General features: G+C 51.4%; 2 protein-coding genes across 3 annotated transcripts; one reads left to right on the forward strand and one right to left on the reverse strand.

The window, feature by feature from the left end:
- Window positions 1-454: 454 nt before the first annotated feature.
- Grik5 (glutamate ionotropic receptor kainate type subunit 5) lies at window positions 455-52028 on the reverse strand. The gene is given in 21 exon segments (XM_048329446.1): window positions 455-1032; window positions 3618-3739; window positions 3844-3972; window positions 7939-8164; window positions 8769-8934; window positions 10332-10505; window positions 10983-11092; window positions 11249-11365; window positions 24097-24300; window positions 35235-35342; window positions 35435-35539; window positions 36140-36292; window positions 39042-39122; window positions 39124-39204; window positions 39299-39352; window positions 40665-40843; window positions 42862-43027; window positions 43170-43273; window positions 47293-47457; window positions 47781-47909; window positions 51751-52028. Coding segments are annotated over 20 exon segments (2949 nt in total). The 5' UTR covers window positions 47860-47909; window positions 51751-52028; the 3' UTR covers window positions 455-606.
- Window positions 52029-58011: 5983 nt separating this feature from the next.
- Window positions 58012-63907, forward strand: Znf574 (zinc finger protein 574). 2 transcript variants are annotated; one of them, XM_048329592.1, is made up of 2 exons: window positions 58012-58141; window positions 60970-63907. In XM_048329592.1, exon 2 carries the CDS (start codon window positions 60990-60992, stop codon window positions 63678-63680), a length of 2691 nt encoding a protein of 896 aa, XP_048185549.1. In that variant the 5' UTR covers window positions 58012-58141; window positions 60970-60989; the 3' UTR covers window positions 63681-63907. The 2 variants fall into 2 exon arrangements, with proteins under 2 accessions (XP_048185549.1, XP_048185548.1); XM_048329591.1 differs by lacking the exon at window positions 58012-58141 and adding an exon at window positions 58576-59703.
- The last annotated feature ends 6094 nt before the right edge of the window (window positions 63908-70001 follow it).

Here is a 70001-nt window from a genome sequence, read left to right on the forward strand (position 1 = left end):
GTGTGTGTGGGGGGGGAACTTCCTATTCCCCACCCCCACCCCCAGGAAATGAGACCCAACTATCCCCAAGGTTGGGGAGGTGGTTTTGTTTGTTTTTTATTCCAACAGGGACTGAGATGTGGCAGGGGGGAAGGGACTGGGCCCAACTGACCCCCTCCCTAAGGGGGGAGGGGTCTCATAGAAATTCCAAGGTTTCCCCTTACCCCCCCCCCAAAAAAAAATAGAGAAAGAGAAGAGTGGAGGGGCACCAGGGAACACCCATCCTGAGGCCCTTCCCGTCTCCACCGGTGTGGAAGGCCGTGTCCACGTCGGGGGCGCCCGAGCAGTCCCAAGTTGGGGGTCCTCTCCACGGGCTGCTCTTTGCCTTCGGGGCGACACCCCCTCTTCCAATGGCCCCCGTTGGTCCCCAGCCTGGGAGTCCTCGGCTCCTGTGCTGCGCTCGCGGGGCGGGCGCACGCCGGCTCGCGCCGGGGCTTGGGGGCGCGGTGCCCCAAGTCCTGTCCTCTTCCCCCCTCGGTGGGGGGATTGGGGTGCGGCGGCTGGGCCTGGGCCGGGTCCAGTCCCCGCTGATCAGTCCGGACGCCCCGGCTCGGGCCCCGCCCAGGGTCACTCGTGTTCAGCCAGCTCTCGGGGCACGGCAGGGCCGGGCCGTGGCCGCGGGGGGCTGGTGGCCTCGGCGGGGGCTCCCAGGCCTCGCGGGGGGACCCCGGACCCCGAGGCCCGCAGCGCCTGGATGCGTCGACACTCCTGGCAGACGCGCACGTGTGTGCAGGGCGCGGGCGGCCGGGGCCCACCGGGCGGCCCGGGGTCGTCCAGGAGGCGCTGGGGCCCCCCGTGCGCGCCGCCCGCGTCCCCGCCCGCGCCCGCCGAGTACAGCTTCCCGTTGCTGAGCCGCATCTCCCGCACGGCCCGCAGCGACAGCAGCGCCCGGCTCGGGCCGCCGCCCGGGCGCCGGCGCCGGCGGGAACGCGACGTCTTCCGGCAGGACACGGCGTGGCGCAGCTCCTGCAGCATCTCCTGGCACACGGACACCTGGGGCGGCGCGGAGTGGTCACCCCGGCCTCCCGCACCCCGTCCCGTACCCCTTTCCTCCTCTGCCCTCCCCACTTCCCATCCCAAGCCTCGTAGCCATCTTCCCCTGTCTCCCCAGCTCCATCCTTCCTCCCCTTGTCTTTGAACTGCCCTTCCCCCCCCCCCCCCCCAGCCTCCCATCTTCCTCCTCTTGTTGTGGCTACTCTCATTCTCTTTTACTGAGTTACTGATTCATTTATTTTTATTTTTTTTGTGTCGGTCCTGGGGCTTGAACTCAGGGCCTAAGTGCTGTCCCCGGGGCTTCTTTGTTTTCAAGTCCAGGGCTCTACCACTTGAGCCACAGCTCCACCTCCAGATTTTTCTGAGTAGTTGATTGTAGAGAAGAGTCTCACAGACTTTCCTGCCCCACCTAGCTTTGAACCATGATCTCAGATCTCAGCCTACCTAGGATTTCAGGTGTGACCCACCAGCATCTGCTTGGCTGCTACTCTCATGTTCTGACTTGCCGCTAGCTCTTCCTTCCTCCTTGGTTCCCCAGTTTCTGCCCTGTATTTGTTTGATCATTATTGCAAGACGTAAGCACCTGCTGAGTGGCAAGTGCTGTTCTGAGCACGATTAGAAAAAAAAATAAAAAAGATGAAGTCCCAGTCCTTGGAGCTGCTGATATAGTTCACGGATGTAGCACTTCACTCAGCCTAATGGATGCAACACCCTGGATTCCATCCTTCCTGCCTCCCCCACCCCCCAAGCTCCAGCCTTCCTGGAGGTTACAGTCAGATGTACAGAGATGGATAGGAACACAGGCATAGGTGTACAAAGGAGGGCAGATGGTGAGGGAGAAAACAAAACACACAGAGAAGAGGCAGTGAAGAGTGGGGATGGAAGTGATGCTGAATGCCGAGACAGGGTAGTACTGGAGAAGACTGGTACATGAAAGGCGAGTCTTTGGAAAAAGAGTTTCTGGGTAGACACAAATCAGGGCAAAGGGGCCAAGGTGGAAGCAGTTTGGCAGGTCCGAGGACACACAAGCAAGTCGAGGAGGCAGAGATAGGAGTGGGAGAGGAGAGAGAGGGGGGGTGAGGTGGGAGAAGCAGGGGGCCAGGTAGGGTAAGGCCTGTAAGCCATTGCAGTCAACAGTGTTTGGTAAGGGCTGGAGAAAGACATCAGGGTTGGTTGCCCCGAGAGTGGGCAGGAGCTCAGGGTCAGACACATCATTACACTGAATTAGACACTCATGTGGGGCTATCAGCTATGGAGCTGTGGTTTCAAACACTTGGAGGTGGCCCCTAAGATCCCCCTCCCTTCCCTGGCAGCCATGTCTGGTAGTTGTAGAATCTCAGGTGGTCTGAGTGGCTCACAGATCGTGGCCAAGCTGGCTGCCATGCTTGTTCCTGCCTTGCTAGCTCTTGGATCACTTGCTCTGGGAAATGTCAGTGGCCATGGCAGGTGGGACAGTCAAGCAGCCCATGGAGAGGTCCTCCCTCGATGAACTGAGGCCTCCTGCCAACTGCCACTGAGTAAAGTTCATTATGTGTTTTATTTTATGTGTCTTAGGATGTTTGGTATCTTAAAAAACAATCTTGCAGGTGGTGAGACTGCCTCTCTCTCAGAGGAGGCCAAATCTTGAGAGTTAGAAGCTCACCTGCCTTCATGGAAGTTGGTGTGCCTATAATCTGAGCTACATGGGAGGCACAGGCAGGAAGATTGTGGTCCAAGGCCAACCAGGGCAAGAAATTTAAAAAAAAAATCTTTATCATCTGGAAACCAGTGGCTCACCCCTATAATCCTAGCTTCCCAGGAGGCTGAGATCTGAGGATCTCAGTTGGAAGCCAGCCTGGGCAACAAAGTCCCTGAGACTCTTATCTCCAGTGAACCACCAAAAAACCGGAAGTGTTGCTGTGTAGAGTGGGGCTGGGAATGTGGCTTAGGGGTAGAGTGCTTGCCTAGCATGCATGAAGCCCTGGGTTCGATTCCTCAGCACTACATAAACAAAAAGCTGGAAGTGGTGCTGTGGTTCAAGTGGTAGAGTGCTAGCCTTGAGCAAAAGAAGTCAGGGACAGTGCCCAAGTTCTCAGTTCAAGCCCCAGGACTGGCAAAAAAAAAAAAAAAAAAGTGGTAGAGTGCTAACCTTGAGCAAAAAGAGCTCAGGGACAGTGCCCAGGCCCACAGGTCAAGCCCCGCAACCCCCCCCTCCCTCCAAAAAAAAACCCCAGAAACAAAAAAACTAAAGCAAAAAAGGGTAGGTGTCTCTCCAGTGGTAGAGGGGCCTGCCTAGCAAGCCCAAGGCTGAGTTCAAATCCCAGTATCTCAAAGAAAAAAGCCCTGGGAAGGAGTGGGCCAGGAGAAGCCTTCCTCCCTCCTGTGTACTGTCTCATGCCCCAAGTTCTCTGGCTCTTTGCCTGTCCTGTCACCTGTCCCAAGACCTCCCTCTCAGGAGCTCGGAGCACCGAAGGCCTTAGCCTCCTCCTGCACTCCTCCTCTTCTTCTGGGTCCCCCTCCTCCCTACCGGTCATGATCCTCAATACCACCTTCATTCAGTCCCTGTGGGGGCTCTTCCTTCCACCCTCACTCAACAACCTCCTCACCTCCTCAGACTCTGCGGACCTCCGTGTGGACCAGATGAACTCCATGACGGCCACAAAGACGGCGATGATGAGGCCACAGATGAGCACAACAAAAATGCCGCCTATGTTTTCCATGCCCAAGCCTGGGGGTGGAGAGAGCCGAGAGGACAGGCTGTGTAGGCCAGGGGCTGGGTGGGGCTTCTGGGCGGGGCGAGCGGGCCTGGGCGGGGGAGGGGGCGTGGCTGACCTTTAGCTCGGTGGTCCTCCTCCTTGGGGCACCGGCCTCCCTCCCACCATTTGCGCTTCAGGATCTCCAGCCTGTTGTTCTCCTGGAGCTGCAGGATGGCCAGCGTGATCTCATCCCGGAACGGGGAGCCTGGCCGGGCACATCAAGGACATTGGCCATCTGGGCTCCCTCAGCCCGGCTTTCCTGGCTCTGCCCCAGGCTCAGGCTCATCCCTGTGGTCCCACCCTGCCCAGGTTCACAGCTTTTTGTTTGTTTGGTCATGGGACTGACCTCAGGGCCTGGGCGCTGCCCCTGAGCTCTTTGTGTTCAAGGCTATCCCTCTACCACTTGAGCCACAGTGCCACTTCTGTTCTTTTGAGTGGTTAATTGGAGATAAGAATCTCTCGGGAACTCTTCTGCTAGGGCTGGCTTCCAACCTTGATCCTCACATCTCAGCCTCCTCAGTAGCAAGGATTATTGGTGTGAGCCACCGGCGCTGCCTCCCCTCCCCCCCCACCCCCGCTTTTTTCTTTTTCTTTGCAGTATTGATTTGAACCCAGGGCCTGGACCTGCTTGGCTTGGCTGGCTAACCTGGCACTCTACTGCTTGAGCCACACACACCCCCGGCCTCTTTCCCACACAGCAGCCAGAGTTTTGGGAGCAGTCAAAACAGACTGCTCTGGCAGACAACTCCTGTGGCTTTCTGCCATGCGTAGAATGAGGCTCTCCTGGCCTGCAAGAGCCTATGCTCACCGGCAGCCAGGCACAGGGGCCCCACCCCAGCCACTCGGGCCTCCCAGTGGAATCCCAAATCTGCCAAGCAAAGCCCTGCTGGAAAGGCCCTTGCCACTGCCCAAGCTCCTGACCTTGGCTCCCACACCTCCTCAAATCTGCACTGAGTACTGAGTACTTTATTTATTTTTGCCAGTCCTGGGCCTTGGACTCAGGGCCTGAGCACTGTCCCTGACTTCTTTTTAGAGCTCAAGGCTAGCATTCTGAGCCACAGTGCCACTCCTGGCCATTTTTCTATATATGTGCTGCTGGGGAATCGAACCCAGAGCTTCACGTATCCGACGCAAGCACTCTTGCCACTAGGCCATATTCCCAGCCCAGAGTACTTTATTTAAAATGGCACTGAGCCAGGCTCCGGTGGCTCACACTGATAATCTTCACTATTGAGGATCGCGGTTTGAAGCCAGCCCAGGCAGGAAAGTCCGTGAGACTCTGATCTTCAATTAATCACCAGAATGCCAGAAGTGGAGGTGTGACTCAAGTGGTAGTATGCCAGCCTTGAGTAAAAAAGCTCAGGGGCAGCGCCCAGGTTCTGAGGTCAAGCTCCAGGACCAGTGCTCATGCTCACACACGGAGACGGTGCCAAAGACCTCTTTCTACATCAACTTCTCAATTTTCACAGGAACACTTGTCACCTGACATCTCATGACATGGCTGTGTGTCTATAGTCTTGGCTGTCAGGAGGGACTGGGGTCTTGGCAGTTGCTCGGCACAGGACTTGGCACCCAGGAAAGTATGGGACCAGTCCGCTGGGTGAGTGGCTCCCTAGCCTGTCCTGTCTTCTCTCCCACCTCTTGCCTCCTCGTCCTCATGTCCTTCCCTTGAGCCAGGGTCCCAAGTGCCCCTCACATCCTGTTCCCTATTGGCTTCTTCATTGAGTCAGGATGCTGGCTGAGTATCTGCCGCACACCAGGACAGAGGGACAAGGGTGAATGCAGGCATTGATATCATCAAGCCTCTACCACGTGTCAGACTCTGGGCTTATTACAAGTATCTTTAGGTCTCGCAGTGGTTCTGTGGGACTGAGTTTTGGGAGGAGGAGGTGATGCCCCCTGCCTCGGGTCATGTGCGGGACCCGGGAGGGAAGTGGGGCTGGAATCCAGGTCGGTGTGACCCCAGAGCCTGTCCACACCCAAAGTGCCAGGCTACACTGTTTTCCTTGGCATCATACTGATGTCCCTAACTAGGCTTCGGTACTTTGCTGCTTAGCTATAGGTAACTAAGGCAGGTGCCATCAGTGCAGAGATGATTTTAAAGGGCAAAAATAAGAAGAAGAGAAACAAAAACAACTTGGTGGTAGATTTTTTTTTCCAGCACTGAGCCTTGAAAAGCATTATCTTGGGGAAGGAAGGAAAGGGGGCAAAGAGAAGGGAGATTTTTTTCTCAATTTTTTTTTTTTTTTTTTGCCAGTCCTGGGCCTTGGACTCAGGGCCTGAGCACTGTCCCTGGCTTCTTCCCGCTCAAGGCTAGCACTCTGCCACTTGAGCCACAGCGCCGCTTCTGGCCATTTTCTGTATATGTGGTGCTGGGGAATCGAACCTAGGGCCTCGTGTATCCGAGGCAGACACTCTTGCCGCTAGGCTATATCCCCAGCCCCTTTTTTCTCAATTTTTAAAATGACGTATTACCCTATGAGGGAGTAAATGCATATCACCTCCAATAAAACGCAAATGTTAATTAAAAAAACATTATCTTGAACTCTAAATAGGCATTTCCTTGCATTCCCACCCTCTCCTTTCTCCTCTTTTTCTTCATTTCTTCCTTCCATTCTTGCCTTCCATCCTTTCCGTCCTCACTTTCATCCCTCTATCCATCCAGCATTTTCCTAACACCTGTTTTGAGTCAAGCAATATAGGCTTGGTGCAGAGAATATGAAACAAGATGGATGTTGGTGGCTCACACCTGCAATCCTAGCTACTCAGGAGGCTGAGATCTGAGGATCATAGTTCTAAGGAAAGGAAAGTTCATGAGATTTAAAAAACAAAACAAAACAAAACTGGTCCTGGGGCTTGAACTCAGGGCCTGGCACTATCTTTGGGCTTCTTTTGCTCAAGGCTAGTGCTCTACAATTAGAGCCACAGTGCCACTTCTGGCTTTTTCTGTTTATGAGGAATGGAACCCTTCATACATGCTGGACAAGCATTCTACTGCTAAGCCACATTTTCAGCCCCTGAGCCTCTTTGTGCTCAAGGCTAACACTCTATCACTTCAGCCACAACTCCCCTTCTGCCTTTTTCTAAGTAGTTTATTGGGCCTAAGAGTCTCATAGACTTTTCTTCCCTAGCTGGCTTTGATCTGTGATTCTCAGATCTCAGCCTCCTTTTTTTTTTTTTTTGGCCAGTCCTGGGGCTTGGACTCAGGGCCTGAGCACTGTCCCTGGCTTCCTTTTTGCTCAAGGCCAGCACTCTGCCACTTGAGCCACAGCGCCACTTCTGGCCATTTTCTGTATATGTGGTGCTGGGGAATCGAACCCAAGGCCTCATGTATATGAAGCAGGCACTCTTGCCACTAGGCCATATCCTCAGTCCCCCCCCCCTTTTTTTTTTTTTTTATAAATGTTTATTTTGTTTTTTTTTTTTTTGTTTTTTGGGTTTTTTTTGGCCAGTCCTGGGCCTTGGACTCAGGGCCTGAGCACCATCCCTGGCTTCTTCCAGCTCAAGGCTAGCACTCTGCCACCTGAGCCACAGCGCCCCTCCTGGCCGTTTTACATATATGTGGTGCTGGGGAATCGAACCGGGAGCTTCATGTGTAGGAGGCAAGCACTCTTGCCACTAGGCCATATTCCCAGCCCCAGATCTCAGCCTCCTGAGTAGCTAGAATTACAGGCATGAATGACCAGTGCCCTGCTCCTCCATGCGACTCTTATCTCCAATTAACCACCAGAAAACCAGAAGTGGCACTGTGGCTCAAAGTTAACCTTAAGCAAAAGAGTCAGGGACAGCACCCAGGCCCTGAGTTCAAGCCCCATGACTGACCAAAAAAAAAAAAAAAAAAAAAGAAGAAGAAGAAGAAGAAAGAAAAGGAAAGAACATGAAGCAAATAAAAGCAATCTTTCTCTTCTCAGGGGTCTTTGGGCCCTTGGGGGAAGGGTACAGCCTCCCCATCCATGTATATTGAGCTACACATGTGAAGTTTCTGGGGATTTTCTCCACAGCCCTGTGAGGCTGAACTGGTAAGTCCTAGGCCCGTATTTTGCAGGTCAAGGGTGCAGGGGTGTTGAGATCTGCCCAGGAAGGGCCTGGCCCAGCCCTGGTCCTGCTGGCACACCTCCCTTCAGATGCACGGGGCCCTCGCTATGTCCCACAACCCTGGCGGTAGCCATACCCAGCGGCATGCCGATGCCGTAGCCCTTGGTGTCGAGGAGGCCCCCGATCTGGGTGAGGTTGCAGTTGAGGCGCCGATGGTACTCATTCATGGTGGACTCCAGCAGGAAGGCATAGCGGGAGTTGAGGACGCGGGCGATGCCCTCTTCCGTGCTCTTGACGAACACGCTGGGCTGCTTCGACTGCATGTAGTTCCACATGCGCTGGTACGTCTGATACCTTGAGTTCTGGGCAAAGAGATCACAAGGGGGAAAGAGGTCAGGGGCCTCCAATCCCCCCAACCTCCCCACTGACCCCCAACCTGAGAGCCAAAGACAGAGGGAGAGAGGGCGGGGGAGGGAGAGAGTGCAAGAGCACAGACAACTAAGACCAGGTCCAAGTCCTCCCCCAATCCCTCCACCCAGGAGCCTGGACGAGCTCAGTTCTAACTTCTCCAAAGCTGGTCTATGCCAGTTGTCAGTGGTCACCTCTGGTTCTCAAGTGCAGGTTCAGGTTAAGGCCACACGCTGGCCTTTGAGGTCTCAGAGCCCGGCTGGCCTTCCTCACTGGGTTCCCTCCTCTCCTCATCTCTGCCGATGCACAGGGACAAGCCCCTATCCCCTGGCAGGTTTTTCTTCTCCCCTGCTGCCCACCTTCCCAGGCGGGGCCTTTCTAGCAGCCTCATTGACCCCAGCCGTTCTGTGCTCTGTGGCACAGATCAATTATCACCGTATCCCACATCTGAGCCCTGCCCGGTGCTCCTGGTGCCCATGTGTTCTGCCCCTCCCCGTCTGTCGTCCCCTGCCACCTAGAGGTGCCCCGTGCATGATGGAGTTGGAGGCAGGGGTTCACCTGGAAGAAGGTCATGGTGGAGCCGGCGTGGATGGTGCCGTACTCGATGTTGGTCTGGTCCGCTAGGTCATCGGCCGACTCCACCGGCACCTCCATCCGCTGCACCGTGAGGAAGGCGGCCAGGTTGGCCGTGTAGGATGAGATGATGATCAAGGTGAAGGCCCACCTGGGGGATGGCAGGGGTGAGCTGTGGACAGATTCCCACCCTATGCCCAGCCCCCCTACCCCCAGTTCCTCCAACAGGTAAAAGACTCAATTGCTGACCAGTGGGGAGACTACAAGTATAGCTTCCTGATCAGACTTGGGTTTAGGAATTATTTCTAGACTTCTACTTCCAGGTGGAAGAATAAGGTTGTCTGGGAAATAGCTGGAAACTGGATAATCAAACTATTTATTTATTTATTTGTGGGTCCTAGGGCTTGAATTCAGGGCCTGAGTACTGTCCCTGAGCCTCTTTGTGTTCAAGGTTAGCACTCTATCACTTCAGCCTTAGCACCACTTCTAGTATTTTGAGTGGCTAATTGGAGATAAGAGTCTCATGGGGACTTTTCTGTCTGGGCTGGTTTTGAACTGTGATCCTCATTCTCAGATCTCAGCCTCCTGAGTAGCTAGGATTCCAGGCATGAGCCACGAAGCGACCTCTCCAACAACATACTTTTAGCCCAGTGAGATCGATCTTGAATTTCTGACCTCTAGAACTAGAGGAGAATCTATAGTATTTTGTGTTGCTTTAAATGGGTGGGGATTTTTGCAGCAGCTATAGGAAACAAATATGAGGGTACTATGGAAATCGTGCAGACTCAAGGCCAATCATTATAATAATCATAATCATAATCATAAGGACCAGCAAGTTTGTGAGGCAGTGGATCAAGGGACTTGCAAATGACTGCTCCATGACAGTTCCACTTAGTTAAGGGAGAGTAAAACCCCACCACCCATGAAGGTTAGTCTTGAACAAGTTTCAAATGAGAACATCTTTGGGACATATGCTCTGAATAAAATCTGACATCCAACATTTGTTATCTGTCTTATTCATTTGTTCTCCCCTGCCCCTGAAGGCAGATGCGTACTCTGAATGCCTCAGCACATGGAAGGCTCCAGAGGCCTCTGCAATGGCCACAGTAATGCTAAACTCTGATGGGAGGATGGGTGGAAGAAGAGCCCTGGAAGACTAAGAGAGTTATGATGGTCTTGGCGGCCAGCTAGGCCCGGGCAGTGGAGGGGCCCAGGCTAGCATGTTTCTAGCTAAATGCATGTTCATTCCTTGTCCCTGGGTCTCAGTCTTCTAATCCACAAAATGGGGAGAATGTTCCAGTCCTAAGCTTTCCCCTTGGCTTTCTGTGTTCATTACTGAGAAGGAGGGGAGGAGCTGCAGGAAGTGCTGGCAAGCCCAGCTGCTGTTTGGAAGCCTGAGGCAGCACATGTTGAGATCAGGCCACTGACCGAAATGGGAAGCAGAGGACTGGAGGCCAATGCTAGCACCCCACCCTACGCCTGTGCCATTCAGAACTCAGGCCCTCCCCAGCCCGGGGCAGGGGGCAGGGACAGACAGAAACATCTCACCACACTCCACTGACACAGCGTGTGGACAGCGCGCGGGGCATGATCTCGGAGCCTTGCTGCATGAAGCCCCCCACAGGGAACCACAGGCTGTTGCCCAGCGTGTACTGGTTCTCCAGGAGGTGGGGACGGGCACGCAGGCACGGGTGTGGGTTATACCACTCATAGGGACTCAGCCTGTGGGGAGATAGGGGTGGGGCCAAGGTGTGGAGGAAAAGGAGAGAAACCGAGGGAGGAGACAGAGTCACCACATTAGAAGAGGAGGAGTGATGATTAGAAGAGGAGGAACAATGGTCATGCCTGCAGAGGGAAGGTCACTCCCATACATGGAGGGGGCGGGGAGGGCAGAGACACACAGAGACAGAGAGCCCTGGGGGCAGAGATGCTGAGGCTCACATGGGCAAGTAAAAAGAGGAGACAAAAAGGGAGAGTCAGAGCGAAGAGGAAAGACAGCAGCCCAGAGAGAAAGAGAGCCAGAGTGGTAAAGTCAGAGCCACAGGGGACAGAATGAGACCCAGAGCTAGAGCAAGAAAGGAGAAGAGAGGATGGAGGGAACTCAGGGCCCCATAATGGATAGTCCTAGCAGAAGAGGGAATGCACAGGTAGCTTGCAGGGCCTCGTGTCTCTCACCCAGGCAGCAGGCAATGTGCTTACCTGGCGGCCAGGAACAGGACACAGCTGACGGCCAGGTAGGCAAGAAGCATGAAGAGCCACACAGCAGGAGAGAAGGGATCCAGGAAAGAAAAATAGCCAGGCTTGCGGCCCTAGGGGAAGACGGGAATAAGATTAGACTAGCCACCCCTGCCAAAGCTGTGTGCTTCCCCCCTGCTCCCATCTGAAGCCTGACAGGCCTTTGGGCCAGACCCAAGCCCCGCTCTCGCCCTGCCCTCCGCCACACCACGCCCCCCGGAGAGCCCTACCATGTGCACTCGATAGAGGATGCTGATCCCCAGCGTCATGAAGGGCTTGGAGAAGTCGATGACCTTCTCCCGCTCGGCAGTGATGGTGAAGGCTGCCACAGCCAGGTCTGCCTTCTGCTGGGGGAGAAGCAGGTTGGGGCAGAGAGGAAGAAGAGAGAAGTAGAGAGAATCTTAGAGAGGAAATGCACGCCCCACTGGACTGAGAGGATGGAGAAGAGAGAGGAAGTGATGAGAAGAGCCAGGAGCATGGACTGGTCTAGGAGTCCCTCACAGCTACCCAGATACCCTAAGTTCTGTTTGTTTGTTTTTTTAATTATTAGGTTCTCCTTGAGTCCCTTTTCTGCCCAGATGTCCCACCCAGGTGCTGGATGTTCCACTCTTCCTGGTCAAGTTCATATTTAGAGTCTTGTTTTATAGAGCTCTTGACTCCTCCTCTTAGGTCATGAAGATTGCTGTGACTGGCATCAAGATATCTGGATAGGCCCAGCGCTGGAGGCTCACACCTGTGATTCTAGCTACTCAGAAGGCTAAGACATGAGGATCCTGGTTTGAAGCCAGCCCAGGCAGGAAACATGGTGAGACTCTTATCTCCAATAAATGACTCAGAAAAGCTGGGAGTGGGGCTATGGCTTAGGTGGTAGAGCACTCACTCACCTTGAGCAAAAGAAACTCAGGGACAGCGCCTAGGCCTAGAGTTCAAGCCCCAGGACCCGCAAAAAAAAAAAAAAAAAAAAAGTGTGGATGAGAGCCTGCCCTGAGAACCCCCTTTCAAGCCTTGGTTTCACGTCTTCTTGCACCATGCTGCATAAATGTATGCACAAATTATCCTGTCCACTCTTCCCCACCGCTCTCTGAGCCACACCTGGCCTTGTTTCTCTGGCCTCAAAGGGTACAAGCACTAGAGAGTAAGACAGGAACTGGGGGCCACAGAGTAGAGATGTGATGGCTACTCTCCTGTACTTGACCACCACTGTGACCTGGATGTACGCTTAAAGACACCTGTGATACACAGAACCAGTGCCCAGCTGAGCTGAGATCATCTCTCTACCTGCCTACCTATAACACATATGCATCTATACTACACATATATTGTGTATACGCTACATGCACACGTTACATATATTATTATGCAATATATTACATATTAACATATGTTAATACATCAGCAATATAATAATTAATGATATAATATACAACATAATATTTATATATTGTACAGTAATATGTTATATTGCATGTGTAATACATACACATATACATGTATGTAATATACATAATGTGTATACATGTTATGTATGTAGACATGCAAATTTACACATATCTAATATACATATATTATATGTAAAACATACATATATTACACACATATATATACACATATAGATGTACATATGAGTAGTTGTCTTGTGGGTTCTTTGGAATAAGCAAAGGTCTCCCTATAGCCTAGGCTGGCCTCAAACTCAAGCCCCCCTGCCTCAGCCTCCTAAGTGCTGGGATACATGACCACTCCCAGCTCAGTGAGCTTGAACTCAGGGCCTGGGCACTGTCTCTGAACTTTTTCACTCAAGGCTAGTTCTCCACCAGTTGAGCCACAGCTCCACTTCTGGATTTTTTTGGGTGTTTAATTGGAGATAAGAGTCTCATGGACTTTGCTGCCTGGGCTGGCTTTGAACCGTGATCCTCAAATCTCAGCCTCCTGAGTAGTCAGGATGACAGGTTTGAACTTCTGGTGCCCCACTTTGACTTGTATCCTTTTAAGCGTTAGTTTTCTTAGTATTCCTTCCGACTGTGTTCCCAGCCTGTGTGCAGCTCAGAGGAAGCGCAGAGCCCACGTGGAGTTGTAGGTTCTCCAGAATCAGTGCATTGGCCTTGGCCTCATTCAAGTTTCCTGCATGGCACCCCCAGCTGTCATGGTCCCCCTGCATTGTACTGCCGGGTCCCCGTGCCACCTTGTCCCAGCCTTCCCCTGGCCACAGCCCCCTGGCCCGAGGCCGTCATCGAGCCCATCCTCCCACCGCTCCTAGAGCCTTCAGAACAAACTTTTCTTCATTCAAATACTCTCATGGTTTGTCTCTAGGCAAGACCAGCAGAAGCCAGAAAAGACACATGCAGGTCCTGATGCGCACTCATGGGCACGGCAGCTGTGGGAGCTCTAGTGGGACCCCAGGAGAAGCCGGGTGCAACATTTTCAAGAGCACAGTTCCCAGAGGGCAAGGGCTTGCTCCCGTGAGGCACTGTGGGTCTCCACGGTGGCTCCAGACAGCGGCCAGTTTGCCCGCAGCACGCTGCAGTTCCCTGGGGCTGCGGGGTGGTGAGGCCCAGGGGACCGATGTACCCACCTGGACTTCCTGCAAAGCCCTGTGGGTCATTTGGAAGACAAGAGGATAGAAGGTGCATCGTCCCATGTGGTGGGAGCGGCCACCAAAATCCCAAACCCGGCCAAATGCCAGCAGTACCAAACAAACTGAGCTCCCTTCTCTAGAGGTCTGGGTCTCGGCTCTGTGGGACCCCCACCCCATCTCTGGGTTTCTAAGCTCTCATCTTTCCAATCTCGTCCCCTTGTCACCTCAGGCCTAAGGGATGCCATTTCTATTACCCCTTTTCTTTTTCTTGTTTGTCTTTTACCTTATTTATTGTTAACTTTACAATTAGTTGACAAATCCTTTTTAAAATATTATTATTGTCTGTGTGTGTGTGTGTGTGTGTGTGTGTGTGTGTTTGTGTGTGTTGGTTGTGGGGCATGAACTCAAGGCCTGGGTGCTGTCCTCAAGCCCCTTTGTGCCCAAGGCTAGCGCTCTACCACTTAAGCCACAACGCCACTTCTGGTTTTTTTTTGGTTTTTTTTTTAATTTTTTTTTTTTTTGGCCAGTCCTGGGCCTTGGACTCAGGGCCTGAGCACTGTCCCTGGCTTCTTCCCGCTCAAGGCTAGCACTCTGCCACGTGAGCCACAGCGCCGCTTCTGGCCGTTTTTTCTGTATATGTGGTGCTGGGGAATCGAACCTAGGGCCTCGTGTATCCGAGGCAGGCACTCTTGCCACTAGGCTATATCCCCAGCCCCAACCCACTTCTGGTTTTTGAGTGGTTAATTGGAGATGAATCTCCTGGGGACTTTTCTGCCTGGGCTGGCTTCGAACCACGAGCTTCAGATCTCAGCCTCCTGAATGGCTAGGATTACAGGCATGAGCCACCAGCGGCCCATCTCATTTAAATTTTTTATGGCAGTACTGAGGTTGGAATTCAGGGCTTACACTTGCTAGGAAGGGGCTATACCACGTAAGCCTTTGTTTTACTTTGCTTTTCCAAAGGGTCTTGTGCTTGTGCTACAGCATCAGCCTCTGACCACCTCCCATCTCCACCTCCTGAGTAACTGGGACAATGGGCATGTAGCACCACATTTAGCTAATTAACAATTCTTTTTTTAAGCATTTCAAATATATGTATTACAATCATATTTTTATATAGATATAAATGTACATATAACTATACACATACATATACACCCTTTTAGCCCTCAGGTTCACTTCAAGAAATATATGTAGCCAGGAGCCAATGGCTCATACCTGCATTCCTAGCCATTCAGGAGCTGAGCTCTGAGGATCATGGTTGAAAGCCAGACAGGGCAGAAAAGTCCCCATGATACTTATCTCCAATAAACCACTCAAAAACCAGAAGTGGAACTGTGGCTCAAAGTGGTAGAGTGCTAGCTATGAGCAAAAAAGAGCTCAGGGACAGAGCCCAAGCCCTGAGTTCAAGCCTCGTGACTGACAAAAGAAAAAAGAGAAATATATGCAGATGTATTTCACATGTGAAAGTACAAGGTTATTGTGAAGCATTTTGCTTGTTTGTTTTTGGTCATAGGGCTTGAATTGAATTCAGGGCCTGGGCACTGTCCCTGAGCTCTTTTGTCCAAGGCTAGCATGAAGCATTGCTTTAAGAGTAAGAAGTGAAAACAACATTTTCATTAAATGTTTGTTAAATAAATGAGTGGCACATGAAAACAATGGAATACGGAACTGTGTAGCTTTTTTTTTTTTTTTAGTGGCCAGTCCTGGGCCTTGGACTCAGGGCCTGGGCACTGTCCCTGGCTTCTTTTTGCTCAAGGCTAGCACTCTGCCACTTGAGCCACAGCGCCACTTCTGGCCGTTTTCTGTATATGTGGTGCTGGGGAATTGAACCCAGGGCCTCATGTATACAAGGCAAGCATTCTTGCCACTAGGCCATATCCCCAGCCCTGTGTGTAGCTTTTTTTTTTTTTTTTTTTTTTAAAAAAAAGGTAGTTCTTTTCTCAAATGAAGATTTTATATATAAGAAGCGGATACAGTTATCCATCACTTAGTGATAGGAATATTGTCATTGGGTTTGGTGCAATGTATTGATATAACAGCAATTCTTTTTTTTTTTTTTTTGTGGTTGCACTGGGATTTGAACCTGGGGCCTTGGGCTGGACTTGTTTTATGGCTGGGGCCATCCTGGATTACGATCCTCCCGTTTGTGCTTTCCTTTGTCACCAGGCTGTCAGGCATGTACCACTGTGCTCAGATACTGTGTTTCCCTTGTAGCTTAGGATGAGAGGAATATTCCAGCACACCCAAGTCACTGGTTAAGTCTCGAGAACTTCTATACCCAGCCTGGCCTTGAACCATGATCCTTGATCTCTGCCTCCCAAGTAGCTAGGATTACAGGCTTGAACCACCATGCCTGGCTTTCTATTATATTCCCTCTGTTCAAAGAGCTGCTGTTTCTAGTGAAGTAGCTGATGTTATTTTCATCCCTAGTCTGGACCAGAAAACATCCACAGGGGAGTGATTACCAATCCCACTTGAAGAAATGACTTCCTGCTCCTCAGCCTTGATTGGTATACTATTGTCAAAGCAATGCACCAGCCCCATGCTGGGCCGACCCTCAAGCTCCTGTATCATGGCACAAAATGAGACAGGTGATGTTCTGGGCTAAGTGGCAAAGAGGTGCACACTTGGCTTCTGGTGATCCTTGGAAAATGGTGTGGAGGGAAAAAAACCCAAGCCTTTGCTAGGTCAGTAGCTCACACCAACTGCCAAGGGTCGTGTTGATCTGCTCCAGGAAAGAGACTTCATTTGGGACGGCAGCTGCAATTGGAGCCATCACCTGATTACAGGGACAATAATCCGCAGGCATTCTCCCGTGTCTATCTATCTTCTGCACAGGCCAAATGGGCCAGTGGAGAGAGGGCGGATGGCTGCCCTCCCGCCCCTGCTTCTTTCAAGCTGTTCAATCCCTCAGAAGATGGAGAATTGCTTTTGAATGACTGCCCTGGGAAAGAGGGGGACTTCTGGGGACTTCCACTTGGATCTTTCCATCACAGTGGCCTGGTTCCATGGGTCAGTGCGCCAATGGGGGGTTTTGCTGGCTCCTGTGTCTGTTTATTTCAATTACACAGCCAGAAACTGAGGACACACAGGGCGCACCCATGGCCTCATCCTGTCCGCTCTCAGTCCAGTCTGGGCTCAGATTCCATTGATTACCTATTCACACGAGCCCTGCCACGGCCCACCGCCCAAAGCAGGATTTACCATCTTCCAAAATGACAGGGGGGTTCCTATCACTAAGAGCCAATTGAAATACTCAGTGCTCAGAAGGAGCCTGGGTAGAAATTAATACAATCCTTCTGAAAAACCAATTCAACAACATATAAAGCCAGGCATCAAGATTTTTTTTTCACACACTATTTTTTTTGGGGGGGGGGGGCGGGCGGTAATGGCGTTGGGGTTGAAATCCAGGGCTTCACATGTGTTAGGCAAGCACTGTAAAACAAGATGCTTCAATCAGTCATTTTATGCAGAGTCAAGCTCAATAAAATAAGCCTGGCACAGCGGCTCATGCCTGTAGTCCGAGCTACTCAGGAGGCTGAGATCAGAGGACAGCAGTTTAAAACCAGCCTTGGCAGGAAAGTCTATGAGACTCTTATCTCCAATTAACCACAAGAAACTGGAAGTGGTGTTGTGGCCCAAAGTGCTAGAGCGCTAGCCTTGAGCTGAAGAGCTCAGGGACAGTGCCCAGGCCCAGAGTTCAAGCCCCATGGCCAACAAAAAAATAAAATAAAAATAAAAAATAAGTTGGGAAAAAATACATATATTCAAGGACTCAGGTAGGGGTAGCTCACACTTGTAATCCTACTTATTCAAGAGGCTAAGATCTGAGGATCCAGATTTGACACCAGGTTGGGCAGACATATCTGAGAGACTCTTATCTCTCATTAACCAGCAAAAAGCTAGAAAAGAGGGTGGCTCAAGTGGTAGAGCACCAATCTCCAGCAAAAACAAAACAAAAACGAGTGAGAGCTCAAGGTCCTAAGTTCAAGCTCTAGTACTGACTGGCCCACAGTGGGTAAATAGGGTTAAGTAGTGCTGGAGGCAAGTTATAACTATGCTGAGTTCAAATCTTAGTATCATTAAAAATAAAAACCAGTTAAGCCAATAATATTACATTCACATAAAGATAAATACTCTACCATGAAACACTCTGTTTATGCTAAAACAATTGGATATTGTTTTTGGCCTTTCACATTGGCAAGGACTGTTTTGGAAAGATCAATACTATACCCACTATTGGCAAGAGTGAAGGAAACTTGATATTCTTATGCACTTTTGGCAGTATATACTTCAAAGAAAAAACAAAACACCTCATATCCTTTGACCTAACACTTCCATTTCTTAGAATGTATCCCTCAGGAACACTCTCATAAAGCCACAGGCCAAGTTTAGAAGGGCAGAGGCTAGGAATTCTAAGACTGGAAAGCACCCAGCCAGCCATCAGTAGGGGATGAGTTCAATAATTCATGCTCCAGTCACACAATGAAATGCCTACATCTTATCTTGAATAATTTTTTTCCTTGTTCCTTCCTTCTTTTTCTCCCTCTTTCTTTCTTTCTCTCTCTCTTTTTTTTGAGATGGCTTTTCCCTTGAATTTCAAACGAGCATCTCAAAAGATTATGTCCAGAAATAATTCTCATTTCTCAACACACTGCCCTAGAGTGAAAAGGTTTCACCATTTTCCCGGCGACCCCAGGCAAACCCTACAGACATGCATTTCTTTGGGTGTGTATATGCAATCTGGCAGCACAGTTCCAGAAGTAGGGGGACTGAAGTCCTAAGGTCAGCCTGGGCCACAGCTGGAAAGCCTATCTGAAGAAACAAACTAAAAAGCACAAAGGATTAGGGAATGGCTTAAGGGAGTAGAGCTTTGGCTAGGATGTTCTGAGTTCAATTCCCGGTACTGCCAAAAAGTAAAAATAATATAAGATCCTAAACTATGTGTTCTAGATGCTTCCCGTACTAGGCTGCAGCACCCCCTTCACTGATCCTTGGGAACAGGCAAGCTCTGTCGCACCTTGGGACCCTCTCTCTGGAAAACATTCTTGCCCTCTAATGCAGCAAGTACTTCTTGGCATCTTCTGAGTGGCAGACTGTCCTGGGTGCTGGGGAGATGGGCAAAGCTGGGGCCCTTGTGACTCCCCTTTCCCAGTGGGTCTTCTCAGGGCTGCCTGCCTTAGTTCACTTCTGCCTTTTTCTAATGCTTACACAACTGCCATGACTCAAACATCCATGCCTCAGCCACTCTGTATCCCTTCCCGTTTTATTCCTTTTCCCCAATGCACCCACCATGTCATAGGATACTAATAGACTTGCTGTCAAGTCTCCCCCGTAGAGTGTGAATTTCAAGGGGGTGGGTGGGGGGGGAATGGGGGCAGGAACCATGTCTGCTCTGCACACTGCTTCCCCCTAGTGGCTGGAACAGAGATGGGCACCAGACGGGTACCCGAGTAAAACAACTCAAAACAAAAAAAAAAACAGGCAGATCTATGTGTATTAACCCAGGGTAATGCCCAAGATATAAATACGAAAAGAGTCAAGCTGGGCACGTACCGTTGGCTCATGCCTGTAATCCCTCAGGAGGCTGAGATAAGATCTGAGGATGGCGATTCAAAGCCAGCCCAGGCAGCAAAGTTCATGAAATTCTTTTTGTTTTGGAGGCCTTGGGGCTTGAACTCAAGGCCAGGGCGCTGTCCTTGAGCTGTTTCACTCAAGGCTAGCGCTCTACCACTGTGAGCCACAGCACCACTTCCAGTTTTCCGGTGGTTCATCGGGGATAAGAGTTTCACAGACTTTCCTTTCCCATGGTTGGCTTGAAACCAGGATCTTCGGACCTCAGCCTCCTGAGTAGCTAGGATGTCAGCTAGGATGTTATCTCCTAAAAAGCCAGAAGTGGAGCTGTGGCTCAAGTAGTAGAGCACTAGTCTTGAGCAAAAGAAGCTCTGCAACAGTATCCAGGCCAAAAGTTCAAGCCAAAAAAACGCCCACAAAACAAAAAAAAGCTTAGGACAAGGGTTTGGCCCTGCAGGAGCAGTCAGCCTGTGATAGTGAAGCCAATCCTTGTGGCTCCACGCTTCCTCAGTACCTCTGGGGCAGGTGGGGGGAGGGAAGTCTGGCAAGGGCATGGGCCTTGAGGCACACGTGCCTGGCAGCAACCTTGGGTGGGAGAGGTGTTGTCTCTTTGTTGCTCAATCCCATATCTCACATTGGCCAGAGGGGGGCGATCTTCTAGCCATGACATGAAATCCGGTAGGGTCAGTCAGTGGTGACATTCCCAGGCTGCTTTGCGGTTCTGGCTGCCCCCACAGCAGCAGCTCAGACTGGGCAGGGGCGAGCCCCCCACCCTCCTCTGTGCTGCCCGCTGGCTCCTCCTCCACTATTCTCTCGCTAAATGTCATTGCCAACTGCCCCAGCCAGGCGAGAATGCCACCCCCTTCCTTTTGCGTTCCCCACCCAGGAGTCACCAGACACTGGGTTCTCCACGTCCCACAGTCTGTCATTTCCTCCTCCCCACCACCCCCCCCCCCCCTTAGAATCTCCTCCCTGTTCCTGCTGCTCTGAGCTAGCTCAAAGCCTTCTGGAAGCTTCCTATGGACCCTCTGAAGCTCCAGAAAGGGCAAGGTCAGGTCTGGTTAGTTCACTACCATATCCCCTGGGGCAAAGTGAGGGCCTTGTACAGAGTAGGTGCTCAATAAATGTCAACTGGATGGCAAATGGATAAACACATGAATGTATGTATGAGCCAGCCAGGGAGACAGGAATAGGAGCCTTAACAGAATAGGGCATGTGTTGTAGGAACTAGAGCTGACTTCATCTTGATTAGGGAAACATGGTAGCAAATGTTGGGGGTAGTGGAGCTGACTCCATCTTGATTAGGGAAACATGGTAACAATTGTTAAAATGAAGTTAAATGTTAGGTCAACCTGACCTCTGCTTCTGTAAATGGCTTGCTTAGCTTGTTTGTTGCTTGCTCTACACCCCTGGGTCAACCCCCTATTTTTTTTTTTTTTTTTTTTTTTGCCAGTTCTGGGCCTTGGACTCAGGGCCTGAGCACTGTCCCTGGCTTCTTTTTTGCTCAAGGCTAGCACTCTGCCACTTGAGCCACAGCGCCACTTCTGGCTGTTTTCTGTATATGTGGTGCTGGGGAATCGAACCCAGGGCCTCATGCATACGAGGCAAGCTCTCTTGCCACTAGGCCATATCCCCAGCCTCCCCTGACTTCTTTTTGCTCAAGGCTAGCACTCTGCCACTTGAGCCACAGCGCCACTTCTGGCCATTTTCTGTATATGTGGTGTTGGAGAATCGAACCCAGGGCTTCAAGTATACGAGGCAAGCGCTCTTGCCACTAGGCCATATCCCCAGCCCTCAACCCCCTATATTTGTGCTATGCTTTTACCATTATAAACCCCAGTTATAAACCCCAGCTCGAGGACTGTTAGGGGTAGCAGTTTCAGCTCCCGAGTCTGTCCTGCGTCCCTCCTTGTCAGTTTGCTTTTTGCTTCCCCAATAAATCCATCTTTTTGCTTGAGACTGTCTTTGAGTGGTGGACTCTTGGAGGGAGGTGGAATCTCCTCTCTTGAACTGTGTAACACATAGACACACAGCACTCCCAACCTGCCAGGCCTTGTTCTAGATTCATTTCATGCTCACGATGCTCTATGCCAGGAGAGATTTACCCTATTTTAGAGCTGAGGAAACAAAGTTGATGGGGAAGTTTAGTAATTTAGTAAAGGTCACCCAGCTACTGCCTGGCAAGCTACATCCTGGGTACCAAATCCTCTTGTCCAGGGGCCACAAAAATTAAGACTTGCTTCAACCCAAGCAGCTGTAAAGAAGTCCTGTTCCAGGAGCTGGGAATGTGGCTTAGTGGTAGAGTGCTTACCTTGCATGCATGAAGCCCTGGGTTTGATTACTCAGCACCACATATACAGAAAAAGTCAGAAGTGGCGCTGTGGCACAAGTGATAGAGTGCTAGCCTTGAGCAAAACAAGTTCAGGGACAGGGCCCAGGCCTTGAGTTCAAGTCCCAAGACTGGCAAAAAAAGAAAAAAGAAAGGAAGCCATGTTCTAGACTGGTCTCCTTCTTGGCTGATAAATCAACTAGCATCCAGTTTATAGTGGCCCCCCTGGGTTTATTCCCCTGGAGCCTGCTTCTTGGGGTGGGGGTGGGGGTTCTGATGAAAGAAAATTTCTGTGCCTAGGTGACCGAGAACCACGCTGTGGAAATTGGCCCCGGGAAGCCAGTGAGACGGCAGCACAGGGCACTCTGCTTGTGCCTTCTCCCCTCTGTCTCATCAGGCCTTAAAACCTACCCTAGGGCAGAAGCTTTCAAATCAGTTGGCCGCAGGGAAAGCAAGGGCAGGCATGCCTCTGGGCCTGCCTGCAGGATGTGGGGTGGGGGAGACCAAAGAGTCAGGCCTGGAGGGGGGGAGGGGGGCATCTCTTTACTTCTCCCTGGAGCTGCTCTGCTTTTTTTTTTTTTTTTAAGTCCAGGGTTCTGAAGAAGCTTTCAATCAGAGGACAAGTTCTAGCATTCACAATAACTTGAAAAATCAGTACTTTAGGGAATAAATGTCCTTGTCAAGCCCAAGTGTTCTGCTTCTGTCTATCCTGGTGACATTCAGGGATTCGAATGCAGTAAATTCTAGTACAGGAGAGACAAGGTTGAGCCCCACAAGATCAGTGCCGGCTTCCCACACTGCTCCTGGCCGGCTCCCTGTCTTGCACAGCAGCTCTTGGCTTGTTCCTGCCAAGGGGGTCTGGTTGGTCCAGCCTCATCTCTCTCTCTCTCTCTCTGTGTCTCTCTGTCTTTCTTTCTCTCTCTCTTTTGCCAGTCCTGGCGCTTGAACTCAGGGCCTAGGCACTGTCCCTGAGCATCTTTTGCTCAAGGCTAGCATTCTATTGCTTGAGCCACAGCACTACTCCCAGCCTTTTCTGCTTATGTGCTACTGAGGAACTGAACCCAGGGCTTCATGCATGCTAAGCAAACACTCTTCCACTAAGCCACATTCCAGCTTCAGTCACATCTCTTGGCATCTTCCCAGCCAGCTCTTGGGCCTGCTGTGTGATCAAATAGGAAATTCGTCCCTATTGGCTAAGACCCTTATCATACACCTGGTCAGGTATTAGGTCTATCTTGAGGGGAAGAGAAACTGAGGTTCAAGAAGAGAAATGGGCCAGGCGCTGGTGGCTCATGACTGTCATCCTAGCAACTCAGGGGGCTGAGATCTGAGGATTGTCGTGCCAAGCCAGCCCAGGCAACAAAGGCTGTGAGAATCTTATCCCCAATTAACCACCAGAAAACCAGAACTGGTACTTTGGTTCAAAGTGGTAAAACAGTAGCGTTAAGCAAAAGAGCTCAGGGACAGTGCCCAGGTCCTGGGTTCATACCCCACAACTAACAAAAAATGAGAGAGAGAGAGAGAGAGAGAGAGAGAGAGAGAGAGAGAGAGAGAGAGAGAGATATGTTGAAAATGAAATATACAACTTGTGGGTAGGGATGGGAAGGGAAAAAACTGAAAATGAGGGACAATGTGACACTGTCCAAAAAGAAATGTTCTCTTGACCTGACTTATGTAACTGGAACTACTTTGCACATCACCTTTACAATAACAATAAAACATTAATTAAAAAAATAATAAGCTGGGCGCCAGTGGCTCATGCCTATAATCCTAGCTACTCAAGATGTTGAGATCTGAGGATCATGGTTTGAAGCCAGCTGGGGCAGGAAAGTCTAAGAGACTCTTATCTCCAATGAACCACCTGAAAACCAGAAGTGGCGCTGTGGTTCAAGTGGTAGAGTGCTAGCCTTGAGCTAAAGAACTCAAGGACAGTGCCCAGGCCCAGAGTCAAGCCCCATGACCGAAAGAGAGGGGGGGGGAGAGGGAGAGAGAGGGAGAGAGAGAGAGAGAAATGGATTCATCTAAAGACTCCAATGCAAGCCAGATGCCAGTGGCTCACACCTGTAATCTTAATTACTCAGGAGGCTAAAACCTGAGAATTGTGGTTCAAAGCCAGCCCAGGCAGGAAATGTGTGAGATTCTTATCTCCTATGAACCACCAAAAAGCTAGAAATGGAGCTATGGCTCAAGTGGTAGCACACTAGTCTTGAGCACAAAAGCTCAGGAACAGCACCCAGACACTGAGTTCAAGCCCCAGGATCCGCATTAAAAAAAAAAAAAAAAAGAGGTAGTGTCCTTGTTCTCAATCTTGCTCCCCACCCCCTTGCAGGAAGATTCCCCCAAAACCACCTCTAGCCTCTGCATGGTTCCTATTTTATGTTACTTTTGCCCATCAACAAACCTTTGAGCAGGGCCAAGATGGTGATACCATCACCACTCTTCCCCACCTGTTCTCCTGGTGTTGCCACCAGCCAGGTTGGTGGAGGGTCCTTAGCAACTTCCTCCTCTTTTTTCCAACATGCCAGGCTGGTGTGAGCCTCCCCCTCCCCCGCCCCCCCCCCCCCCCCCCGCCCATTCTATGGTCCCTTCCCCAGCCATACCCTGTTGATGAGCTCGCCAACCATGCCTGTCCAGGAGCCATTGGGCTCTGGAGCCCCATACAGCCCGTCTTCTACCAGCCGCAGGCGGTAGCGGAAGCGGAGCAGCTCAGCCAGCTCCCGCAGCATGTCCACGCAGAAGCCCTCGAAGCGCTCATTCCCTGACAGGGCCTGGAAGTTGGGCCTGCGCATGACGTACGGGTTCTCCTGGATGGGCAAAAGACAGCAGGGGTCAGAGATCAGGCACATGGGGGTGGAATCAGGGGCCAAATTAGGGATCCTGAGGTCCAGGCAGAATCAGGGGATCTGGACTGAGCAGGTTTCTGCTCACAGATTCACCGCACACCTTCTGCACGGAGAAATGTTCTGTGGGGGCTGGGTGCCAGTGGCTCACGCCTGTAATCACAGCTACTCAGGAGGCTCAGATCTGAGGAGTGTGGTTGAAGCCAGCCTGGGAAGGAAGGTCTGTGAGACTCTAATCTCCAGTCAACCACAAGAAACCTGGAAGTGGCGCTGTGACTCAAAGTGGTAGAGGACTAGCCTTGAGCAAAAAACAAAACTCAAGGACAATGTGCAGGCTCTGAGTTCAAGCCTCACCACTGGAAAAAAAATCTCTGTGGGGAGAAGATGCTGGACACGCGGGGAAAAAGCATGCGGATCCTGTGAGCCTCTGGCACAATGCAGGAGCCCTTTGATTACTTACTCATTTTATTTTATTTTTTTTTAAAGGCAGGTCTTACTATGTATCCCAGGGTAGCTTTCAATTCTTACCTCTCCTGCCTCAGCCTCCTCAGTGCTGGAATTATAGGTGTGCACTGCCTGGCTTGCAGGAGGCCCAGCTTAGTCTACACAGCCAACCTGATGTTCATTGGTTTCCAACCAAAAAGCTTGTAGGGGAGGGAGGGAACTTCAAACAAAGCACACGGGATAGCACCATGGGGTGTGCCAAACAGTAAGAGGGCTTTCAGATGTGTGTGTGTGTGTGGTGGTCTAGTGCTCTACCTCTTGAGTCACAGCTCTACTTCTGGGACTTCTGGTGGTTCACTGGAGATAAGAGTCTCTCAGACTTTCCTTTCCAGGGCTGGCTTCAAATCATGATCCTTAGATCTCATCTCCTGAGTAGCTAGGGTGACAGGTGTGAACCACCAGAGCCCAGCTTCAGATTTTTTTTTATTATGCCCTCTTTTATATTGTGATAGTTTACAACTTAAGTTACACATACACATACACACACAAGTAGACTTAATTCTAAAAAGCAGTCCTTCCTTTCAGTAACCTTGGGTGTCACACACTAACATTTCCTATTTGGTTGCCCTTCGTTTTCTCACACGGCCAGGAGTGACTCACATCTACTTCCTGAGCCACCAAAGGGCCTGCAAGGCATCCTCGCCAGGATTTCACTCCAGCCTAAGGCTGTCCGGGAAAGCAGGCCTGCCAGGCCAGATGGTACAATTTTGAGAGCACTGCCTGGCTTGCAGGAGGCCCAGCTTAGTCTACACAGCCAACCTGATGTTCATTGGTTTCCAACCAAAAAGCTTGTAGGGGAGGGAGGGAACTTCAAACAAAGCACACGGGATAGCACCATGGGGTGTGCCAAACAGTAAGAGGGCTTTCAGATGTGTGTGTGTGTGTGGTGGTCTAGTGCTCTACCTCTTGAGTCACAGCTCTACTTCTGGGACTTCTGGTGGTTCACTGGAGATAAGAGTCTCTCAGACTTTCCTTTCCAGGGCTGGCTTCAAATCATGATCCTTAGATCTCATCTCCTGAGTAGCTAGGGTGACAGGTGTGAACCACCAGAGCCCAGCTTCAGATTTTTTTTTATTATGCCCTCTTTTATATTGTGATAGTTTACAACTTAAGTTACACATACACATACACACACAAGTAGACTTAATTCTAAAAAGCAGTCCTTCCTTTCAGTAACCTTGGGTGTCACACACTAACATTTCCTATTTGGTTGCCCTTCGTTTTCTCACACGGCCAGGAGTGACTCACATCTACTTCCTGAGCCACCAAAGGGCCTGCAAGGCATCCTCGCCAGGATTTCACTCCAGCCTAAGGCTGTCCGGGAAAGCAGGCCTGCCAGGCCAGATGGTACAATTTTGAGAGCATTTAGAAGCCTAGATTGCTCTGCAAAAATCTCCTGATTATGAATGTTAGCAACTAATAATTTTAATACCTTTTTTTTTTTTTAGGCCAAACAAACACACCTGTCACTTTGTAATCTCTGGCCTTTTGCTACAATGACTATTTCTGAGGATCAGAAGTAAATTTTACTGAACCTATCATGCAAAAAGGAAAAAAAAAAAACCACACCACAAAAGCAGAAAGAATATTCAAAGTGCTAGGAGATGAGTTATACCTAGGGTTGACCCAAAACAAAAGGAAAAGTTATGTTGACATAGTTATTACCTAAAGGGCTGACAATATGGTATCGCTTTGAACAAATGGACAAAGGACTTAGGCTGGGCACCACTGGCTCACACCTATAATCCTAGCTACTTGGGAGGCAGAGATTGGGGATAGTGGTTGAAGCCAGCCCAGGCAGAAACACAGGACCCTAAATAGATAAATGTGCCTGACATCCTAGCCATCTGGAAAATATAAAATGCCAAGGTCCAGGCTGGCCTGGACATATATACATGACCCCATTTAAAAAATAATGAAGAACTGGGTGTCAGTGGCTCATGCCTGCCTGTTATCCTAGCTACTCAGGAGGCTGAGATCTGAGGATAGGGGTTCTAAGTCAGCCAAGGCAGAAAAGTCCTTGTGAAACTCTTCTCTCCAATGAACCACCAGAAAACCAGAAGTGATGCTGTGGTTCAAAGTGGTAAGGGCTAGCCTTGAGCACAAAGGAGCTCCTGGACAATGCCCAGGCCCTGAGTTCAAGTCCCACAACCACCACCACCAAAATAATGAAGATAGCACAGGCTGGGGGCATAGCTTAAGAAGTAGAAAGTCTGTAAGAGTGAGGCTCTGAGTTCAACAACAACTCTCAGTACAACCAAAAAGAAAAGAACTTAGGACTGAAGAATGAGATCTCCAATGACTACATTATAAGTATCTGCCTTACACAAGGGCCTTACACTAACATGAGTATTATTAGACGTGGTTTTTTTTGTTTTTGTTTTTTTTTTAATTAAAATTTTTTGACAAGGTGTTGTGCAAAGGGGATTAGATTTGTTTTTACACATACTTGAAGGGAGGGCAAAGGGCCTCTCAGTCATCTTTCATAATTACTGGACTCTGCAATAAATGTGGCTGTGATATGCCACAGCTTCATCCATCAGAAAGGGAGCCCACTTTTCTATGCCTTGGGTCAAGACGCTGGCCTTGGCCATCAGAACCTGGTGGAGATGAAGCTGTGTGGATTTCAGAGCTTTCAGAGCAGCTGTTAGGACCAGAGGTTGAGGAAATGTCAGGACGTTCAGGCCAGACTGAAGGATGACACACAGATTAGGTAAAGCATGATAGCCAACAGACCATCTAGACCTTCTGGTGTAAGCGGGATGCAGCCACAGTGTGCTCAGGCAGGACCAGGCAGGACTGCCCAATGGATAACAAAGAACAATGAGAAACAACAAATAATTAGCCGGGCACTAGTGGCTCATGCCTGTAATCTTAGATCTCTCTGAGACTGAACTCTGAGGATCTCATTTGAAGCCAGCTGGGGGCAGAGAAGTCCCCAAGACTCTTATCTCCCATGAATCACCAAGAAAAAAAAAAAAGCCAAAAGTGGAGCTGTGGCTCAAGTGGTAGAGCATAAATAAATAAATCTCAGGGATAGCGCCCAGGCCCTGAGTTCAAGCCCCAGGATGGATACATTTTTAAAATAAAGGCAATATTCTAAGTTCTAAGTTTCTATGTTTGGGGGTGACTTGTTACACAGCAATGGGTGAAAGTGTCCCCCCATTCAGCCAGGTCTTGTCATGGCACTGCCCTCTACGACCCCACAGCGTCCTACAGCTGAAGAACAACAGGAACAGGACCAAGGATGGAGGGAGGCTCGCACTTTTTCTTCCTCTCTCTCTCTCTCCTTAGCTGTTTCTCCAAATCAAAAATTATGGAACTGGGAGCAGGAATGTGAGATAAGACTAAGAATAGCGTCGCGAGCAAGCGTTCTCGTGGGCTTGCTGTGTGACAGGTCCGCTGTCAGCGTGGGAGGCCGGTATTATTACCTGTGTTAGAGATGAGGACAGCGAGGTCCAGAGAAGGGAAGTCGTAAATGACTGAGGACAAGTCATGTGACTCCAAAGCAATGCTCTGCCACCCTCTGCCAGACCAAGCTCAACGGACAGAACCAGAGAGTGGGCACGGGAGAAGCCAGACAGAGAGACGGAGGACCTGGGTTGTTGGGTATTGAGGCTGGAGAATTAAAAAAAAAAATAAATTCAAGAATCCTAAAGACAGGTTTCCCAGACTGGAGCGGGACGCTTTCACACAGCCCTTCCTAGGACACAGAGGAGGGAAAGCAAGGCTTAGGCCCAAGGTCAAAGCTAAAGCAAGGCAGAAGGAAGGGGAGACAAGGCCCAGCTATGCCCTCTGAAGCTACTAGAACAAGCTCAACTCCAAATTCAGGATGGAGGAACTTGGGACTTATAGAAACAAAAACAGAGGGCCTGGGAGAGAAAACAACGGTCTAGCCGGGTGCTGGTGGCTCACACCTGTCATCCTAGTACTCAGGATGTAGGCTTGAAGCCAGCCTGGGCAGGAAAGTCTGTCAGACTCTTATCTCCAATTAATGAACCAAAAGCCCTAAGTGGTGCTACAGTTCAAAGAGGTACAGCATTAGCTCAGGGACAGAGCCCAGGCCCTGAGTGAAAGCCTTGGGATCTCTCTCTCTCTCTCTCTCTCTCACACACACTCATCAATCAAGACTAAAATTCTTACATAACAATCTGTAAGAGAATCTTATACAGAAGCCCAACATTGGGGATGGGCATCAAGGTACTGGTAAAATTCTAGACTCTCTCTTACAAATGGCTGTGCATCTGGACAAAAACACTGGTCCAAGAATCATTGCAGCAATGCTTATGGTAGGAACAAAGGCTGAAACAACCTAATTTGGGACAAGTTAAAAAAGATCATCAATGTCACAAAAGAATTCTAGGCAGTTACTGAATTAGCAAGGTCTATAAGATATATTAAGAGTGACAAAAAAAAAAAGCCAAGCTACAGAACAATGTGTACGATACACTGTTCTTTGGGAAAGAAGGAACAGGGGTATGCCTGTACATGCAGAGACATTTCTGGAAGCTTGTGGGCCTCTGACAAAGGAAAATGAGGCAAGAAGAGAAGCTAATTCTTCACTTCGTAACCCCTGCATCCTCTGAATTCTATTTTATCTAGATTTTCATCATTTTCTTTTATTTGTCTTTCTTCCTTTTTTTTTTTGGCCAGACCTGGGCTTTGAACTCAGTGCCTAAGCACTATTCCTGAGCTTCTTTTGTCCAAGGCGCTTAGCACTCTACCACTTGAGCCACAGCACCACTTCTGGCTTTTCCTGTTTATGTGGTACTAAGGAATCAAACCCAAGGCTTCATGCATGCTAGGCAAGCACTCTATCACTAGACCACATTCTCAGCCCCAGATTTACATCATTTTCTGTTCCTCACTCAAGTGCCATGAAATTTTGTTTTGTTTTATTTTTTCAAGACAAGGTCTGATTACCCTAGACTGCAATTCCAAGTGGACTGCAGATATAAATGGAAATTAAGTTTCAATATTTTATTATTTATTTATTATTTGCAGGTCATGGGACTTGAATTCAGGGTATGGGATCTGTCCCTGAGTCTCTCTGTGCTCAAGAACAATGTTCTATCACTTGAGCAACAGCACCACTTCCAGCTTTTTCTGTTTATGTGGTACTGAGGAATTGAACCCAAGGCTTCATGCATGCTAGGCAAGCACTCCACCACTAAGCCACATTCCCAGCCCCAAATATATTCTTTATGTCTCCAATAGTATCCTTTTTTTTTTCTTTGTACCAGTCCTGGGGCTTGAACTCAAGGCCTGGATATTGTTCCTGAGCTTTTGTGCACAAAGCTAGTGCTCTACCACTTGAGCCACAGCTCCACTAACTCCAATTTCCTTATAAAAACAGAAACAAAAACCTAGAAAAAAACTGGAGTAAAGATTTCCCAAAATAAGATTTCCTAATAGTGACTAATCACAGAAAGATGGTCAAACGCAAACACATATCACCCAACATGGCCTTTATACACTCACACATGAAGAACAGCTAGAATTCTCCATCATGTGTCACTGGGCAGGGAATGAAGTAGGTACAACCACTTTGGAAACTGTGAAGACACTGCCAACCCAGCAGTTCCACTCCTTGAAACATACTCAGGAGAAATGCCAATGTGAAATCACCAAAAGTCACACACCAGACTATATCTAGCTATACCATTCACAGTCAGCCAAAAGACCTAGAAATAGTTCAAACGTCTATCTGCATTGGACAGGTAAGTAAATTGGGGTGCATTCATAGCACAGAACATATGAGATGATAGGTGACACAGATGGATTTTGTAAATGCAATGTTGAGTAAAAGGAGCAAGCTACAAGACACAAGGACACACAGTATGACACCTTTTCCAAGTCTTATGAGTGGGAAAGGCTGTGGAGCACATGGTAGGAGAAGTTTGAGATGCTGACTCCCCTGGGCACATTAGAGACTAGAAGGGTCACAAAGAGGCGTCAGGAGTGGTAAACTGGTTGCATAAATGCATTCAGTTTTTTGTTTGCTTGTATGCCAGTCCTGGGACTTGAACTCAGGGCCTAGGTACTGTTTCTAGCCTTTCAGCTGAAGGTAGGTAGCACTCTACTACTTAAGCCACAGCTCCACTTCTAGATATATATGTATATATTTTTTGGTGATTCATTGGAAATCAGAGTCTCAGGGACTTTTCTCTGCCGGGACTGGCTTTGAGCCACAGTCTTCAGATCTCAGCCTCCTGAGCAGTTAGGATTACAGGTGTGAGCCACTGGTGCCTGGCTCAGTGTGTGAAAACTCAGCAGGAAGTAACACTGAGAAGTTTCTAGGGATATTTTAATTTTTTGCCACGCTGGAGGTGGATCCCAGAGCATTATGCATGCCAGGCAAGTGCTCTGTCACTAAGATGTGTCCTGAACCTTACAATTTACACAAGTTTCAATGTACAGGTTTCATTTTAATAAAATCTGTTGAGGTGGGAATGTAGCTCAGTGGTAGAGCGCTTGTTCAAATTCTTTGGTTCCATTCCCAGCATACACACAGACACAAACACATGCATGCACATTCCTCTTAAAAGTAAAACTTGCTGGGCACTGGTGGCTTACACCTATCATCTTAGCTACTCAGAAAGCTGAGATCTGAGGATCACAGTTTGAAGCCAGCCTGGGCAGGAAAGTCTGTGAGACTCTTTTTTGTTTGTTTGTTTTTTCCAGTTATGGGGCTTGAACTCTGGGCAATGTACCTGAGCTCTTCAGCTGGAGCATAGTGTTCTACCACTTGCGCCACAGTGCCACTTCCTGTTTTCCAGTGGTTCATTGGAGTTAAGAGTCACACAGGGACTTTTCTGCCCAGGCTGGCTTTGAACGGCGATCTTCGGATCTCAGCCTCCTGAGAAGCTACAGGAGTGAGTCACCAGTGCCCAGCTCTGTGAGACTCTTATGTCCAATGAGCCATCAGGAAACCAGAGGTGGAGCTGTGGCTCAAAGTGGTAGAGTACTAGAGCTGAGGGACAGCGTCCAGGCCCTGAGTTCAAATCTCACGACCACTCCCCCTCAAAAAGTAAATCTCACCCTCAAAAAGTAAAAAAGTAAAGTAGGGTAGATTCTAGAATACTTCTCACAAAAGCTGACTGCCATTCATGAACCTGGGCCTCCAATCCACATCTGTGGCTTCTTAGCATGTAGTTTATCTGACTCTGATCTGGCCTATACCCCTCACTTGAAAGGAACTTAACACAGAAAAAAGAGGCCTGCTCAGGTCACACAGGGTGTAGCAATGCCAGCCCTCCCCCAAATAGCCAAAACCAAGGTAAGATGGCACAAAGAACAAGTGTACAGGCTTTGTCAACTCAAACCAGCTCTGGCACCTTCTGGATTTTACATAAGCCTCTTGTGCCTTGGATTGCCACGTTCGTTGCCAAGTATGCTTGGAGGGTCAGGCAGGACATGGAGGAGGCTGGCTGAGCACCGGTATTGAAGGCTCCCAGGGCCCAGGGAATCTCGGGACCTCTTTTCTAGATGATGGTGTAGAGAGTGGGCAGTTAGAAGACTTGAGACAGGAAAGGATGGAAGTCCCCCTGCCCCAGGGCAGTGACGCTCACCAACACCCTAGCCCCAAAGCTCCCGGTGAGGTTTGTCACAGCCAGAGGCGCCATCAGAATCGACTGTGATGATTGAAGCTGGTGGCGAAGGGCAGACTGTGGCATGGCCTCATCACCTCAGGACTTCTGTACCGGCTCTGGCCCTGTCGGGCCTCTCCATCCTGGAGCCAGCAACTCCTCTCTCCACGCTGGAGTTGTGAGCTCCACTCCAGGACAGCCCCAATCTGTACTTCATCCAGCAACCTCGGTTCCCTGACATGACCAGCCATCAGCCACCAAGTCCCATCTATACCCCCCCCCACCCTCCACCTCGTGCCAGTCCTGGGGCTTGAACTCAGGCCCTGGGCACTGTCCCTGAGCTTTTTTGCTCAAGCCTAGTGCTCTACCACTTTGAGCCACAACTCTACTTCTGGTTTTCTGGTGGTTCATTGGAGGTAAGAGTCTCATGGACTTTCCTGCCTGAGCTGGCTTTGAACCATGATCCTCAGATCTCAGCCTTCTGAGTAGATAGGATTATAGATATGAGCCACTGGCGCCTGGCTTGCACTTACATCAGAACTCCCTTGCTCCTCCACCCTGGCCTCCTCTCCTCCCCCAGAGACCCCTGCTGTGGGCTGGGGAACTTTTTGATGCTAGGGTCAGACCTCGCCCTTCTGGCTCAGCACTGTCTCTCCAGGGTAAAGTGTGAATACAAGTAGGCCTCAGAGACACTTCCCCCTCAGCTCCTGGGAGCATCTCCATATCCCTCCCCAGTATCAGACTCCTCCATGTTTGCTAGATGCCAGGCATGGCTCTGGGCATGACACACATTATGTCTAGCCAGCCCAGTTGGAATCACATCTCAATAACAGGTGCCTGGCCAGAGATCCATGTCAGAAAATGCTGGTGTAAGTAAAGGGAGCATTCATCTAGCATGTGTGAGGCCCATAAACGATCGATGGATGGATGGATGGAACTGTTGGCGAGCAAATGGCTATGCATGCTAAGGCTGCTGCTTCCCCATCCAAGTGCCTGCCAAGCCAGATGTTCTTTGCTCCACAACTCCTGTGGAACTTCTAAACTTTGTAGCTAGCCTGCTCTGTGAGGTCTACCAAAGGCCTCTCAGGCTCCACTGATAGCTCCATTTTTCTGGGAACCCCCACTTTATTGCTCTGGGTTGGAATGACTATGTCCTGGTGGGTTCCCCCTCCATCAGGCTGTGACTCATGCCTGAGCCTCCAGAATTTGTGTGAGGCCAGGGCACACAGAGGCTTCAGCAAGGATTTCAGAATGAATGAGCAAAGCAGTCCATCAAGAGAAGAATGAATGCCAGGAAGAGAACAATATTGGCTCCTGGTCCTCAGAGGGAGGAGTGTGAAAGAGATGCTCTCCTGATATCCTCCCCCTGACCTCTGCCCTTCCTGTCCCCCCAAAGGGCCCATCTCTTCCTTGACCCTACCCCCAGGGACAGGCCACACACACACACATCCTCTGCAGAGGTGCTGATGGCTCCGGGCCAGCCCCCGGGGCCCCTGGGTGAGGCTGTGAGGACGTGTCTGGCTCCCTGTGTGCAAGCCATCTGTCTCCTCTATGGCAGGCTCACTGGCCCTCCTCCAGAGGGACTCAAAGTCCACTTTACATCAGGGGCTCCCTGGGGATCGAGGGAATAACTCATCACTGGCTGCTTACAGAAATTTCTGACACCCTGTGGAACCCACTGGAAATGGTCGCTGAACCTCGGGATCACAGCCCTCAGCTGACCCATCGCCATGGCTCCCACAGACATGAGACAGCCTGGCACACTGGCACATTGTCGGGCCCCTAGGCCAGCTGCTCAGGGAAGTTCTTGCTCTCCTGGCCCTGTGAATCTGTGTGTCACCCCCTGCCTGCCACCATGCCTGGCAGGGGACGGCAGGGGGAGGCAGGGGAAGGCAGGGGAAGGGCCGGGCAAGAGGCCTGGCACTCAGCTCTATCCCAGAGACATGCTCTGAGTTTTCTTACCCTCCACATGGGAAATTAAGTAGCTGGTGGCTCACACCTGTCATCCTAGCTACTCAGGAAGCTGAGATCTGAGGATCATGGTTCAAAGGCAGCCTGGGCAGGAAACTCTGTGAGATTTATCTCCAATTAACCTCCAGAAAACCATAAAGGGAGCTGCAGCTCAAAGTGCTAGAGTACTGGCCTTGAGCGAAAACTCAGGGAGAGCTCCCAGGACCTGAGTTCAAACCCCATGACCAATCAAACAAATAGAGACTCCAGGAAAGGGACTAGCATGCTGCCTGGTGTAGAAGGGGTGCTTGATAAAGTAGCTGACAAACCAAGGTCCCTCCATCTCTGATTTGCCACCGTGCAGGGGTGGCAGCCCCTGTGCAAGGACAATCAATGTCCTTGGCTGCTGCTCAGGTAGGGAGAAGACTGGAGCTTCAGAGTCCAGTCATCAAGACTCTGGCTTGTGCTTTCTGTGTGACCCTGGGCAAGTGGCAACATCTCTCTGATCTTGTTTCCACATCTCCAAGATGGATACCGAAGTTGGTGTTTATCAACATACTAGGTTGGCTGGCAGGTGGGATAAGATGACCACTCTAGCCTTGTACAAGGAGCCAGAGGGAGGAGCCAGTCTTCCAGGGTAGCCTGTGTCTTCCCCTGTTGTTGCAATGGTTCAGGTGCTGGATCAGGGGTGTCTGAGCGCCCATGTCACATTCCCTGCTCATCTGTTCAGTGACCAATGCCAGTCAAGGCATTTCTCCAACTCAGGGGAACTAGGATGGGCCAGGGTGCTGCTCAGGGAAGATCCAACATTTGGGGCCCTCCATTGATTTGCTCCCCCTCCCCCGTGTCACTCACCAGGATGGTCGTGACTACCAATGTCTTGTTGGCCAGCGTCTGTGACAGATTGATGTCCAGGGTGGTGGCATTCATGGCCAGGGTCCGGTTGGAGTACCATACTCCTATCTGGGGAGGGGGGGAGCAGAGAGGGTGCTGTCAGTACAGTCCCCACCCCTCTGCTCCCCACCAGGCCTCTGGCACTGCCCTGTCTTGCTCACCTCACGGTGGCCCTGCCGGGACTTTTCCAGGATCCGCAGGGTGTAGTTGGTCCTCTGCCCTTTGCTGTTGAATTCGACCCGTCCGGTCAGCCCATCATACTCTACCTAGCAGGGCGGGAGGTGGGGCAAAGGGAGGGGAGGCAGGGCCCAGAGATGGACCAAAAGGTCCAGCAGACACAAGACAGCCACAGAAAAAGACATTGAGACAGGAGACGAAGGCATGGGAGAGAAGGGAAGGGTCACAGAGAAGAGAGAGAAGAGAAGAGAAGAGAAGAGAAGAGAAGAGAAGAGAAGAGAAGAGAAGAGAAGAGAAAGGAGAGAAGAGAAGAGAAGAGAAGAGAAGAGAAGAGAAGAGAAGAGAAAGGAGAGAAGAGAAGAGAAGAGAAGAGAAGAGAAGAGAAGAGAAGAGAAGAGAAGAGAAGAGAAGAGAAGAGAAGAGAAGAGAAGAGGAGAGGAGAGAAGAGAAGAGGAGAAGAGAAGAGAAGACAACACACACAGGGCAATCAGTGGACACAGCACATCCCAGCCAGGGACAGGACAGCAGGAGTGGACAGATGGGGGGGCGGGAAGAGGCACAGAGATGGGAATGGAGGTGGGGGAGAAGGCAGAGGGCCACAGGGTGGACACAGTGAGTTCCCCTGCCAAGGCGGCTGCTGTCCCGCCTCCCTCTCTCTCCTCATCCTCTCTCCCCTGCTCCTGGCTCACCATGCGCAGGTAGTTCATGAGGCTGGTCCCATGAGGCCAAATGTTGGCCGAAGTACAGGCCAGCGGCTTGACACCGATCTCCTGGCTGCGATTCAGCTCGCGGACAGCGCTCACCACCACGTGCACGGCGTCAAACATCAGGGCAGCTGAGAGCTGAGGCAGGGACAGGAGTGAGGTGGGTTGGGAGAGAGGCAGTTCAGCTGGGGGGAGCCCAGCAGGCTCCTATGGTGCGACCCACAAGCCCTCAGTTGTCCTCTCAGGAGTAGCAAAACTGGGTCATGAGGGAGGAAGGGATGCTGGTGACTTTCTCAGGGCAGAAGACAACAGTGGGGCCTGGGCAACGGTGTCTCATGCCTGTAACCCTGGCTACTCAAGAGGCTGAGATCTGAGGATCACGGTTCAAAGCCAACCTGGACAAGAAAGTCCATGAGACTCTTATCTCGAATTAAGAACCCCACCACCCAAAAAACAACAACAAAAAGGAAATGGAGCTGTGGCTCAAGTGGTAGAATACTAGCCTTGGGCAACAAAACTCAGGGACAATGCTCAGGCCCTAAGTTCAAGCACTAGAACTAGCACAAAAAAAGAAAAAAAGGAAGATGACAGTGGGAAAGGGGTGCATACTGTCCAATCTGTACATAGCACATCTATCTGGGGAAGGGAATGTCTAAGAGCTTGTCTGATGGGCTAGTGTGTCTCCCTCACGGCCTGGGAATCTGTCTGGCCAGTGCAGGCGAGGAAGGCAGCCACTGAGCCCTCTGACTGACCTGGGCACCCCTGTGTGAGCAGGCAGCAGTTGACATACAGTTAAGTGCAGTCAGGGGGACAGGACAGTAAGATACCCCCTGGGCCCAGGAAGCAGGTGGCTCTGAGCCACAGGGCCAGCTCTATTACTTCTTGACTGTATGGCCACATCCCTACCTTAAGGCTCAGTTTCCTCCCTGTTCAAATGGAGATAATAAGCTGGGTGCTGGTGGCTCGTGCCTGTCATTTTAGCTACTCAAGAGGCTGAGAGGCTGAGGATCACAGTTCAAAGCCAGCCTAGGCAGGAAAGGCCACCATGAGACTCTTATCTCCAATAAACTACTCAGAAAAAGCTGGAAGTGGACTTTGGCTCAAAGTGGTAGAGCACTAGTCTTGAACAAAAGAAGCTCGGGGACAATGAGTTCAAGACCCAGGACCAGAACAAAGTAACCTGTCACATAACCTGTCAGGATCCAGAGAAATCATGGTCAACAAGTACTGAGTGCGGCCCCTGGCTCAGTGAGTGTTCTCCATATACTCATCGTGTGGTGGTCATGGATAGTAGGTTTTCTGCACGTGTGAATGTGTCTGAGCTGGGCCAGGGTGGAGGGCTGAGGCTCTGGGCTGTCAGGTGTGAGCAGGGTATACACCAGCATTCGTCTGTCTGTGTGGCTGTGTGTGGTATCCCTGTGTGCATGTGTCTGGTTGTACATTTGGCATCTATAGTCACATCTGTGCACGCAGAACTGCCTCAGTTTCTTATAAACGAGGAAGTAGCTGTGAACAAACACTCATAAGTCTGCATAATTTTTCTGTTTGTACTGATTCGACCTCTATTATTGGACAACTACTAAGAGCTAGGTTGTTTCAGGGATCCAGTATTGAACACAATGGACAGTAACACCTGCCCTACAGGACTCATAGCCTACAGGAAAACACAGCCAGCCACAGGTGATGAAACAGAAGTGCTCTGGAGACAAAGAAGACAGGAGCCAGGTGCTGGTGGCTCACACCTATAATCCTAGCTACTCAGAAGGCTGAGATCTGAGGATTGCGGTTCAAAGCCAGTCCAGGCAGAAAAGTCCCCAGAAGATTCTTATCTCCAATGAACCACTCAAAAACTGGAAGTGGAACCGTGGCTCAAAGTGGTAGAGCACTAATCTTGAGCAAAAGAGCTCAGGGACAGCACCCAGGCCCTAAGTTCAAGCCCCACAATTCACACACACACACACACACACACACACACACACACACACACACAGAGGAAGGGGCTAAAAAGTGGGTAGTTCCCCCTTTTTAAAATAGGGGGACCGAGGAAGGAGTGACACCCAAGCAGACATCTAAGTAAGGACCTGGGCTGAGGGGCAGTGGCTGGCTCTGTGGAGCAGTATGTGGGAAGCAGAAGGAAGAGCATGCACACAGGCCAGAAGACATGCCAGGGCTTGGGGCTTTGGGCCCTTGAGGAACCTTCCGGAAGCTGGTGTAGCTGGAGTGGGAGTGGTGTAGTGGGAGGCAGAGAGAGGGTATGGGTGGGACTCATCATGGGGCCATACCATGATACCTGTGGCGTGCTGGAAGGTTCTGAGCACAAGTGAGATCTGAAGGGGGCTTTTTTTTTTTTTTTTTTTTTTTGCCAGTCCTAGGGCTTGAACTCAGGGTCTGGGTGCTATCCCTGAGCCTCTTTGTGCGCAAGACTAGCACTCTACCACTTGGGCCACAGCGCCACTTCTGGTTTCTGTTTTTTGTTTTGCCAGTCCTGGGCCTTGGACTCAGGGCCTGAGCACTGTCCCTGGCTTCTTTTTGTTCAAGGCTAGCACTCTGCCACTTGAGCCACAGTGCCACTTCTGGCCTTTTCTATAAATGTGGTGCTGAGGAATCGAACCCAGGGCTTCATGTATACGAGGTAAGTACTCTTGCCACTAGGCCATATTCCCAGCCCCTGGTTTCTGGTTTTTGAATGGTTCATTGGAGGTAAGAGTCTCACTGGGGACTTTTCTGCCTGGGCTGGCTTCAAACCACAATCCTCAGATCTCAGCCTCCTACTGAGTAGCTGGGATGACAGGCGTGAGCCACCCGTGCCTGGCTTGAAAGAGGACATTTTTTAAGTGTCTGAGCCTGGTGTGTCTCTTGGACGTGACTGAGCTGTGTGTGTGCTCACCGCAGGGCCCGGGTAGGTGCTGGCTTCGCAGTTCTCCCTCCAGGACATGTTGAGGCTGCGCACAAACTCGGGGTAGAAGGGGGTGGGAGGTGTTGAACATGGAGAAGCCCAGGATGTTGGAAGAGTCCTCCACGATACCATCCAGATGCAGGATGGGGAAGTCCTGGGATAGAGAAGAGGAGGTGGCGAGGCGTAGGCCCAGGGGCTGGGTGACACAGACAGGGTGAACGGGAGCTGGGGGGTGAAGGGGTACTCACCATGGTGGTGAGGATGTACTTGTAAAATGCTGAGGTCATTCCCAGCTCCGAGGCCTGGAGGAGAACAGAAGAAGCGGGTGAGAGAGGCAGAGACGGGGTAGGGGGGAACCCCAAGAAAGGCAGAGAGATTTCGAGGCAGGCATGGTAAGGAGGCAGTGAGAAACAATGTGGAAAGACACGGAGATGAGATGAGAGGGCAGAGGAGGGAGGCCTTGCTCCCTCAGGTCCTCGTGCACTGACTGGTGCCTATGGGAAGCAGAGAGCCGGGGCCCCTCAAACGCCTGCTGCTCCTGTTGAAGGGCTTCCTTCTGGAGATAGGACAGGTAGAGACAGGAACAACTAAGCCCAACTCCTCCCAAAAGCCACGGGGCTGGTAAGTGGGGCCAGAGAAAAGCACTCTTTCATGAAAGGCAGCCAATTGGAATCGTAAGGTTCATGCTTTGAGACCCCTCTTAACAATGCTCAAGGAAAACTAAGCTAGAAGCTCCCTCTGCACCTGGAGCACTCCCCCACAATCCTGACCTCCCAACTCCTGCTCAGCAGGAGTTTCTGAGGGACAGGATCTGGGCTCTGGGAAGGACAGGCTGGATGAGGAAAGAGACCACATGCACAGGGATCCATCCTCTAGAGGGGCAGGGCTCCCTGCCTCGCAATCCCAGAGGCTCTTCCCTAAGCCAGCCTACATTCTCAGAGCCTGCTCACCCTTCTTCCTGTGGGCTTTGATCAATAGTGACATATGATGGTAACTAAAAAAAAAAAAAAAAAAAAGTTAAGCTAGGGGCTGGTGGCTCACTCTTGTCATCCTAGCTGCTCAAGAGGCTGAGAGCTGAGGATTATGGTTCAAAGCTAGCCCAGGGAAGGAAGGGCAATGAGACTCTTAATCTCCAATTACATACAAAAAGGCAGGGGTTGAGAACATGGCTTAGTGGTAGAGTCCTTGCCTAGCATGCACAAAGCCCTGGGTTCAATTCCTCAGTACCACATAAACAGAAAAAGCCAGAAATGGCACTGTGGCTCAAGTGGTAGAATGTTAGCCTTGAGAAAAAGAAGCCCAGGGACAGTGCCCAGGCCCTGAGTTCAAGCCCCAGGACTGGCAAAAAAAAAAAGCCAGAAGTGGTGGTATGGCTCAAATGGTAGAACACCAGCCTTGAGCACAAAATCTCAGGCACAGTGCCCAGGCCCAAAGTTCATATAAGGTACCCAGTACCAGCACATTAAAAAAACAAAACAAAACAAAAAGCCATATTATTATTTGCTGCCTATAAGAAGAAGAGGGTCCCATTGCCCTGTCTGAGGTTCCTGGACATTGGGGTGACTTGCTCACAGTGGCCCAGGTTTCTGGAGACTGACGGGAGCAGGGACCCACCTTGCGGAGGACGAGGTGGGAGATGGATGCGTTGGCGTCGATGATGATGGTGGACACTTTGTCATCTCGGATCTCCTTGAGCAGTGGCGTGGGGTCTCGGCTGTCATCCAGCATTCTCACTGACAGCGTTTCCTTGGAGATAAGGAAACCACGCACCAGTTCCTCCAGTCGCAGGAGGCCTACAGGAAGGTCAAGCCTCAGGTTAGAGCCCTTCCTTCTGAATGTCTGGGTACAGGGTGACCCACCGTCTTCTTTGCTGGGCAGGGGGCCCGCAGGTACACTGAGATGAGGAGGTGGCAGTCCCAGATGCTGCCAGGGCTCTTGAGACATGGGGCTTGTGAACCCAATCCTGAACCTCCCTACCCACCCCTGCCTGATCAGTGGGATGTCTGATGCTGCCAGGGCTCTTGAGACATGGGGCTTGTGAACCCAATCCTGAACCTCCCTACCCACCCCTGCCTGATCAGTGGGATGTCTGAGGTTGTATTTAACTTTCTGCCTTTTTTTTCCCCCCCAGTACTGGAGCTGGGACTCCGAAGCTTGTGCTCTTGTGCTAGGCATTTTTTCTACTCATGGCGGATGCTCTACTGCTTGAGCCATGCCTCCAGTTCTGGTTAAGTGGAGATAAAAATCTCAAGGATTTTTCTGCGTTGGTTGGCTTCAAACTATGATCCTTAAATCTCAGCCTCCTGAGTACCTAGGAGGACAGGCGTGAGCCACCGGCACCTGGCTTATATGCTTGCCTTCCTGATTAACTTGCTGTGCCTCCTCTGCCATTAGTTGGGTGAACAGCCTGCCAGTTGCTTAGCCAGAACTTTCTCTGATGGCAGCCCTGGCTTCTTCTCTCTCTTTCTCCCTCAACCCATGCAGATTTCACCTCAAATTGCATCAGCACCTATCACACCATGCCACTGCCACTGCCCTGGCCCAAGCCACTAACATCTCTTGCCTCTAATAACTGCAAGAGACCATTCTCCACCCAGCAGCCAGAGTGATAGGCACCAAGTCCTCTGACATCACTTCCTCTCTCCATCCTTCTTGCACCCACTCCCTCTAGCCAGATGGACCTTGTCGGTGTCCTGTGGCTTTGGCCTGGCCTTTTCCTCTACTTGGAACCCTCTTCCACTAGGGCTCGCTCGCTCACCTCCTCTTGGCCTTCACTCTGATGCCCTTTTCTCCATGAGGACCCCTGTCCACCGTTCCACTTAAGATGGTCCCATTGCACAATCCTTAGTAGTTTACTTTCCTCTGTCAGCATAGATCTACCCTGTCTGCCCAGACAAAGTGTTCACTCCATAGTGTGTGCTGCCTCTATCCTGTCACTTCAACAGAGGCCTGACTAGGACAGCTACCGTGTCTACCTCACTCACTGCTCCCAGCTCCCTACCACCACCACCAACAGAGCAGGCGCGGGGCAGGCGCTCAGAAAACCTCTTTCTACAGGTTCCTGAGCTTGGCTCCTCCCTTAGGCTCCACACCATCAGCCCATCAGACTCGCCCAGTTCACCTGAACATCTGCAAGATGTGTCACATCCCACACGCATCCCTTTGGAAGGATCATTTTCCCACCCCCATCCATTCTCCTCTTCAACCAATCCTGGCTCTCCATTCCCATGGCCAAACACCTGTGCCCAACCTGTCATCTCCCTCTGCTACCTGTTGGTCTCCCAATCCCTCTGGTGTCCCTCTCTGATCAATTCTCTTTCCATGGCACAAATCTAGCCATGTGCCCCCACCTGGCTCTGCTTGGAAACTCTCCATGGTTCTGCTCCTCCTCCCCCACTAAAGCCACAGGGGCATCCACGAGCCTCTCCTCTACCCCACTAGAGCAGCCAGCCAGCTTCAATGTCCCAGAGGACTTGCACACCTCCTCCCAGCCTGTGTACCACTCTGTGTCCCAACAGCTCAAGGCCCAGCATCCGCCCCTCAACCCGCTGAGGAAGAAACCACGCCTGACACTGCTCCATGCCCACTGAAGGGCCTGCGGGGGGCTGGGCAGAGCAGCTGCTCAGTCACCACCTGTGGATCCCCGGGGTTTGTCTGGAGCCCAGGGCTCTGCAGAACCAGCGGTCTCACTTTCTGAGCAGGAAAGGGATGGTGGGAGTGGGTGAGCACTGGGGTGTAAGGCGGGACACCAGAGTTCCAGGGCAGGGACATCTGGGGGGCAGTGGGAAACAGAACACTCAGTCCTCCTCACATTCAGCCTTGGCACAGATCAGGCTGGCCGAGGGATAGTTGAAGGACTTGAGGATTCGGGAAACTGCCAGGCTGACATCCTCGTTACTGGGGTACAGGCTGACAGATGCAAAGCGAAGGTACTGAAGGCGGGGTGTCTCCTCAGGACCCACCTTGATGTGGGGGATCTGGACAAAGACACACAAAGAGAGAGAGAGAGAGAGAGCATTTGTTTCCACCTGACTGCTCCTGTCCAGCCCCCCCCACCCCCCACCCCCGCCTACCCCCAACTGCTTCTCCTCTGTATGGCCTCCCGTTCCCACTGTCAACCTTACCTCCTTCTCCCCCACAGATATGGCTCACGGTGGAGGCAGATGCTGGGCTGGAGGAGGGCCCCAAAACAGATACGACCCCCTTTGGCAGGATCTGACACACTGTGAGGGGCAGGAAAGATATGATGGAGTCAAGGATCCTCTGCCTCTACCGTCGCACCCGCCAGGTGTCTCCCCCGCATGGGAAAAGAATCAGGACACATAGAGCAGCCTCTGGTCCATCTCTTCCAGCCTAGACCCACCAGTCCAGTCCCTGACCCTGCTCAATGTTTTGTACAAAATGAGGAGGGACAAGAGAGAGAGACAGGAGACAGAGCCACAGAAGGACAGGTCAGCCCAAGAGAAAACAGAGAGAGAAAGAGACACCAAAGGTCCAGCAGGCCAGGCGCTGGTGGCTCACGCCTGTAATCCTAGCTACTCAGGAAGCTGAAATCTGAGGAACAAGGTTCAAAGCCATCCCAGGTAGAAAAGTCACTGTGGGACTCTTATCACCAATGAACCACTCAAAAACCGGAAGTACTGGGCTGGGGATATGGCCTAGTGGCAAGAGTGCCTGCCTCATATACATGAGGCCCTGGGTTCGATTCCCCAGCACCACATATACAGAAAATGGCCAGAAGTGGCGCTGTGGCTCAAGTGGCAGAGTGCTAGCCTTGAGCAAAAAGAAGCCAGGGACAGTGCTCAGGCCCTGAGTCCAAGCCCAGGACTGGCAAAAAAAAAAAAAAAACCGGAAGTACTGCTGTGGCTTAAGTGGTAGAGCGCTAGCCTTAAGCACGAAGAGGCTCAAGGACAGCGCCCAGGCCCTGTCTAGCCCCACAACTGACAAAAAAAAAAGGGGGGGGGGGATTACAAGTTCAGAGTTTGGTTCTTCTGTCTGCCAACCTTTTTCAGCCATACTAACACCATGATCCACCAACTTCCCTTCGCCTACATCAACAGCCAAGGTCCCTGGCCCCTGTCCTCTCCAATCACTCTTCTGTTGCAGCTCCTCCTGCTTCCTTCCCCTTCAACTAGTGTGTCTCAAGATTCAGAGATAGGGTTGGAGGCACAGCTCAGGTGGTAGAGCACCAAAAATGAGTGAAAGCAAGTGTCAAATAGCGGAGGGGTGTGTGTGCTGGGAATGTGGCTTAGTGATAGAGCGCTTGCCTAGTGTGCACGAAGCCCTGAGTTCCATTCCTCAGCACCACATATACAGAAAAAGCCAGAAGCGGCGCTGTGGCTCAAGTGGTAGAGTGCTAGCCTTGAGCAAAAAGAAGCTAGGGACAGTGCTCAGGCCCTGAGTGCAAGCTGCCTTATTCCTGCTCTCATGGCAGAATTCTGACTTTTCCCAGAACTTCCCTACCTCCCAATGTACATGCTTTCCAGGACTGAATCATGGCACCTGACTCAGGCCTGGCCAGTGCCAGAATGACATCCTCCTGGCCACACTGATAGTTCAGGATGGACATGGCCTCAAAGAGAGCCTTTCCCAGGCTTCTCCCCGCCAACCCCCGCAACACACACATAATTATTACTGGTTTTGCTAAACCAGTGAGATGTGAGCTTTGAGCTATTGGGGACCAACTTGCTATCAGCTGGAAAGGACATTCCTACAAATGAAGCCAACACAAGAGATGCAGATGGAGAGATTTCTAGAATATCATTTGAACCCCTAGATCTAACCATTCTTGTTAATAACCCTGGGATACCGTTTGAGCCTAGATCTAGCCTTGCCTGAAATGAAACCCTAGACCTTTCTGTTGGTTGGTGTATCTGACACTCAGATTTAACAAGCCACACCACTTTTTCATTTGCTCCAACTGGTGACCTTAGGTATATCTCACAGGCATCCAAGTCAGTATTTTAGAGACGTGATTTGGTGTCCCTCTGTCTCTCCAGTCTCACAAATGAGGTAAACACTACACCACTGAGCCATATCCCCAATCATCTCTCTCTCTCTCTCTCTCTCTCTCTCTCTCTCTCTCTACTTCAGGGACTTGGTCTCAGGGCCTGAGCACTGTCCCTGAGCATTTTTTTTGCTCAAGGCTCTTTCTTTACTTCTTGAGCCACAGCTGGGTTGTTTTTTTTTTTTTTTTTTTTGTCAGTTATAGTGCTGCCCCTGAGCTCTTTTGCTCAAGGCTAGCACTCTACACTTGGAGCCACAGGACCACTTCTGGTTTTTCTGGTAGTTAATTAGAGATAAGAGCCTCTTGGACTTTCCTGCCTGGGCTGGCAGCGAACCACAATCGTCAGATCTCAGCTTCCTAAGTCGCTAAGATTACAAGTGGAAGCTACCAGCACCCAGCAGTTTTGTGTTGTTGTTTTTTTCAATTTGAGGCTAGGGTTTCATGGACTTTCTTGCCCAGGCTGGCTTCAAACCACAATCCTCACATCTCAGCCTCCTGAGTAGCCAGGATTACAGGTGTGAGCCACCAGTGCCTAGCATTGCTTTCTCTCTCTTTAACCTTAAACCAGTCTGATCTGGGTTTCTGTCATATCTAAGTAACATATCAAAACTGAACATCTCATTTTGCTCCAAATTGTTCCTTCTGTGCCTTCCATGGTGGTGAATGTTCTGTCTAACCTTTGTACAGACCAGATGATAGGAAATGGGCCTTGCTTTCTGGCTCTCTCCTGACAGCCATTCGTTGCCAAGCCTGATGTCTTCCTTACCCTCAAAGTTTCTCAATTCTGTCTCCTCCTCTCCAACTCTTCTTACCCCTTCTTTATACCCAACTCAGGCACAGAGCATCTTCTTCCCTTACCACCCAAACCCAGCCTCCAGATTTACCTTCCAGAAGCTCAGCTTCCCAGTCTGAACTCATAGATAGCTCCCCATGGCTTTAGCTGAAGGGAGCATCTTTTATCCTGGCACTGTTGGTGTTCTGACCTCTAGGAGCTGGCCTATGAATTGTCCCAGCCTTGCCTTCCACAGCCCTGTCAAACCACAGCTCAGGAATGGCTGGGGATCCTATCAAACACACCCAGAATCCAGCCAGTCAAGATGGCCTCAACTCCACATCCTGTCCCTTGGCTCTAAACACCACCCCACCATCCCAGCTCCAAACTCAAGGCACATGCCTGCAATGCCTCTTCACCCTCTATCTTTTTTTTTTTTTTTTGTCTGTCATGGAGCTTGAACTCAGGGTCTGGGCACTGTCCCTGAGCTTTATCGCCTAGGGCTAGTGCTCTACCACTTTGAGTCATAGAGCCACTTCCGGTTTTCTGGTGGCTAATTGGAGGTAAGAGTCTCACAGAATTTCCTGCCAGGGCCAGCTTTAAACCATGAGCCTTAGATCTCAGCCTCCTAAATAGGTAGGATTACAGGTGTGAGCCACCAGTGTCCTCCCCTTCTATCTTAGTGTTTCTCAGATTGTGTTCTATGCTGGACCAAGCCACACAAAAAAAGTCCAGGAAACATTTTATCCCATTCTCCTTGGTGATATCAAATGCACAGGAACTAATAACGCCTGACAAAGCCTGTGTGGAGAAGAAAACTGTCTAAAAGCCTGTTTAGTAAGTGGTACTGGGGATAAAACCCCAAAACTTCACACATACTAAGCAGACTCTCTACCACAGGGGTATACCCTCCAGCCTTAAAACACATTATAAGACAGCAGCTCACAGAAGTCTACAACCCCAGAACATCTGTTCAAATGGCATGCATGAGCATTTATTTGATCTATCAGTATTCAACAGATATTTCTAATGAAATTTTGTAAAACTGTTTTTTATGTGGTACCATGGAATCAAACCCAGGGCCTCATGCATGCTAGGCGAGCACTCTACCACTAAGCCACATTCCCAGCCCTCAACAGACATTTCTGTACCCCTATCATGAAGCAGACCTGGCTCCTAGCAAGGCATGCTGGGGAAAAAAATGACTCTCTTCCTGCTCACTTGTCAAAGTTCAGCGGCAGTCTAGACTCCAAAACACCTTTGCTGATCCACCTCTGAGCCCCCCCCCCCACCCCCAGCCATGGTGTCTGGGTCTCTATGCCCAGAGTAGACCCTCCAGGAAGGAGAAGGTAGACACAGTCATGAGGGAGGCAGATGGAGCCAGAAGCAGACAAGGCAGAGGGATGGACTGAGGGCCCCCCAGCCTGCTCTGCCTTGCCACACACCCCCATGGCCCCACTCACTGGTGTCTGTGGTCTCGTACTGGCTGTCCCGCTGCAGCTCAAAGATGTCTACTTCCACTCGGGCCTTGGCTGGGACCTCGATGATCCCATTGATCTGCTCCCGGGCCAGGGCCAGGGCAAGACGCTCGCCGCGGCCGCACACTGTCTGGTCATCCAGGATTGCAGCTGAAGAAAAACAGGAGTTGTGGAGACCAGACTCCTGGGTCCTGAGGAAGGAGGGCATGGGGGCCAGGTCCTGGACTCCTAGGCTCTGGAGTGAAGGTAGGTGGAGGAATTAAGGGTCTAGTCTCCTTGATCTGAGGCTGAACACCTGGGTCCAGGGGAAGAAGATGATAGAGGCTGGGACTCCTTGTTGCTGAAGAAAGTTGGGACCCCCCCCCCCCCCGCCCAAGGTTCCCAAGAATCCTGGGCTTTAGGGAACTGGCATGCCTCCCAAAGAGGAAGAAGCCCCAGGGCTCTGAGGGAGCAGGGGTGTCACAGGGCCTCACCCATGCGCAGTGATGAGAGCACCTGGCAGCTGGGGCTAGCAAAGGCGACAATCAGCAGCAGCAGCAGCTCAGCCGGCATCTTCCTCCCCTCCTCATGGGGACGCAGCTGCCGCGGCCCCCACTCGCCACCTGCAGGGAGGCCCCCCCCAAAAAAAACCCAACAATCCAAGGAAAGGTTGCTAATATGGAAGGACAGAGTCCCTTAGGAGGGCTAGGGGACAGTCCCCAAGACATCATTGGTGAGGAGAACAGGGCCCTGTTCTAACACACAGCTTGCAGTTCTGAGGGCCTTGTGAGGCCAGAAGCTCAGGTCAGAGTGTGCCACAGAGGGGAGAGCTCACAGGGCTCCTGACTGACAGGATGGGCACCCCTAGAGGAAGATGTATACAGTTATCGCAGCCAGGTTGGCAGAGGGAGGCATGCTAGAGATCTCAGGTAGGAAGGATTCCAGGGAAATCATTCTCCACCCCAACAGGAAACCAGGAATTGCCACCCGCCCCCCACACCCAGTCCCGCCCCTTTCTCTGGGCAGGCAGCTGTTACTAGGCAACAGAAAGGCTGGAGAGGATGCAGTGGTTGCTAGGCAACCCCATCCCAAGCCTTACTTGCTACCTTCCTGACGTCCCTGGCTCCCATAATCCCACGGGGAGAGAGGCCTGGACATCCGGGGCCTGGGGGTGGGGAGGGGGAAGAGGAGATCTGGGAGTTGGAAACTTTGAAAGAGAGAGAGAAGGAGAAAGACTTAAAGTAGTAAAGGAACTTTAAAAGGGAGATTTAATTAAAGAAAGGAAATGAAGAGAAAGTGGAAGAGAAGCTTTGAGTTGGCAGGATTAGAGACTCAGAAAAGGAGAGAGAAAAGAAAACCAACCAGATACACAAATGAACAGGAAGATGATGGAAAAAATAAAGAGAAACAGAAGAGAGTTACTGGGAAGTAGGGACAAGAGGGAAGAGGCAGAAAAGGAGCTGTGCAGACAGGAAAGACAGAGCAAGAGAGGAAAAGAGCAGGATGGACTGGCCAGAGGGACACAAAGGTATAGGTGAGACACAGAGAGAATGGAGAATGGAGACATGCAAGCTGACTCAGGAGGTGGCCAAGGAGATGGGACAGGGAGGAAATGAGCGAGGCTGGGAGTGAACTGCCTTGCCAGAAGTGTGTATCCCACCATGTTGTGGGGAGATGGTGCATCTCTGTTCTTCACAACCCTCCACCCCACAGGGGAGTCAGAGATGGCTCTGGGTACCCCAGCTTTCTGGAGGTCAACAATGAGGTGGAAGGAACTTGGTGAGATGTGCATGCAGCTACCCCAGTCAAGGGCCATACTCCTAAAGAAACCTTCTGTGCAAAAGGCTCCAGGACCCAGAGTCCTGAACAGGGAATCTGGCATCTCCCTGCACCCTACCTAATCCTTGTGGGGGTATGGCTGCGCTGATGAGATGCCAGAATGAGAACTGCTAGGGAAAGACAGGCACAAGCCAACAGCACCCAGTCAGCTCACACGGCCAAGAGGCAGGAGCCCCCCAGTCTGTGCTCTGCCTCAGCCTTACATGACCTTGAGCAAGTCATCCCTTTTTCTGTGGGTCTCTGGGAGCGTGAGGCTGGGAGAAGGAGGGCATGCTGGACGGGTGGGTGACTATGAACTGTGACTGAGATCTAAGGTAGAAGCTTGTTTATCTAGGATAAAACAGCAAGAATGGCTGGGAGCTGGAGGCTCATGCCTGTCATCCAAGCTACTCAGGAGGCTGAGATCTGAGGATTATAGTTTAAAGCCAGCCTTGGCAGGAAAGTCCATGAGACTCTTACCTCCAATGACCCACCCCAAAACTGGAAGTGGAGCTGAGGCTCCAGCAGCAGAGTGCTAAGCCTTGAGTAAAAGTACTCAGGAACAGTGCCCAGGCCCCGAGTTCAAGCCCCAGGACCCCCCAAAAAATAAAAATAAAAAGGATGGCTGGGAAAGCCAGAAGGGGAAGGGAGGGAAGATGGGACTTGGAGAGGGTGGGAAGGAGGGGGATCATCCCGACACACCAGGGACTTCCAGGGAAAGCAGGGAATTAGAAACTAGGGAATAGAAAGACGGCCAAGGAGGCAGAAGGTCAGAGACCTACAGGTGGCAGATCCTGGTGGGAGCAGAAGACCACAAACACAGGGCAGGGCCAGGCTGGGGAGCAGCATGTGCACACAGGAAGGTCTGAGAAGGCATGCCCAGAAAGAGAGATGGCTTCAAGATGCTAAGTGTGGGGGGAGGGAATGAGAGGGAACAGACTAGAAGACACAGCCTAGAGGTGCCAACACCCAAGAAGTCGGAGAGCAGTGGGAGGATGTGAGAGAGGAGGAACAGGCCTGGGACTCCCAAACCAAGCCAAGTAAAGGTAGAAACTGAGCCAGGCCTACCAGAGGGAGCTAGAATTGAATCAACTAAGAGAGAAAGCAGCAAAGGAGAGAGAGGCAACGGATGAGTAGGTAACAGAAAATACAAGAACTCTGGGGAGAGCCAGGCACTAGTGGCTCACGTCTGTCTTCCCTAGCTACTCAGGAAGCTGAGATCTGAGGCTCATGGTTCAAAGCTAGCCCAGGTAGGAAGGTCCATGAGACTTTATCTCCAATCAACTACCAAAAAATCTGGAACTGGAGCTGTGGCTCAAAATGGTAGAATGCTAGCCTTAAACACAGAAGCTCAGGGAGAGAGCCCAGGCCCTGAGTTTAAACACCTAGGACCAGCACGTGCACGTACACGTACACACACAAATACACACACACACACACACACACACACACACACACACACACACACGAAAGCTCTGAGAAGAGAAACATAACTTTGAGAGGAGAGAAAACTATTGCATTGTAAGAGGTGAAGGGGGGTGGAGTGCGTGTTGGGGCTGCAGAAGTAGCCTAAAGAAGACAAGCAAGAGAAGCAGAAGCAAGAATAAAAAAGTATGAGAAAGAAGCCGAGGGACAGATGGGCATGGAGGGAAACTGAGGCAGCTGCATGGCCTGGAGGAGCACGGGCAGCACACAAATGCATCCATCTGCAGATGCTCGGGGATGCTTGAAGGGGTGCAGGAGATCCCAGGGCCCACTAGGCACGGGCATGAGGAGGGATGGGGGCAGAAAAGCGGGGTGGGGGCCAAAGAGGGGGTGGTGTGTGTGTGTAAGAACAAGACCAGGAACCCGGGGCTGAAGGGAGGGAAGGGGAGGGCAGGGGAAGGAATGAGAGGAGGTGGCGACCCAGAGTGGGTCTAGAGGAGGGAAGCTGAAATGTGAGAACTAGAAGACAGCTTCTAAGCCCAGAGATGGAGGGAAAGGCAGAGGTGGGAAGACAGCTAGAAGGGGCATGGGTGCCACCAGTAGAGCCAGAGTTTCACAGAGACACACTGAGTCAGGGTTGGGTTACTAGCAAAGACACGGAAGTTGGACCAAGAGAGGACTAAGAGACAAATCAAATGGAGAATCAAAAATGGAAAGATAGAGGTGAGTGGGATGCAATGGGGGCAAGGCCTACCGTAGACATAGTGAGGAAGAGAGGGGGAGGGAGAGATGGGGAGAGAGAGAGGAGAGAGGAGAGAGAGAGAGAGAGAGAGAGAGAGAGAGAGAGAGAGAGAGAGAGAGAGAGAGAGAGTCAGTCTGGGACTGGGACCCAAAGCTTGAAAGCAGGGACAGAGGCATGCTCCGAGCAGGCAGAAGTGAGACACCACAAGTAAGAGCTGGTCAACCCCACAGGACCGCAGGAAGCCAGGGGCCGGTGGCAGGTGTGGGCTGCATACCCATCAGGAAGGGTGAGAAGAGGTCTCGGAGAATGGAGGTTGGGGAGATGGAGGACACGAAGCAGCCCCCCCAGTGGAAGAGGGTCTTTGCCCACTGGGAAGCCGGGAATGTGCCCCCCACCCCACCCCCCCACCCCCCCCCCCCCCCCCCCCCCCCGCCAGGCCTTCCTGGACCCAGCCCAATCCCCACCCTGCAGACACTCACGGATCCTGGTGGGACGGAGGGCAGGGCTCCCTCGAGGCCCAAACGGCAGCGGAGAGGCGCTCTGTTGCTGGGTGGCGGGGTGGCTGGGGCAGGGGGAGAGGGCGATCCGCTGGGCCCCCTCCCCCGCCGCCAGTGGCGGCCCCCAACTAATCCAACACGGTGGCTCCCCAGGAGCGGGAGAGGAAGGACAGGTGGAAAAAAAAAATCAGAGGGCGGGCCAAGAGGGGAGGAAGGGGAAAGGAGAAAATGGAGGAGAGAAGGGGAGAGAGGAGAAGGGGAAGGAGCAAATGGAGGGGAATGAGGGAGGAAAGGAGGAGAAGAAGGTGAAAATGGAAGGGAGGGGGACACAGGCAAAGCCGGGGGAGGGGGAAGCCGGCCCAGGAAAGGGCCCCCCACCCCCTCCCCTAGCCTGGCCGGCCTGGGGGGGCCACAGGGGGTGCGGACTGGGTGGAGAAAAGGAAGCTGGCCATGGGGAGAAGTGGGGGAGGGGAGGGCTTCTTGGGGGGGAGGGGGCTGCCCCCTTCCCCCCCTCCCCCCCCAGAGCCTTGGCCCTGCCCTAGCTGAGGCTAGGGCCTGGAGTCCTCAATCCCTCAGCTCCCACAGAAAAACCATGCTGGGGTCTCGGTGAGTCCAAGCAATAGAGGGGATGGGGTGCTGGCAGCCCGGGAGAGGGAGAGGCCGAGAGAAGGGGGCAGATGAGGTGGAGAGATGGGGAGGAGGGAGAAGAGGCTGGAGAGAAGCAGGTGGAAGAGGAAGGTGGAGGAGGAGGAGGGTGGGTTGTGGGGAGGGGGATGGCCACGCAGGACCTCAGAGGGAGGGCCTGGCCATAGACTCCCGGTCCCCTGCGAGGAACAGCAGCAGCAGCCCAGCTGCCCGGCGGCGGCTCCCGGTCCCCAGCTGGGCCTGCCTCCCTGCTGCTGGCCACCACCGCTGCTGCCACCTCTCTCTCTCTCTCTCTCTCTCTCTCTCTCTCTCTCTCTCTCTCTCTCTCTCTCTCTCTCTCTCCCCCTCCTAGGCGGCCGCTGCCGCCTGCCTGCCTGTCTGCCGCCCGCGCTGGGTCCTGGAGCACAGGGGGCGGGGGAGAGATGGAAAGAGAGAGGCAGGGAGGAGGGCGGGCAAGAGGGAGGGAGGCAGGCAGAAAGCAAGGAGGGAGGGGAAGCAGTGGGGGGGGGGGGAGGACCAAATTGGTCGGGGCTGAGGTGGGGGGGCTGCAAGGAGAATGCTGATGAGAGAGCGAGCCACCTCCAGCACACCATGCCACCGCCCTGCCCAGGCAGCCCAGGACACAGGAGAGCAGGGAGCTGAGAGGCAGCAGCAGGGAGAGCTGGCGAAGGAGGGCCATGGGGATGGGGAGAGAAGGCTACAGAGACAGGCAGAGAAAGCCAGAGATAGCCATCCACCAAGGCCGGTGAACTCCATCCACAAGGACAGGGAGAAAAGGAACCTTTTTAGCTCAGATACTAGGACCAGCTAATGGACGCAGAGTCCCTCCCCACAAGTAGGGACAGGACCTCAAGAGGAGAGAAGCCAAGCAAGACAGTCATGGGGAGCCAGCCACAGAAAGGGCACCTAGGAAGAGAGTTAGAGGAGGCCACAACCAACACTGGGCACTCACAGAGAGGCGAACGTGACCCACCCGTAGACACAAGAAGCCTGGACTATCCATGGGGACCAAGGAAATAGAAGTGGCTCCCATAAAGTGGGGAGAAGACGGAAAACAAGTCTGGGAAATCATCACGGAGAGAGAAAACCCTGAAGGACTCAAAGACATGAGTGGGTGGAGAGAAGAGGGGTTTCATTCTGTAGTCACCAAAGAAGGACATTGGGCGAGGGGACAGCACAAGGGCAGAGGGATGGCTGGGAGATTCCCTTCCTCCCAGGAAACGTTCTGCTGCCTCTTTGAGGGACCCTGTGGGCTAAAGTGGGGTGGGGAGTGGGGGACGGAACCAAGAATTGGTTGACATAGATCCTTGGACTGGGGGTGGATGGTGCTCGGCTGGATGATGGGGGGGGTGAAATTTGGGGGGAAGGAACATGACAGTTGGTGCTGAAGGCTGAGCCTGTGATTCACCACCACCCCCATGCTCGTGATGGGGAGGAGACACTGCGATACTCACGTGCAGTCCCCAGCACACGTGACTACATGCCTCTCACATACAAGCCCCAGGAAGCGCTCAACACACACACAGGCCTGGCAAGGGGGAGCCCTCCTGCTGGCAAAGGGGGGGATTTCTGATATCCATGTGACGTAGATATCTGACCCTAAAGGACCATTGACTTTGAATATACCACCTCACTGTACCTGGGTACCACCCAGAATCTCTTTAACGCCCACCCTCAGGTCCAGCCCAAACTCATTCTGGCCTGCAGGCCCTAGAATAGACTATTTAATATCTCTAAATCCAGCCCCGTGCTACCACCCCCAGATTGGCTCATCAGGCCTCAGTTTACCTTCTGTAGATACAGAGACCTAATTAACCCAGTTTTAAGTTGGGAAGTCTAAGCAGAAGATTCTAGCAGAAAGCATCCCAAAGCCAAGCTGGATCTTTGGATTTACTTATTTAGTTTCAGTCCTGGGACTTGAACTCAGGACCTGGGTGCTTGCTCCCCTGAGCAAGCTTTTGTGCTGAAATATTCTATCATAGAAATGGAGCCACACTTCGGGGCTTTTTGGTGGCTAATTGGAAATAAGAGTCTCATTGACTTTCCTTCCCAGACTGCTTTTGAACCTCAATTCTCAGATCTCAGCCTCCTTGGTAGCTAGAATTAGAGGTGTGAGCCACTGGTTTCCAGAGTGGATCCTCAGATTTTTTTTTTTTTGTGGGTGTGTGGGGGTGAAGAGCCAGACTTTGAAGTCAGACCCCACTTTACCATGCAAACCCCACTTTACCACGCGACCCTGAGATAAGCAGGCCCTGTGAGCAAACCCAGGACAAGCTTATTAGGGCCCAGCCGGTCAAGAACTCTAACCGCTGGGAATGCTTAACTCTAACTGCCCCCAGAATGCCTCGAGCCCTGTGCCTTGAGCCCTGAGCCAATCAGATTTGTACCTGTGTCCTAATCTTGCTTGCTTGAACACCTGATTGTTGTAACTTTGTTTTTTGTCTTGCTTGAACACTGGATGGTTGTAATTTTGTTTTTTGTCTTGCTTGAACACCTGATGGCTGTAACTTTGTTTTTTGCCTTTATAAGCCCTGTGCATTCGCAGCTCAGGGCTTCCTCCTAACCTCCGCTGTGTCGGTGGGTAGGACAAGGCCCGAGTTGCAGCTCGCCTGAATAAAGCCTTGCCTTGCTTTTGCATTTCGGAACGTCTGAGTCTCTGTGGCCTTCTTGGTGGTCGTTTCGCGACTTGGCATAACAGGGGTTGGTCATAGGGCTTGAACTCAAGTACCTGGGCACTGTCTCTAAGCTCTTTTTGCTCAAGGCTTTGAGCAACAGCTCCACTTTCAGTTTTCTGGCAGTTAATTGGAGAGTCTTACAGACTTTCCTGCTTGAGCTGTCTTTGAACCATGATCCTCAAATTTCAGCCTTCTGAGTAGCTAGGATTACAGGCGTGAGTGAGCCACCAGTGCCTGGCTTTACCTTCAGAATCTTCAGGAAAACAAAAAAGTTTTCCAGGCCTAGTACCAGTGGCTTATGTCTGTAATCCTAAGTAACTACTCAGAAGGCTGATATCTGAGACTTTTTTTTTCTTGCTGGTCCTGGGGCTTGAACTCTGGGCCTGGAGGCCTGGAGGCTGTCCCTGAGATTCTTTTGCTTAAGGTGAGTCCTCTACCACTTAAGCCACAGCACCACTTCTGGCTTTTTTTTTTTTTTTTTTAGTAGTTTATTGGAAATAAGAGTCTCATAGACTTTCCAGCCCAGGATGACTTCAACCATGATCCTCAAATATCAGCCTCCTGAGTAGCTAGGATTACAGGTGTGACCAACCGGCCCCCTGAGACTCTTATCTCCAATTAACTACCAAAAACGAAGTGGAGATGAGGCTTATGTAAAAGAAAGCCAGCCATTAGCCAAAATTAGCTAAGAGACTACTGTCAAGGTACCAAGTTCAAGCCCCAGTACCTGTACAAATGGGCACATTCATGTGTACACACATATACACACACACTGTAGAGGTTGGGGATCAACTCCTGGGCTAGAACCTGCCTGTCTCTTCCTAATTATGGGAACTTGGAGAAGTTACTTAATTTCTCTGAACATGTTTCTTTGTAATCTTAGAAGTTTTCCTCTGAAGGGTGTTGGAAGGATTCAGCTAAATTATGCATGTGAAACAATGAGCTTAATACCTAGCAGGCCATAACACATTCAGGAGATGTCAGCTATCATTATTAGGTTCCTTGAGATACTAATACAAATGATTCCCAAATGGCTTTTATTTGCTGCCCTGAAACCACCTTTTGGGGCTCCACTTCATATATGAGGAAACAGGAACAAGGGATTTAGATGCCTTACCCAAAGCCACACTTAGGGAAGTGGCACTGTGGCTCCAGTGAAAGGAGCACTAACTCAGTGCTCAGACCCTGAGTTCAAGCAATTCCCAGGCAAAGACTTGAGTGCAGACAGGCAGGGTTTCATTCTATGAACCTTACTCCAGGTAGTTTAAGGGAAAGTTAGGAACCAGCAAAAAAAAAAAAAAAAAAAAAAAAAAGTCAACTAGAGTCAAACCTACACTGGTGTCTGTCTGATTTTTTTTTTCAAATTTTTATTAACAAACTGATGTACAGAGAGGTTACAGTTTCATACGTTAGGCATGGGATACATTTCTTGTACTGTTTGTTATCTTGTCCCTTCCCCCTCTGTCTGATCTCTGTAGTTCTTTTTGTTCTGGTCCTGGGGCTTGAACTCGGGGACTCGGCGCTGTCCCTGAGCTATTTTTAGTTTTTTTTTTTTTTAAATTTTATTGTCAAGGTGATGTACAGAGGGGTTGCAGTTACCTATGTAAAGTAGTGAGTACATTTCTTGTCATACTTGTTACCCCCTCCCTCGTTTTTCTTCCCATCCCCGTTTTTCCCCGTCTCACAGCTGGCTCTCAATCATTTGAATGTCCACAGCTCTGTTAGCATTTCCCTAGCCTCAGGTCCTCAGCTCCTCCCACTAGCCCCCAGATCCACCCATACCTAGTGAGCCACTCCTACTCACTACCTACCTACTTCCCCTTTACCTCCCTAGAGAAAAGCTGCCACCTGGTTAAGGTGCAGAGGCCATGTAGCTCCCTCTCCCGCCGGAACTATGGCCCCACTAATAAACCTCCTTATGAACCTTCTTCTCCCGCCTGTGATTATCTCCGCATGGTCCTCTGGGATGGCCAGGACCTATGCTTTCAAGCTCCACTTCCAGCTTTTTTTTTTTTTTTTCTCAAATAAAAGATTAAAGTCTCCTGGACTTTCCGGTCCAGGCTGGCTTCGAACTGTCACCCTCAGATCTAAGATTACAAGCGTGAGCCACCCGGCGTCCTGCTCATTCCCTCTACTTAATAAAAATCAGTCTGAGCCGGGCACCGGTGTCTGGCGCCTGTCATCCTAGCTGCTCCGGAGGCTGCGATCTGAAGATCACGGTTCGAAGCCGGCCCAGGCAGGAAAAGCCCGTGAGACTCCAATCTCCAACGAACCACCAGAAAACCGGGAGTGGCCCTGTGGCTCAAAGTGGTAGAGCGCCAGCCTGGAGTGAAAAAGCTCAGGGACAGCGCCCAGGCCCTGAGTTCAAGCCCCACGACCAACCAAAAAAAATCAATAAAATGAATCTGGAACCCAGATTGTGCCTCAACTTGACTCCATCGTTGCGGCTGCTGAAGTCGCCCCTCACCCCCCCCCCCTTCATGCTGAATGATGCTCCACTCTCCCCCTTCGGCTCTCGGGGTGCCCAGGGCCTCAGTTACATCGCTCCAAGCCCGCCCCCACCCCCCCGCCAGGGCTGGGCGCCTCCACGGCCAACTAACTCCCCCCCTCCCCCCCCGCAATTCCCACTCGGCGGCCCCAAGATGGCGCCCGTAGCACCGCCCCCTGACGTCATCGCGCCGTCCTCCGCTCAGGGCTGCGCTCTTGAGACGTCAGAAGCGGAGTTCAAGGGGAGGGTGGAAGAGGCGTGTATCCTCCAAGGGAGGGTTTAAGGAGGCGGGCGAGTCCTGACCCTCTACGCTATTGGTCCTGATTTCTGAATCCTGAGTGATGATTGGTCGAACGGCAGGTGGGCCAGACGGGCGATGATTGGTCGCGCCCTGCTGTCTCGGAGGAAGGTGGGAGGGGCATTGTTGAAAGGCCAGAGCGAGGCTGTGGAGCAGGCGAGAGGAGACGGCAGGAGCTAGAGAGGACGAGGGGCTAGAGTGGCCTTGCTGGGGGAGCTGAGGCGGCCCGGGCCTGGGCCCCCCGGGCGTGCAAGTCGGCAAAGGCGGGTGAGTGCTAAGAGAGTGTCGGGAGGGCGGGCCCGGCCCCCACCCCACCCCACGCCCGCCGTCGGCGCGCGTCACCCGGCCTGCTTACAGAAAGGCCCGAGGGGGCGCGCGCCTGGCGGTGCGGTGCGGTACCAACGGCCACCGAGCGCGCAGACGGATGGGCAGGGCCGGGCCGGGGCGGGGCGGTGGGCGGGGCTCGGGCTGCTGCACCGGGATTTGATCGGGGTGGGAAAAGGGTGGTGTTAGATCTGCACCCCCCCCCCCCGGGACTTTCAGGCTCTGAGGACTGCCAGGGCTAAGGGCGCTTGGGTGGTTGGACGATCCAGGACGGAAGGTGGACTGTTAGGAAGTTCTGGGGTGACGAGCTGGGGGCGGGCGGGGCGCGTCCGGTTAGGTTAGAGGAAAGAAGTAATTAAATTAAACGGGGGGGGAGGGGGAGTCTTATTTGTGCCTGCGAGAACTAGGGCAGTGAGAGAGGTCTTGGTGTGAAAAGGTAGTGAGGAAGATTTAGAGCTAAGGGAGAGATCCCAGGCGTGAAAAAAAGGAGGCGTAATATCCATTTTCTTGGGGAAGGGGGACGGAGTACCTTTGGAAAGTGTTGGGGAACAGTGTCTGTACCGAGAGTTAAATTCATGTGCAGAGGGTGCATTCTAGTTATCCCTAGAATGAGCTGGAAAGGAAATGTATTTGTTTTGTTTTCTAAAGTACTGATAACTATGACAACATGAAGATTTGGGTATCCCTGGGGTGTTGTAGGTTGTTGAGAAAGATGACATTTGCTACATAGAGGGGGTGGCTGGGTATTCTTGGGATGAAGGTGCGATGCCTCATTGGTAAGAAGTTGGGGGTCTCAGCGTGAAATAGAAGAGATCTCATTCTTGGAATGGGGCTTTTTGTGAACAAGAAAAAGTTAAACTGGGCATCAGTGACTAATCCTTCCTACTAGAGAAGCTGAGATCAGGAATTCAGCTGGAGGCTAGCTGGGGCAGAAAAGTGAGAGCGATCCCTTCTGAAGCTGTAGCTGGGCTGGGTCATGTGCAGCCTGTCATCTCTGCTATGATAGGAATCCTAACATAAGCAGATCAGATAGCCTATCAAAAATATATGGCTCCCAAAAGGATTGGAGGCATAGCTCAGTGGTAGATTGCCAGCCTAGTAAGCATGAGGCACTAATTTCCCACAACAGTACTGCCAATTGAAAAATATATATATATATCTAGGTGTGGTGGTGCATCCTGGCATTTGAGAATGAGGCAGAAGGATAGTTTGTGAAGAGAGGCGCTTCCTCGAATAGGTTAAGGATGGGGTGGACCTTTATGCAAAGAAGGAAAGGATTAGGTTGGTAGGAAGAGGAACTGTGGATATCCTTGGATGAGTTAGGGTGGCTATATACAAAGAGGAGTTCAAGTCAATGTGAAGAGGGGACCTGTGTGCCCAGAAGGAATTAGAATTGACTTTATGTTAGTACAGAGAAGTGATTAATGTGTGTCCCCATACCTGAGGGCATGTAGTAGGACGATGGGTAAGGTCTAGGTTCATGAAAGGATTAGGCTTTTGTGAAGGTGAGTCTGGGTGTTCTGGATACAGTGTTACTATCTGGGAGGACTTAATTTGTTGAGAAGTCTAGGTATTGGGAAGTGGTTAAATCTGGTTGTTGAGATGAGTTAGGCTGATGAGAGAAAATCTAAGTCTAGATTTGGGGCTCTGTGATGGAGCACCCACCCAGAAAGTGCAAATCCTCAGGCATACCACTCCCCCAAAACCCTCTTTTTTGTCAGTTGTGGAGCTTGGACTCTGGGTCTGGGCACTGTCCCTGAGCTCTTCAGCTCAAGGCTAGTGCTCTACTATTTGAGCCACAGTGCCACTTCTGGTTTTCTGGTGGTTAATTGGAGATAAGTGTCTCATTGGGCTTGCTTTGAACCTGGATCCCCAAATCTCTACCTCCTGAGTAGCTAGGATTAGAGGCGTGAGCCACTGCTGTTTGGCCCCCTGAAAAACTTAAAAGTGCAAGCCTGTAACCCAGAACTTTTGAGGCTGGAGTACTTTGAGTTCTAGACCAGCCTGGTTTACCTAGCAAGATCTTGTCCAAAGAAAAGAAAAGAAAAGAAAAGAAAAAAAATATGGGACTGGGGATGTGGCTTAGTGGTAGAGTGCTTGCCTAGCATGCTTGAAGCCTTGGGTTCCATTCCTCAGCACCACATAAACAGAAAAAGCCCGAAGTGGCGCTGTGGCTCAAGTAGCAGAGTGCTAGCCTTGAGCAAAAAGAAATTGAGGGGCAGTGTGCAGGCCCTGAGTTCAAGCCCAGGACCAGCCAAAAAAAGAAAAAATAGATTTGATTAGGAGAATGGTTAGCTTGATTTGAGGAATGTGGGTTCCAGAGGGAGAATTGGTAGTTAACAAGGGCTGAGTGCAAAGGAAAGGGGTCATGCCATGTTAGTGGCAGGGTGCTGGGGGCAGTTAGTGATCTGGGTAAGGAGTGTGGCCACGGAGGCCTGTGTGAAGCTTCAGCTGGGCATCCTGGCAAGGGGGTGCGGTAATATGCATTAGAAAGAGGTGTGAACGGAAGTAAGGGGATTGGACCAAGATCTGGTGGGTGGAACTTGATGTTAGTTGAGAGGTTTGGCTTAGGGAACAAAAGCCCCCTAGGGAGAAATTCCTAGGAAGATTTTTATGTTCTGTGTTCTTGTTGTTTGTGGAGGGAAAGAACAATTGTTAGAAAGGGGGTTGGAATGGAGAAATCAATGTAAGGGAGAAGTTGAAAGGGGAAACAAATCAAAGCTTTTGGAAGCTGGTAAAAACTTACTTGTCTCTGCTGTCCCTTCTCACAGCTCAGTACCTTGCTGTTGCCATGACTGAGGAGTCTGAGGAGACAGTCCTGTACATTGAACACCGCTATGTGTGCTCTGAGTGCAACCAGCTGTATGGATCCCTGGAGGAGGTGCTGGTGCACCAGAACTCCCATGTGCCCCAGCAGCACTTTGAGCTGGTGGGCGTGGCCGACCCTGGAGTCGCGGTGGCTACAGAGACTGCTTCAGGCACGGGTCTCTATCAGACCCTGGTACAGGAGAGCCAGTACCAGTGCCTTGAGTGTGGGCAACTGCTGATGTCACCCAGCCAGCTCCTGGAGCACCAGGAGCTACATCTGAAGATGATGGCACCCCAGGAGACAGTGCCAGCAGAGCCGCCCCCCAAGGTGCCCCCCCTGAGCTCCAGCACCATCCACTACGAGTGTGTAGATTGTAAGGCTCTCTTTGCCAGCCAGGAGCTCTGGCTGAACCACCGGCAGACACACCTCCGGGCCACCCCCACCAAGGCTCCTGCCCCTGTTGTCTTGGGGTCCCCAGTTGTCCTAGGGCCCCCTGTGGGCCAGGCCCGTGTAGCTGTGGAGCACTCATACCGAAAGGCAGAAGAAGGTGGGGAAGGCATCTCTGTCCCCTCTGCTGCAGCCACTACCACTGAGGTAGTAACTGAGGTGGAGCTGCTCCTCTACAAGTGCTCCGAATGCTCCCAGCTCTTCCAGCTGCCTGCCGACTTCCTGGAGCACCAGGCTACCCACTTCCCTGCTCCTGCCCCAGAGGTTGAAGAGCCTGCCTTGCAGCCTGAGACCCTAACCCCTTCAGCCTCAGAGGCACCCGTGTCTCAGCCTGATGCGCTGCCAGCTTCTGATCATAGTTATGAGCTGCGCAATGGGGAAGCCATTGGGCGTGATCGGCGAGCACGGAAGCCGCGGAGGAGCAGCAGCACAGAGCCAGGGGGCACAGCCACCCAGGAACTTTTCTGCTCAGCCTGTGACCAGATCTTTCTCTCACCCCATCAGCTGCAGCAGCACCTGCGAAGTCACCGGGAGGGCGTTTTTAAGTGCCCCCTCTGCAGCAGGGTCTTCCCCAGCCCTTCCAGTCTAGATCAGCACCTAGGCGACCACAGCAGCGAGTCCCACTTCCTGTGTGTGGATTGTGGCCTGGCCTTTGGCACGGAGGCCCTCCTCCTGGCCCACCGGCGAGCCCACACCCCAAACCCTCTGCATTCATGCCCCTGTGGGAAGACCTTCGTCAACCTCACCAAGTTCCTTTACCACCGGCGTACCCATGGGGCAGGAGGTGTCCCTCTGCCTACAACGCCGGTCCCACCCGAGGAGCCTGTCATCAGTTTTCCTGAGCCAGCCCCTGCAGAGACCCGAGAGCCCGAGGCCCCAGAGCCCCCCGTGTCTGAGGAGAGCACAGTGGAGCCCGCTGCCCCCAGCACCTACCGCTGCCTCCTGTGCAGCCGTGAGTTTGGCAAGGCATTGCAGCTGACCCGGCACCAGCGCTTTGTGCATCGTTTGGAGCGGCGCCATAAGTGCAGCATTTGTGGCAAGATGTTTAAGAAGAAGTCTCATGTGCGGAACCACCTGCGTACACACACGGGGGAGCGGCCCTTCCCCTGCCCCGACTGCGCCAAGCCCTTCAACTCTCCTGCCAATCTGGCCCGCCACCGACTCACGCACACTGGGGAGCGGCCCTACCGCTGCGGGGACTGTGGCAAGGCTTTCACGCAGAGCTCCACACTGAGGCAGCACCGCCTGGTGCATGCCCAGCACTTCCCCTACCGCTGCCAGGAGTGTGGGGTGCGTTTCCACCGCCCTTACCGCCTGCTCATGCACCGCTACCACCACACCGGCGAGTATCCCTACAAGTGTCGTGAGTGTCCCCGCTCCTTCTTGCTGCGCCGGCTGCTCGAGGTGCACCAGCTTGTGGCCCACGCGGGGCGCCAGCCCCACCGGTGCCCATCCTGTGGAGCTGCCTTCCCGTCCTCACTGAGGCTACGGGAGCACCGCTGTGCCGCTGCCGCTGCCCAGGCCCCACGGCGCTACGAGTGTGGGACCTGTGGCAAGAAAGTGGGCTCAGCTGCTCGACTGCAGGCCCACGAGGCAGCCCATGCCGCCGCTGGGCCCGGAGAGGTCCTGGCTAAGGAACCCCCAGTTCCCAGGGCCCCAAGGGCCACGCGCACACCAGTTTCTTCTCCAACATCCCTGGGAGGCACAGCCTCCGCAGCCCCCGCAGCCCCTGCCCGGCGCAGGGGCCTGGAGTGCAGCGAGTGCAAGAAGCTCTTCAGCACCGAGACATCGCTGCAGGTGCACCGGCGCATCCACACGGGCGAGCGGCCCTACCCGTGTCCAGACTGCGGCAAGGCCTTCCGGCAGAGCACACACCTGAAAGACCATCGGCGCCTCCACACTGGCGAGCGGCCCTTTGCTTGTGAAGTATGTGGCAAGGCCTTCGCCATCTCCATGCGCTTGGCAGAACACCGTCGCATCCACACGGGTGAACGGCCCTACTCCTGTCCCGACTGTGGCAAAAGCTACCGCTCCTTCTCAAACCTCTGGAAGCACCGCAAGACTCACCAGCAGCAGCATCAGGCAGCAGTGCGCCAGCAGCTGGCAGAGGCAGAGGCTGCTGTTGGCCTGGCTGTGATGGAGACTGCAGTGGAGGCGCTGCCCCTGGTGGAGGCCATTGAGATCTACCCTCTGGCCGAGGCTGAGGGAGTCCAGATCAGTGGCTGACTGCCCTCCTCCCCTGTCACTATGTGGCATTGCCCAAGGCCTCTGAGCATCCCCTTGTTTGTATATACTGTACCCTCTCCCCTCCCACCACCATGTAAGTGCTGTAATTGGATCTATTCTCTTTGAGGTGGATGTTCTGGGGTCCTTGCTTTACATAAAGGTGTCCCCCATACACCTATCTGTTGGCCGCAACGTGAAGCAGTCAATAAAGACTGAGTTGGACATTTTTATGTGTTTTGGTCAGGCTCGGCTATAGGGTGAATTTGGGAGTCATGGGGGCCCATAGTAGCACTAGCACCTTGAAGCAAAGGCATCCTGAACCCAGGGCTATGGGCTCAGAATGGAGACTGTTGGTGCTAGGCATGGACAGCCTGGCTCTTTGGCCACTAGAGGTCTCCACAGCCTTGTGGAAAAGCTGAAAGATGTTTGTGCCAGTGTCCTGAGGCGTGTGTGTGTGTGTGAGTGAGTGAAATTCAGGCCTAGGTGCTCTTCCTAAGTTCTTTTGCTCAATTGTAGCACTCTACCACTTTGAGCCACAGTTGTTCCTGGTTTTCTGGTACTTAAGAATAGAGTCTCATGGACTTTCAGACTAACTTTGGACTGAGATCCTCAGATTTCAGCCTCCTGAGAAGCTAGGATTACAGGTGTGATCCACCAGTGCCTGGCATTCTGAGAATCTTACTAGCCTTGTCCCTCTACTCCTAGCTGAATGAGGGCCATAGCTATGCCCCCAAGGGTTTTCTCACAGGATCCCAGAGTATATACTCAGGTTGAACATGGTTTCTAGTCCTGTAGAGGAGAGTGGCTTCCAGGTTAGACACAGCTGTGGAGCTGGAGGATATTCTGAACAGTGTGGGACTAGGGTAGGAAGCATAGGGGAGGTGCCTGAAGTCCCCCTAGAGTTGAACTTTGGCTCAGTTAATAGATTTTTCTTGTCAGGGAGGAGTGCTGGGTAGCTGGCCAGTATCTGTGTCATATGCTTTGTGTTACTTTGAATAACATTCATAGTGATCCTGTGAAGAGAACATTTTGTAGGGAAGGCCTCTGAAGTCAGGCATTAATAGGGGACTTGCCCAAGGTTAGTTCAGCTCAGCTTGAATTTGTCTGGTTTCATTTGTTTTAATCACTCTTTTCTCACAACTCTGCTTCCTTTTACATACTTGGAAAAGGGTGTTAGAGACAGAAGGTGGGGCAGTGTGGGTGGGAATGCACTTGCTGTGCTAGCCTTCCCTCTAAGAGATACCCTCTACCCCTCCCCCCTTGCCCTCATTACACCAATCCTATTGGAAAGATCTCTTGGTTGGTTTTGCAGTAGTTGGCATTGACCTTAGGGCTTCATGCTTGCTAGGCAAGTGTTCTACTATTTAAGCCATACTCTCAGGCCTTAGAACTCCTATTAAGAGGTATAAAGGAAGATGCCTGTATTGAAAATCTTGTAGAAATTGAGGCCCTTAAAACTACCCCCACTGAGCCTATTTTCCTGTGGGCATTGAGGCCTTGGGACCCTGCTTGAAAATTGCTCATCTGTTGCTTGGATGAGAAGAGGGCTGAGAGAGGAAAGACCAAGACCATATAGGCAGTAAGCAGAACTAGGCCTAGAAGTAAGGACTAAGCATTTTACAGAGAAAAAGCACTCACCCATTTGATGTCCCAACAGTTCCTAATGAAGAGCAGTTTTCTTTTCATAAGTAGTTTTTTGTCAAGTGTGTTTATCATGGGGACCATCTTCAATGACAGGGTACCCTGCAGGAAAGACTTGAGCCACTGTCCCAGAATGTCAGATACCCCTAGAGCCTAGGAGAAAATTCATTCCTGGGGCTGGGAATATGGCCTAGTGGCAAGAGTGCTTGCCTCGTATACATGAAGCCCAGGGTTCGATTCCCCAGCACCACGTATATAGAAAACGGCCAGAAGTGGTGTGTGGCTCAAGTGGTAACCAGTACTAGCCTTGAGCAAAAAGAAGCCAGGGACAGTGCTCAGGCCCTGAGTCCAAGGCCCAGGACTGGCAAAAAAAAAAAATTTCATTCCTGAATAACCCCCTCTCGAAGAGCTGTAACATCCTGAAAGTCCTGTCAAGTAAGTACTTAGAATAATTAGAAGATTCATCCTTATAAAAACCAAATTAAAAAATAAGGCTGAATTGAGAAAAAGGACTGGAGTGGGAAAAAACCACCTAAGGGGGGGCTGGGAATATGGCCTAGTGGTAAAGTGCTTGCCTCGTATACATGAAGCCCTGGGTTCCATTCCTCAGCACCACATATATAGAAAAGGCCAGAAGTGGCGCTGTGGCTCAAGTGGTAGAGTGCTAGCCTTGAGCAAAAAGAAGCCAGGGACAGTGCTCAGGCCCTGAGTTCAAGGCCCAGGACTGCAAAAAAAAAAAAAAACCCTAAGGGTACTCAAATTAGCCATAGGATAAAAATGCTTATAGCAAAAAATAGCTGTGACAGTGGAATGAACTTTTCTGGGGCCTTCTGAGAATAGTCCCAGTGTGCAAACTGTGAGTTCAAAGAGCTTGAACTCAGGGCCTGGTATTTTCTGTCCCTGGAGGCTGTCACTCTACCACTTGAGCTACAGCTCTACTTCTGGCTGGAGCTGGTGGTTAGTTGGAGGTAAGGGTCTCCCAGACTTTTCTGCCCAGGCTGGCTTAGGACCATGATGCTCAGATCTCAGCCTCCTGAGTAGCTAGGATTATAGGTGTAAGCCACCAGTACCTGCTAGATTTAGTTGTTTGATTGAAAAAAAAAAGTTGTCTTCTGTAACATTTTTGAACAATAAGTCTCCTCCCCAGTTTGCATGTATATTTCTACCTCATACCCTGTTGTCTTTATCCCCTTCTCAGGACAGTTTGCAGACCAAGGGAAAATAGACATAATTTATACAGTTTTTAAAATTTTTATTTTTTGATGTTTGTTCAGATGAATGACACACTCAAGTTACAAAAATGGGGCCTTAAAAGAAGCACATTGTACAATGAACAAGCAGATTGGAGTTAAGAACACTGAAACGCTAACCCGCTACCACGAGAAGAGACAGGAAAGGGGGGGCAGGATGGGAGGGGAGGGGCTACCAACACAGGGGTCAGACAACTGAAATGGAGGTTACTTGACAGGAATGGAGGAAAGGCAGGTTACTCCAGGGCCTACTCTTTGGACGCCACTTCTTGGTCTTCCTTGCCCACTATTTGCCAGCTTCACCAAGTCTCCTCCCATCCCTACTTCCAGCCTAGTCATTCAAGTAAATAGGTGAGAGACCTCTCTCCACCAAAAGAGCTGAACCAATCAGATCTTTACAAGGTGGGGTAGTCACCTTGCCCTAGTCCAGCCCTGGATTTAAGAAGTAATGGTGGCAGTAGTGGGCTAAGAAGCCCCAAGGAGCTGGAGTTGCTGATGAAAGATGGCCTGTCTCTCCTCCGGTCACCCTGCAGTTATATAAATAAATAAATACCGAGCCCCCCAGGGCTGTGGGACAGGTTGGGGGAAGGGCGGCTGGGATAAAGGAGTGGAAAGGGGAGAGGAAGGGGAAGGAGGCAGAGGGAGGGTCACAGACATAGTAAATAAGTTGTCTCCATCTCAGCAATACTTCTTGATTATTAATTTTTTTCGCTCCTCTTTTTTGGTTTGTTTAACAAGGAGCTAACATCTCAAGGACAAATACTTAAAAATATACATTCTTTTTTCTTTTTTTTTCCACCTTTGTCATCGTCGTCTTGCTTTGGAGACTGCTGAGGTCAAAGTTTAAACCGCATGAAGGAACTGCGGCTGGAGTTTTTGTGTAATTTTTTTAATATTTTTATTTTTTTTCACTTTTTTTCCAACGTATAAAAAGGTAGCGGAGTTGTCTGTGGGTTTTTAATGGTTAAATCTTTGGTTTGTTTCTTTTTTCTCTTGGAGGCCTTTATCTCCTCCACTTGCCTTTCCCACTCAGACAGGTGGGGCCCGCGTGTCTCAATCTTGCTGTCTATCTCACTCTCTCAATTCCCCTTACCCTGGCTTAGAGGAAGAGAGAGGCACCCTAGGAGTGGACTGGATGAGAAAAGCGGGTCAGGTCAAGAGGTCACCTCAACCTGGCTAGTTCCTTGAGGATCTTCCCAGGATGCTTTGGCTTGGAGACGCTCTTGACCTTCCCCAGGGAGGAGATGTGTGGGAAATTCCTACTTCTGCCTCTGGCCCTTAGCCCCAACAGGGCCTTGGGATCCCCATCCCTACTCATTCCCGTACACATCCTGCTCCCTCTTCCTCCTCCTAGTCCCTCTACCCTGTCCCCCAGAAGGGAACAGAGAGAAGTGGTTTAGTTACTGGCATTTTTTTTTTTTTTTTGGCACAATTAAAAGGCCCACCACTAAGGTAGGTGCACCACTAGGGTAGAAGGTCAGGGAGAAGGTAAAAGGAGTTTTTTGTCCCAGTCCACTCACCTCTTCTCTCTAAGCCCAGGCCCCTGACCCTCCACCTGACATCTATGCTAGCCCAAGCCTGGCCTGGGGTCTCCCTCCCCATCCCCACACAAAGCTCCCCAGCTCTCCCAACGCTCTCGCTCACACACAGACACACGGACATAGGCTCTGTACAGACCACAAAATAAAAATGATGAGATAGTTTTGTTTCCCGGAGTCGAGACAGGGAGGGCTGGAGTGGAAGGGGCGGGTGGGGGTGGGGTGAGAGGATTTCCCACCACCTTCCCAGCCCTGGCTCCCTTCAGCCCCCCCCAGCCCCTTGCCTTGGCTGGCCCCCAGCCAACGATATTTGGTTTCCTTTTTTTTTTTTTTTAACATTAAAGTTCAATGAGGTATTTGGTGCCTTATCTCGAGTCCTCAGGGGAGAGGGGCCCAGGGGGGAGACCTGGGGCTCACCTGCCCCTCCCTCCCTCCCACCCCCTTCCCAATATTTGGTTTCACAGCTGTAGTTAAAGCTTGGGATTTGGTTATTTCTTTTCCCCCTCCCAGGAATTTTCTTTTTTCTTGTTTTTTTTTTCTTTCCCAGTTGTGAGGGTTGGATGGGGGGATCCCCATCACCCCCAGCTGCATCCACCCCATCTGTGCCCTTGCTTCCTCCTCTCTGCCCCCCTGTCCCACATGGGTGGGGCAGGGATCCAGGCTATGGGACTGGATGGGAAGAAGCAGGATGACGTGGGTGGTAGTGAGTCCTGGATTTTCTTTCCTTTTTTTTTTTTCTTTTTCTTTTTTTTTGTTTTTTTTTTGTTTTGTTTTGTTTTTTTCTTTTTTGGTCTAGATCATAGTTCTTGTTTGAGTCATCTCCACCATGCCTTCCATGCTGCCTGTCTTCTCGGAGGGGGTTTTTGGTCGTAATTGCTCTCATTTTGCTCTGCTCAAATGTCTTTCCTATCTGGTCAGGAGCTCTTGGGCCCCTTCTCCACCCTTGAGCCAGGGCCCTCTTGCCAGCCTCTCTTCAGGAAGCTGAAATGGACAAAACTCAAGAGGTCGGGCGAGGGCACGGAGCTGGTGAGGAGAGAGATGCTTCCATTCCAGAGAGGTGGGCCCCAGGTGGTAGGGACCATTCTTCCACTGCCCAGACAAGGCACCCGAGGCCCTGCAGCAGCTCTGGAGTCTCTGCTGCCTCTGTGGCCCAACCCAACAGTTTGGTTTCCCTGGGTGGGAGAAGGGAGACCAGAAGAAAAGCTGAGGCCTAGGGCTCCAACTGCCTCTCCCCAGCGTGTCCAGTGTGGAAGCTGCCGGCATCAGCCGTCACCGGCTCTCCCCTTCCTCTGGCTCCTGCCCAGCTAGGGGCAGGGCCACTCTGATTTCAATGGCTCGTGTCCTTCACAGCAACACTTTGGTTTGAGGAGAGACACAGAAAGATCAAGATTGGGAGAAGAGGGAAGGAAAAGTGAGGAGAGGTGCTAAGAGGAAGGGGAGAGGGACAAAAGAGGAAGAAGAGAACAGAAGAAATCAAAGGGGGAATCAAACCACCCTTAAGTTGTTAGTTTTCTTTTGTCCATTCTTTTTTGCTTCCTAACTTTTTTTCCTGTCTTTTTTTTCCTATTAAAGCTTTTATCAATTGATTGGGGGGGCGGGAAGTTTGGGGTTCTTCACCCTTGTCCCTGACACCCTCTCTCAACCCCACCCACCCGCTTCCACCCACCCTGGCTGAGTGACAGGCCCTGCCCCAGCCACCTCCCTCCGGCTTTCCCGAAGACGACGTCCATGAGGTATTTGTGAAGAGAAAGAAGCATCCATCCTTCCATTAGCCTTGGGGACCAAGAGACTGGACCACTGTGCAGGGCTTGGCTCCACCTTGCGGCTCCTTCTTATTCTTCAGGGGTTCTTGTCTTCTTTCCCTTTTAATATATATAGCTCTATATATATCT

The sequence above is a fragment of the Perognathus longimembris genome, chromosome 20 (assembly GCF_023159225.1).
Source record: "Perognathus longimembris pacificus isolate PPM17 chromosome 20, ASM2315922v1, whole genome shotgun sequence".
Lineage (NCBI taxonomy): Eukaryota > Metazoa > Chordata > Mammalia > Rodentia > Heteromyidae > Perognathus > Perognathus longimembris.

Coding starts and splice junctions, on each gene's coding strand:
- Znf574 (XM_048329591.1), top strand. CDS start 59,679: ATGAAAGGATTAGGCTTTTGTGAAG. Junction 59,704..60,969: donor AGGATTAGGCTTTTGTGAAG/GTGAGTCTGGGT, acceptor CCCTTCTCACAG/CTCAGTACCTTGCTGTTGCC.